The 66,942-nt window shown below is 38.9% G+C and overlaps 1 protein-coding gene across 1 annotated transcript; it reads right to left on the bottom strand.

The window, feature by feature from the left end:
- Positions 1 to 10,624: 10,624 nt before the first annotated feature.
- Positions 10,625 to 53,688, bottom strand: nup50 (nucleoporin 50). The gene is made up of 8 exons (XM_048607711.1): positions 53,482 to 53,688; positions 44,258 to 44,336; positions 38,193 to 38,276; positions 31,150 to 31,333; positions 24,995 to 25,624; positions 18,371 to 18,452; positions 13,295 to 13,413; positions 10,625 to 11,597 (listed from the first exon to the last, which is right to left on the bottom strand). Exons 2-8 carry the CDS (start codon positions 44,324 to 44,326, stop codon positions 11,386 to 11,388), a joined length of 1,380 nt encoding a protein of 459 aa, XP_048463668.1. The 5' UTR covers positions 44,327 to 44,336; positions 53,482 to 53,688; the 3' UTR covers positions 10,625 to 11,385.
- Between the last annotated feature and the right edge of the window lie 13,254 nt (positions 53,689 to 66,942).

Raw genomic sequence — 66,942 nt, 5'->3', positions numbered from 1 at the left:
TTTTTAGCAATCTGTTTTGTCAGCCATGTCACTTCAAGTTGCTTTGATTGTTTGTGCCCAAGGTTTCTAGTGCTTTCCCCTCTGCCAGGGTGTAATTGGTAAAGATGAGCACGTGTCTTGACATAAATTTAGGTAAAGTCTACTTTCATGATATTACATTTAACTGCATTTCCTCACTGATAATTTCCTGAACTTCACTGAGTGCATTCAATGGCCTAAACTTTATCATCATTCGCACAATTTCAGCGTTTGCATCCAGAAGAGAAAACATCATTGTAAATGGGATACCACATGATTAAAAGTTAAACTCCTAAAATATGAGTGTGTGTAAATTCAATGGAGGGCCTTTGTTTGTTTATTAAGGTCCAAGCGGGAAGTGTGCTAATACTGGTTAGTGAGTGTCTCCTTCCTCAATTTCTTGGTGGAGATGAGATGTTTACAGTAGTCTTCATAAGCAGTTTATTCTTTCATTTGGTATCCCAGAATAATGGGAGATAATAAAACATAATGTTACTATCACCTTCTCTAGGACAAAAAAAGTGTATCTAAAGTTGTAAGAAAAGGTACTGAACTGACTTCCAGTCCAAAAGGGTTTGTGCAAGCTGAGACTGGACCCGACGAGGCAAGATTCCTGAATGCAGTGATTTACAGTAGACATAGAACCAAGGATGGAGTAATAGGAGAGGGATTGAGGCAGGATGGAATAAAGTGACATAACCGAACTACGTCTTCTGCAGAAAACATGAGGTGAATTTTACCAAACTCAGCTAAGTGTCAATTTCAGTGAGTTCTTGTGGAGGGTTTCTCTCCATGAGCTTGTGAGATTTCTCTCAGAATTCTGTGTTTGTGTAATTATCGATTCTCTAGGTGCCCCAAGGACATTATTGTGCACTCGCCAATGATCAAGTACTCACCACTGCCAGTCTTCCAGGATTGCTGGTGTCATATTTAAAGTACCAGTCCAAGTGCCAGCTAGGAGCCGCCCTTCAGTATGTGGGGAACGAAAACCAAAGCTTCTGAGGGCACGTAAGTGGCACGGATAACACTCCATTGCAGATATAGCTCATGTTTGTGCACTTGTTGCTATTTCAACTTGATGCATTATCATGGTAGCTTGATTCTTGTAGCTGCAAGCTACACAGTTACTCGGCCTTGGTGCCTTTCACCATGTTAGAACCCTGTCCATAGGAATTGTACTATTTCCTTTAATGCTCTTTGATCCATGAGAAGACATAATGCTACAATGGGGGAGGAATACATGTTGGAAATCCTTCAGACATTCAAAAATGTTAACTTGTGATCTCTGATCATTTTGTCAAGTGATCAATTTATTTAAAACTCTGGATTGATTTCACAGTTCAAAGACATAGGTCTAATTGGCTTTTTACCAAAGTGGAGTTTTTCATTGCTCTGTGGCTGATTACATCAATAGGAAACCAAATGAATTAAGTTGCTATGACGAATCAACTCATTCTACACTTTTAGTTTAGATCCATTAGAGTATTTTTATTTCCCAGTTATTACAACATGGTCTCTCCAACCTACTCCACTCCCACAATTCTGTCCTCTTGAATATCTTTGATTTTGTTCTTGAATTGTGTAGCCACCAACAATTCCCTTGGCTCTGAGTTCTAGAATCCTCCTCTTGCACTTCCATTGTTTTCTTTAAAGGATGCTTTAAAATCTCACTGGTTAAAGTTTTGATCATCCAACGGAATAGAAATTGCCATAGTTCTACCAGATATTAGGATTGCTCGCTAATGTGAGAGAGAGAGAGAGAGAGAGAGACAGACACAGACAGACACATGGCTGGTAGTGGTTTAACCTGAGGGTCACCATGCCTCAGGTGAAGGGAGAGGTTGAGGAGTCTCCTTCATGGTAACCTCAGCCAGTGTGAGAAATGAATCCATTCTGTTGGCATCGCAGCCATCCAGCCAACTGATCTAATACCCGCTTATACCTTGTTGTTTAATGTTCCTGTGAAGCATGTTGGGATGTTCTGTACAAGTGTTGGATGAATAAATATTTCATTATATTTGAATAAAACTATGATAATAAAACAACCCACTCTTAAGAGTAATATGACTGAAAAAACATTTTATTCATGCAAATACTTAATGATGTACATCATTTAATTTTTGTCAAATTTTTAAGCTGGATTTTATTTGATATCCTGAAATAGAACAATGCACTGCAAATTATAATTATGTTGGTGGAAAGCACACAGAACCAACAAGTTTCACAGTGGTAGTTTTGATATTAATATGCTACATGCTCTGATAGGAAGATCCACATTTTCAGACAAGTTGAAAAAGTTCATTCAAACAGCTTAAATAAGGTTTTCTTTCTAGTCAAGCCTATTTTTCCCCAAATAATCTAGAAAGGGGTGGGATGTTTTAATGGAATAAGATGACATTGGTTAACCAAAGAATATTTTTAGTTAAAATGATCAGATTGTCAGTAGAATTATGATAAAGCACTTAACAAGTAGTCAAATTAATTCTAAATAATAAACTGACTCACCTCAAAATGTGCACTTCCACAAAATAAAGCTGACAGATTTTTTTAAAAAAATTTCAGCTCTTTTTAATGTAATAAAGGACAGAGGATTTCATTTAAAAAAACAGCTAGAATATCATAGCACTGTCTTTCAAATCTTAAGACAGAATCCCTTTTTATTAGGCAATACAGAACAGAAATATCAAATTTCACAATCTCTAAAAGGCAGAGTGCAATTGTATAACAATAAAACTTAACCCATTCTGTTCCAGCTAGTTATTTATTTTGTCCAGAAACAAAAAACAAAAACAAAATCAGTGAATTGGCTTAGATGGATGGAAAAATCTGTGCCTGAAAACAAACAAGACTGGTATCTTTTGAAATGATTGGACATTTACTGAGAAATTAAAGAAGTTCTTGTTAAAATAATTTGAGACAATTCTGAATATGGTATCACACTACTGTGTTGTCTACTACCAGAAGTATTGCATTTTGGTACTTCACGCAAGTCACATTCTTCAAGTAAACAATATTCAGAATTGTGAATTGTATAAACATTTTTTGTAACATTCCAGCCACACACACCTCACTCAAAACATGCTAATGACATTTTCCTAGCATTAAATAAAACACTTAAACTGCCACCATTCCAATCACTACAAAACCTATAATTTTCTCAGCAAAAAAAAAAAATCTACCATTCAACAAAGTGGAATGTTTACTTGAAGCAAAGATCCCAAATATGACCTACACTTTACAGAAAAATAAAGTAATCATGGAGAATGTGTATCTGGATGTTGCTGTATAACACTAAATACAATTTCTTCAATATTATTTCATTTTGCACTCAATTTGAATCATGGGGACTTTTGATGCTTTCCTAATCAATGACTGAATTATCCTCATGTATACTGGGCACAGCAAGGTAGAAGGGAATAGCCAATTTAGGACTATCTTAAAAAGGTGCAAGAAAAATATAAAATGGTCTATTTCCACACATCATGGATTTTAACAAATATGTTTAAAAAATCTGATACCCACTACAATAAATTTAAAGCCTATTAACCTAATCTGAAAGCAACCATAAAAATGTAAACTAAAATACATTATTTGTAGCTGCTTTAGTACACTTAGAGGGTTGTGTGAAATCACTAAGGGAAATAATAGCTAACAGCAAACATTTTTGATTTGAACAGTGGAATAGCATGTTTTATAACTTCTTCACATTTTAAATACATAATGCAGTGACACCCCAGACTCAACAAGGCATTGAAATTGAAGAGGTTTCTTCCATTAATTTGTCCACTTTCCTACATGGTATTAACTTGTGTGTGTTTTCTACTTATCTTATAGCATTCCTCCAAACATGGTAACACAAACTTTTGACTTGTACAAAAATCTTAGTTATTTAATAAGCTTACTTCAAATTAAACTTGCAATCAAAATAACGTAGAGAATCAATGCCTGTTAACAGGACCACTGCATATCAAATAATTTATAAAATACACAATTAAGTGTTTATTTCATCAGATTCTTGGCTTTCAATGCATTAAAGGTGCAAACATCCGCAAAAACGACAATTCTGACAATCAGCCTAACTGCATTCAGAACTGATCAGCTTGATTGTTGCACACATGAATACGAACAGTAGATTTTGACAGACAGAAATGTAATGCAGAAACCAAACACAAATTCAAAGAATACAAAAAAAACTCATTAGATTTCAAACAGTTGATTAGTTAACAAGTTACAACCTGCAATAGATGTTTGAAACGTAAATCAGCCACAAAGTAGTCTTGTAGCCTGAAATGAAATTCAGAAGGTACATTACAGGTTGGAACCAGTTTTATTTCATGTATATAAATGAAGATTTCAGAAGACAATGCTAAATATGACATGGTTCCTCATGTGGAAGAGCTGAAGGTCTTGCTTTTCCCTGTATTCCAGGAGTAATATTTTATCAATGGATCAAAAGGAAATCAATCAACTTGGAGAAAATTGGCTTAGGTATTAGTTTTGGAATTCCTGAGACATTGTCTGATGTGCTGAATAATCAGTCACCAAATAAAATTACAGAATTTTAAACTATTGCACAAAACAAGGATTGTTTTGAAAACTGAAAAGTAGGGTGGGATTCTGACAATAGGTGGAGTCAATAGTTTAAAAAAATTGAAGTATTTTTCAAAGCTATACAGGAGGATTGAATTGATAAAATGAGTTCCCCAGAGCACACTTTAAAATACAAACTATATGGCATCATCTGTTTGCATGAGCCATACTTAGCAAAACAGTTCCAACAATAACCATATTTCAGACCAATTTTAATCACGCCAATCAACTGGGTTACATTGAATTACGGTACATAAAGCTTATAACACAGAAAAAGGCCTCAAACCATGCTGATGTTTAGACTCCATACAAACTGCTCCCATCTTCCTCATCTGTCACCATATCCTTTTATTCTTTTCTCATGTACTTTCAACACTCATCCACACTATTTGCAACCACAACTTCTGGCAGCACATTCTAGTCTTACCGCTCTGGACAAAATTTTCCCTACATTGCTTAATTAGTAAGCAATGTCTTATATTTATCACAATTAGATTTGGACTCCCTCAGTGCAAATCCTTTCCCCACAACTTCCCCGCTAAAAACTTCCACAAACAGACACCTCAGACCAACATAAGCCTTCACTTATCTGGGGGGAGGAATAAAGAAAAAAAAAAAAAAGAGGCCTAACAGAAGTACCGTGTCCCTTCTATTAGCACTTTGGTGAAGTCTTTTTTTGCACACAGTCTCCAGTATCTCTACATCCTTTTATAAAGACCATAATGGTGCACCATACTAATTAGTTTACTCATGATTCGATACAAGTTGCAACACATCTCTGTTTTTCAAATCTATCCCTCTAGAAATGAACCCCAGTGCTCAAAGGTTCAATTAACCACCATTGCCTCTTTTAGAAGTATCCGTACATATAGACTCCTTTGACCCTATAAAACATTTTAAATTCACTATTCAAAACAGTACATTGTCTTGTCACATCAAATTTAGTTTTGGCAACTACAACATTGAGAAACAAACAAAAAAGCATTTAAAACAAGATTTAGTCATTTTTATGCATAACTTTAGCATTAAGCCTCTATTGCTACTCATTTGTTAATTGGGTTTTGAGCATAAAAGCTATACAAAATAGCAAATTAATGCTGAGAACTAGAGATTCACATCGCAATTTTTAACATGGCTCAGCATAACTAGGAAAGTTAAGGATAGTGTCAAATTGAAAAAAAATGTGGCAAAAGCTTGGTGGTGAGCCAGAATATTAGGTAAGTTTTAAAAACCAACAAAAGACAAATTGAGGGAGAAGATAAACTTTGAGGGTAAACTGGATATGGGCCCCTGAGAAAATGAGATTGGGGAAACTAGGAAATGGGAGAGGGGTTGAGTAAATGCTTTGCATCAGTCTTCACATTAGAAAACACTAACAACATTCCAAATATACTAAGTAAGCCAAGGGCAAAAGAAAAAAAGAAATAAATACAATAACTACCACTTGAGGAAAAAGTGCAAAGGAAACTTTGGGGGCTAAAGACTAAGGTCCCTGCGAGTTGATGGGATGTGTCCTAGGATATTAAAAGGAAGTAGCTACACAGAGACAGTGGCTGCATTGGTATAAGCAATCCTTAGATTCTGGAAAAGTCCCAGAGGATTGGAAAAACGTAAGTGTAACACCTTTGATTAAAAAGGGAAGGAGACAAAATGCAGGTAACTACAGGCCAGTTAGTTTAACGCCAGTTATTGAGAAAAGATCAAATTCCAATATTAAAGAACGTCATAACAAAACATTCAAAAATACATATGATCACGAAGCCATGCTGACTCTGCTTGAAGGATAATTCATGCCTGACAAATTTACTACAATTCTGAGAGGAGGTAACAAGCAGGTTTTACAAAAAGCAGTGGATGGAACATATTTGGATTTTCAGAAGGCATTTTCTACTATACATTAGGCTACTTAATAAGAATCAAACGCTCTTGGAGGTAGTATAATAGCTTGGAAAGAGGATTGGCTAACTAATAGATGAGAAAGTTGGGGAAAAAAAAACAACCATTTTTAGGATAGCAACCTGTAACTAGTGAAGTGCCTCAGGAATCAGTGCTGGAGCAAAATTATTTACAATATGACAATTAATGACTTGGATGAGCAAAGTGAAAGTACTATACCAAGTTTGCAGAGGACACAAAATAGGTGGAAAGGCAAGAAGCAAGGATGACAGTGTCTGCAAAGGGATATAGGTTAAGCAACTGGGCAAAAACTTGGCAGATGGAATACATTGTTGGAAAAAAATCTTTTTGTCAGGAAGAATAGAGGAACTCAATATTATTTAATAGAGGAAGGGTTTCTCACCCAAAAGTCTTAGTGAAAATTTGTAGTTCAGGTTGTGGATGTAGTTGTTCATTCGCTCGCTGTGCCAGTTGTACCATGGTGTGCAGATGTTTTGTTATCGTTCTAGGCAACATCATCAGTGCAACCTCTATTTGAAGCGTTGGGTGTTTTGCTCCATTCCAAATTTACATGATCCTTTGGTGTGATGGGTCTTGTCATTTCCAGTTCTGTGTTTTTTAAAGCAGCGGTCTATATACGGTGTCTATTTCTACGTGTTTATTAATGGAATCCTGTGTTGAGAACCAGCCTTCTAGAAATTCCCTTGCAGGCCTGTTGTTCACTTGTCCCAGTCGAACTGATGCCCCTCATTGTCTGTATCGTGCACCAAGACAAGTGAGTATTGGTCGTGACTTTTTATTGCCAGCTGGTGTTCGTGTATCCTGGTTGTCAGTTTCCTCCCCATTTGTCCAGTGTAATGTTTATTGCACTAACTGCGTAGGATTCTGTATATCGCGTTAGTCCTGTTTACTATCGGTATGGGGTCTTTAGTCTTTGATAGCATTTGACGCAGTGTTGATATAGGTTTGTGCACAATAATCTAATGCGGTCTTGGAAGTCTGGCTGTCATTTCTGATATATTTTTAATGTAGGGTAGCATTGCTAGTGTCATCCATTGTACAGTATCTTCTGACTGTCATTTGTTTTGTTGGCATCTGCGGACAAAACTTCTTGGGTATCCGTTGCACAGACGTTCCTCTTCTATTCTCTGGAGTTCTGGGGTGTTGCAGTGTGATACAGCTCATTAAATAGTGTCTTAATGCATATTGAAGTACAGCACTACCAACCACCCCACCACATACAAACAGAGCTGCATTAACACACTATTTAAATGAGCTGTATCACACTGCAACACCCCAGAACTCAGAAGAATGCCTGCACAAAATATTTACCGACAACGGATACCCAAGAAGTTCTGTCCGTAGATGCCTAAAAAACGACAGTCAGAAGACACAGTACAATGGATGACACTAGCAATGCTACTGTACATTAAAAATATCAGAAATGACAGCCAGATTTCTAAGACTGCATTAGATCATTGCGCACAAACCTGCATCAACACTGCGTCAAATGCTATCAAAGATTAAAGACGCAATTCCAACAGTAAACAGGACTAACGTGATATACAGAATCCTATGCAGTGAGTGCAATAAGCATTACACTGGACAAACTGGAGGAAACTACTGTCAGCTGGTGTTTGTGTATCCTGGTTGTCAAAACAACACTTGTCTCGATATACGATACAGACAACGAGGGCCATCAGATCGACTGGGACAAAATGACCATACTGGTACAAGCGAACAACAGACATCCAAGGAAATTTCTAGAAGCCTGGTTCTTAACACGGGACTCCATTAACAAACACAGAAATAGACTCCATATACAGACCGCTGCTAAAACAAAACAGAACCAGAAGTGACAAGACCCATCACACCAGAGGATCATATAAATTTGGAACAGAGCAGAACACCAACATTTCGATTAGAGATCGCACTGATGATGGTGCCTAAAACAGTAACAAAACATCTGCACACCATGGAACAACCCGCTCGGCAAGCTAACGAACAACTACATGGAGGAAGAGTGCAGAAAGCTAGGACAGAGGGATTTGGAAGTCCTTTTCCATGAGTCACAAAAAGCTAGCACCAAGTTCAATGGGTAATAGGTAGGGTAAATGCAATGTTGGCCTTTATTTCAAAGGGAATGGAATAAAGAAGTAGGCAGGTTTTGCTAAACCTAGACTTTTGCTGAAACACAGGTCAGACCACAGCCGTAATGCGGTGAACTGTTTTGGGCCTCTTATGAAGTAAAGATGTAATGGCATTGGAAACAGTCCAGAAAAGGTTTACTAGACTGATTTCAAGTATGGAGGGGCAGCCTTAAGAGGCTAGGTCAAGCACATACTTTTTTGAAATTAAGAAGAATTAGTGACGACCTTATTGAAACATGCAAGATTCTGAAGGGACTTGGCAGGGTAGATGGGGAAAAAGTGGGTTTCCCCTTGTGGGGTAGTCTAGAACCAGAGAGCATAACCCTCAGAATAAAGGTTTGTACATTTAAAGAGATGACAAATTTCTTTGAGGCTCGGTCATTAAGTATATTCAAGGTTCAGATAAATTTTTAATCATCAAGGGAATCATAGGTTAAGGGGATTATCAGATCAGTCATGATTTCATTGAACGGTAGAGCAGACTCAAAGGGATGGATGACCTATCTGTGCTCCGACATCGTCTGGTCAATAAATGAATCTGAATGGGTGCAGGTATTCTTTTTTTTAAAACCAATTAAAGAAGAAGGCATTTTCTAGCCATGTTTCCAAACACACTTGTGACCCAATTCATGACCATTTGATAAGGTAAACATGTCACAGGGTGGTCTAGTGCTTTCACAGAAAACAAAAGTTGTAAATTCCTCATGATTAGTCTTTGCTTTTTAAAACAAAGCTATACAAAACACTGGCCCAAAGTACTGTGTCTAATCTTGGACACCACACTTTAGGAAGGGCGTTTGAGATATTCAGGAGAAGTGGCAGAAAAAAAAACAACAAGACTGGTTCCAGAGATGAGGCACTTCAGTTACAAAGGATATTTTGGAAATAACATGGTTGCTCTCCTTAGAGAAGACAGAATCGAATTGAGACTTAATACAAGGTGTTTGATGTCGAGGGGGGTCTGGACAGAGTAGTTACAAAGAAACTGTTCCCATTGGTGGAATGGTCGGGCACCAAAAGTCAGAAGTGCAAAGTGACTGGCAGGAGAACTAGAAGTGCATTAGAGGGAACAGACTGAATGACCTATCCTGTGCTGTAACCATTCTACGATCGTATAAAAAAAACTAAGACTGACAAGTTTAAATAATCCAAGGAATACTTAAATATAAGGCAACTGCTTAAATCCACATTGCTGACAAAAGGTTTCCCATGATCAGCAACACAGATCAAAACAGCTTTATGAACAGGACAGTGGCTCCAAGGCCAGCTCAAAACTTTGACATTCTGGGATTTAAGATATACAGCTCTGTAACTAACTGTTATATCCTGTGCATTCACAGTCAAATACTGCTCAAGGTAAAAGCAAAAACTCAAATTACTCCAAGTTCAATTATTAGATTTGATCTATATTCACCTCCTTATTATTGGCTTTGAAGATAACACCAATCAAGATGAATACAGGCCATATGTACATTTTAAAATTCAGATCTGAAATATGTAATTTATAAGATCTTCAAACATAGCAATTTTGAGTAACCTTCAGAGCCACACTGAAAGACATATGTAAATGAGGACATCATGTAAAAACAAAATTACACTGTAAGATTTCATTAAAATAGATACATCTAATGATCTGAACAGAAATTTCAGAAAATGTGATTTTACTTAATGAAATATAGCACATACAGATAAAATACGCAAAGTTGACACAGCAAATTAAGTAATGCCATTGGTAGGTTGTTTGAGGGAGATTACATGGCATGATATTACCAACGCATTAGCAGAAACTGTCAATTTCAAGTTACGACAGATTTGCACACGGTGTGGCAACATTTTTTGAAGTGAAACTACATAGGAGATGCTAAGAACAGAAAAAAGCTCAACAAATCAGTAGATTCAATGTAATTTTTTTATTACAATTTTATGACATGAAATGAAAATCATGTGGCTTACATGAAGTTAAAATGGACAGCACAAGAGACCTTGGAAGGAATGACAAAAGATCTGATTTTTTTTTTTTTTTTTTAAACAATCCGGCTATGTTTTATTCTGTTCATTGGGCATTTCCTTTTTTGCCCTTGTACAGCCTTTTTGATCCAATCATCAATTTTTTGATTCTGATTTGCTTTGCTTTATTTCCCCCTTTATTGCTCATTTCAGTTTCGAAGTTCTCCCTAGTTCTATGTTATTCTACCACATCTGGTAGAACTCTCATATTTTCTTACTTTGTGAACAATACTCCTTAATTAGCTTTTCAGGGCTTAGGTGAGGGAGGGGGGAGGAAAAAAAGAAATTTTCGATCATACTCCAGTCATTAGAACAGTCTCAAACATTGCTGCTGCCTGCAGCCCATCTAGGGGAAAAACTGTTTAGCAAGACTGAATGTCAGCAGAAGTAAGAATTAAAATTTCGGATCTCTACGTTCGCACATAGATTCTTTCGGGTCAAGGATTGAAAGGTGAATGAATATGCTGGCCCCATTTAATCCAACTTTAGGCATAAAATGAATTATCTATGTTGTTAAGATAAGAACATCAGGTTAGGTCACAACTGTATGCAGAAAACAACTTCAGTACATATAAAAACGACAATGCCTAGGGAAGTCCAAATTAGGATGAATGCAATGAAATGCAATTTTTTCCCCTCAATCATTAATTTTATAAAAAGAAAACAAAAACCACCCTAGCAGCAACTTGGCAAAAATTCTTTATAACACTAAATTAAGCCAGAATTACACTTGATGTGCAAGTTTTTTCTCAGTTATAATTTTGTGTAGCTCATCTGCATCTTCAGTGGTTTTCACACGGATCAAAATTGGAACAGCAGTGTCAGGGTTCTTCTCATCAATGGGAGGGTTGGGAATGCAAACAATAAGGATGTTGTTCTTTCCTGTCCTTGTACAAGGCAATGATGGATGAAGCATAATGTTCAGTAAAATATTTCCTGATCAACAAAAGAAAAGTCATGGTATTAAATTATAGAACTTTACCACCCCTTTCCCATTATTTTATTCCCCATCACACTGAAATTTGTGTTTTTTAAAAAAAAAATATGTTTCCCTTTTCTCTTTAAAAAGCAGTTACAGATTCTACCACTGACTCTGATAGACCAGTTGTTGGCTCGATAGCCTCTTAAATAGTATCTGAATTCAAGTCTTCTGATTATGACCCATTGGTTATGGAAATTGTTCACCTCAATTTATCTTCCTTCTATTTATAAACAGTAATCTTTCAGAATTTAATCAAAAAAAATTGTCTAAATTTCCTTCACTCAGCAAAACTGAAGTCAAATTGTATCGCAGCCCAAACCAACAATAGTTCATCAGGTTTGTAAATGTACTTTTGGTTGAATGTCCATGATTTTCTTTGAAAGCTCAAACTCGAGTATCTAATTCTCCATTGGACAACGCACACTGGATTCTCAAACTTCAATTATTCAGTCTGATAGCTAGTAGAAAGTTGTACAAATAATAACGTTGGGAATTGCATCAAAAAATTAAACAAAGCATTTATTGATGGAACATTTCATAAGCAATGACCTCATTTTAGAGTACTATCTGCATTTTCGATCTTCCGAATACTGAAAGATTCAATCCTGAAGCAAAGATCATTGAAGGGTAGATGCAAGACTGACATATGAATCCAGATGTTGTAGTAGCCCTGCTTTGCTGACATACCTGAAAATAGCCTGGGAAGTTTAAACTTTTGATTAGTAACCCTGCCCCTCCTCTGCCACGCAGCAACTTCTGCAAACATTGCAGACTGAATTAGAACTGGAGATTTCAGACAGTTCTGATGCAATTACCCAAATAGTTCCCTAGAAAAATATTTGAACAGAAAACCTAGTCTAATCCTGGGTAACTCCAGAACCGAGATTCCCCTTGTCTGCCTGCCATACCCCCTCCCCCCACCACCATACCCCATTAACTGCTCGCTCATTCATCCAATAACCCATTCAACAACATTCAAACACTGCCTTTAAAAAAAACTTACTGTGCAACATCTGTCACTACAGTTAAAGGCACACTCTTCTTCCCAATCTTGTGGGCCTCCAATTTTCGCCTCAAACTTTTTTGCTCCACAGAGAACATCAGCTTTTCAGCTTGTACCTGAAATTGCCACTCCAGTAAATCTCTTCTGCCCGCTCACAGTTCCTCCTTGAAAATGTGGTTACTAGACTGGATGGAATATATCTTAGTTGCGGCCTAGCTAAGCACCTTCAGGACAACCATTCTATTCTAATCTGTATTTAAATAACTTTACTTATGAACTTCAAGATTTTGTATGCTGTTGCTTGCTCTGTCAATAGGACCTGCCAGCTTCAATAAGATTATGAACATGAAACCTAGATAACTCTGACCCTGCATATTCTTTAGGATTGTGGTGCTAAGTCTGTATAGACTCGTCCTATTGCTTCTGCCAAAATAAATATAATCCATATTAAAGTTCCCTCTGCTACTTTCTTACCCTAATCTGCTAGCGCAACTATCCTCCTGCAGTCAATTGGACTCAGTCCCACTGGTCATCTTACTCTAGAGAATACTCAACACTTAAAGTCAATTAGTCCTTTCCATGAAGTACGGCAGCAATATAATTTGTTAATTTAAAGATGATGTGAAATATAAAGGTTAATCTACTTACCAAGATTTGTATCTGCTCGCACCAACAATTGGATCTTTTGATCTGTCACAGGTTTCAAATGGATTGTACCAATTCCCTTCTCTTTGAAATCCCCATCTTTCTTGTAGAACAGTTTACACCTGCATACAAGTTAAAATTACAACTAGTAATTTTATACTGAAAAATCTCGCACAGAATATATATTTTACTTGTCATATTTCGTCATTGAACAAATTCTACATTTATTAACCTGCAATAGAATTGGCTTTTACAAGCAGTTGTATTTCTAATAATAGAGATGTATGCAAACTGCCTGAGGGGAAATCAGTCCAAGAGATCAACAGGTAAATTAAAAGAAAAACTGCTGAGTCAACAAGAACAATCCTGCAGGATAGCATATGAAAGACTAGTGTCTCAATCTTTCAGAAGCCAGTTTTGAAGAAAAACCTCAGAGGTCCTAGAGGTTAGGGACCCGAGAACGTCTGGCAGACAGTAGGGCATCAAGAGAACTATACATAGCCAGTCCGAGTATAGGTCTCAATTACAGGAACAGTAGATCATTCGGTCCCTCAAACCTGTTCCACCATTCAATGGGATCATGGCTGATCTGTGGCCTAACTCCATATACTTGTCTTTGGCCCTACCCTTTAATATCTTTGATAACAAAAATGTATCATAGATTTAAAATTAACAACTGATCTAGTATCCACTGTTTTTGTGGAAGACAGTTCCAAAGCACCTTCTGTGCGTAAAAGTGCTTCCTCGCATCTCTCCTCATTGGTCTGGTCTTAATTCAGACTATGTCCCAGTGTTAGAATCTCCAATCTGGGGAAATAATTTATCTCTATCATCCCCGTCTTTTCCTGTTAACATCCTCAAGACTTTGAACAGATCACCCATTAAACTTTAAATACTTGGAGAAAAAAAAAAAAGTCCTATTTTGTGTAATCTTTCCTCATACCTGGACTTCAGGGGTTTATATTATCATTGTTGTAATCCTACATTGTACTCCCTCCAAGGCCAATATATCCTTCCTAAGGTGTGGTGCCCAGATCTGTTCAAGGTACTTCAAGTGGGGTCTAACCAGGGTTTTATATAACTGCAACATAATTCAGCATCCTTGTACTCCAGTCCACTAGATATAAAGGCCAGAGTTCCATTAGCCTTTCTGATTATTTTCTGCACCTGTTTATGACATTTTAAAGGATGTACACATCTAAAGCCTAAGTCTTTTTGTACATCCCCCATCATTAACTTCACACCATCTAGAAAGTACCCTGATCTATCTATCTTCAGTCCAAAATGGATAACCTCACACTTGCTTATGGGGCCTAGGAAGCACATGGAGATATTTTTAAAAATCCAAAGACGGCTATTTGACTTGTCACATCAACATGGGTCTCTACAAGAGCAATTCGCCTCGTGTTACTTTGCCATAGCATAATGATCCAATTCCCTTTTGAGTGCCATGATCAGAACTGCCTCAACCACACGCAAAGCAGTGCATTCTGATTCTAACTACTTCCTATAAATAAAAAGGTATTTCTCATGACACCACTGCTTCTTTTACGGTTACCTTAAATCTGTGCTCTATTTCTTGATCCTTCCAGTTAGGCAAACATTTTCTCCTCCTTTCGTCTACTGCTTCGTAACTTATATTTAATTCTATCAAATTTCCTTTCAACTTTACCTTCTCGAAGGTAAAACGACCCAGTTTTTCCAGTTTCTCCACACAACTCGTATGGAACGATTCTCAAGTAACTTTTCTGCACTCTCAAAAATGCCTTTACATCTTTCATAAACCTGTGGTGCCCAGAATTGGTATCAGTGCTCCAACTGAGTGTAAACCAATGTTATCAAAAAGTCCTCTTTTGTAGTCCATGCCCAGATTGTATAAAGCTCAGGAACTCATGCTTTTGCAAGCACAGTCTCGATCTGTCCTGCCACTTTTAAAATTTGTGCACATATGTCCTCAGGCCCCTATGCTCTTTTACTTCTTTACTAGTGTACCTTTTTTAAAAAAAACTGTCTCTACACCTTCCTACCATCATTTCATACTTTCCTACATCAAACTCAAGTCTGCCAGTTGTTTGCCTATTCTACCAACCTGCTCGTATTTTATGAATTTTAATACCATTCTGAGCATAGCTCATAAAACTTCTAAATGCAACTTTGAAATTGTACCCTGTAAACCAAAACCCAGATTATTAACACACATTGCAGAACAATGCAGTCCTAGCACTGAACTCCAAAAGAATTCTATTATAAAACTTGCCCTAACCCCCAAACGACTAGCACTAATCTGTTTTTATGCCTTTAAAAAAAAATTCTGTCTTCGTGCTGCTACCACTCCCTTTATTCCGAGCTCTAATTGACAGGCTTTGTTGGTGGAATTTTATCAAATGCCTTTTGGAAGTTCGTGGACATCACACCAACTCTTTGTCAACTTAAACTCAAGCAAGTTAGTTAAATGCAATTTGCCCCTAAATTCATACTGCTTTGCCTCAGTGAAACCACATTTCCCCAAGGAGCTACTAATTTCGTCCTATATCATCATTGTAAAAATATCCCCTACCTAGGTTAAATTGATTAACCTATAGTTGCTGGGCTGAACTTAGCACCTTGTTTTGAACAAGCACCTAATGTGAAGACCGTATCTTTTTATTTTTCTGTATTTTTGATTGTGAAGATAGTCAATTTAATTCTCCTTGCCAGTTGCTGTAAGTGGTAATTTTTATTAGTACAGAGACCATTACAAGTGTGAACCAGTCACCTTATGCCACCGGCAGAGAAGTGAAAATATCTAGAGAAGGGAGACAGAGAAGCAACATTCCAATCAGCAAAAAGATCTTAGCAATTGATGCAGACAAGGATCAACGAATGCTTTCCTAGTCTTTCCCTCAGTCCATAATACTCCATGCACGAGTCTCAGTGTGTGATATATTAGGGAAAAAAAGGGGTTAATTCACAGAATTATTATAGTACAGAAGGAAGCTATTCAGGTCATCGTGCTTGCATCAGCTCTATTTTCTAGTGCCGCTCTCTTGACTTTTCCCCATATCCCTGCACATCAGTACAATCCAAAAAGAAAGCCATCCAATATCATCCTCAATGCCTTAATGACATTTCTAGTCAGTGCATTCAACATCCTTGCTGAGGAAAAGACTTTTCCACATTTCACCCTTGCTTTGTTTGCAAATCACATTAAAACTATGCCCTCTTGTTTGAGCTTCTTTTACAAGTGGAAACAGCTTCACCCCAGCTCACTCATGATTTTAAAAACACCAATCAGATCTCCTCTCAGCCATCTCCTCTTCTTGGAGGACAGTCCCAACTTCTTCAATCTAACCTCGTAGTTGACGTTTTGCATACCTGAACTATTCTAGTAACACTTTGCAATGCATTTGAATCTTTCTTATAATGAGAGGCCCACAACTGTACATAATACTTCAGCTGAAGTCTAAAGAGTGCCTTGAACAGATACAAAATCATCTTCTTGCTCTTGTAGCCTATGTCCCCTTAAAGTTTTAACTTGTAAAATTATATGCTGGCAATTCATAATTATTTACTTGTAGCTGGAGTCTATTTGAATAAATAGTTAAGTACAAAACAAGTCCATGCTTTCTGCCAACTGGTGTCTGAAAGTTAGGTAAATTATGGACTTTTTAAATTCTTTTAACTTTTCTGACGACCCCAGAAATAGCAGGGCTCGATTTCCAATGTGCTATCCAGCGACGCATAACAGTAACGTTTGTAATTCTCCTGTCCTCTGGCATGACTCCCGTATCCAGGGAAGATTTGAAAATAATGCAATTTTCACCTTCATTTCCCTCAGTATACTTGGACACATCTCACCTACTCCTGGTGCCTTTTCAAATTTAGGTACATAAAACGTAAGGAAGCAAATTTACTGTAGCCAAATTTGCTGACAACACAAAATTGGGAAAAGACAAGTTGCAAGGGGAATTAATTTAGAGAGATACTAATAGGTTAAGTGGGCGATAAGTTGGCAAAGAGTATTGTGAAAAAATGTGAAGTTGTTCATTTTAGAAGGGAGAACAGAAGACTTCGGTATTATTTAAATGGAGAAACACTGCAGGAAGCTGGAACACAAAAGGGACTTGGGGGTACGTGTGTAAAAAAACAAAAAACATGCCACAGGTGCAGCAAATAATCAGGAAGACTAATGGAATGTTGGCTCTTATTTCAAGGAGTTGGGAGTATAAGAATAGGGATGTCTTACTGCAATTGTACAAGGAATAGATGAGATCAATTCTGAAGTCCTGCGATCAGTTTTGGTCTGCTTATTTATAGAAACGTATTATTTCATTGGAGGCAGTTCAAGAAGGCTCATTAGGGTGATCCCTAGTATGGAGGGATTTTCTTATGAGCAAAGGTTAAACAGGTTGTGTCTCTCCTCACTGGAGTTTAGAAGACTGAGAGGTGATCTCACTGAAACTTACAAGACTCTTAAGGGGTTTGACACGGTAAATGCTAAGAGGATGTTTCCACCTTGAAATTGTTTAAAACCAGAGGGCAGTCTCAGACTTGAGGCGGAGATGAGGAAGAATTTTGTTTCTCAGAGGGTTGAGTGTCTTTGGAACACCATGCCAGAGAGCTGCGAGGGTAGAGCACTTGTGTATATTTAAGGTGGAGATAGATTCTTGATCAGTAGGCAAAAATCAAGGGTAATGGGGAAAGGGAAAGGAAGTGGAACTGAGGAATGTCATATCAGTCATAATCTAATTGAATGGGGAGAAGGTGCGATGATTTCACTCAGTTGGTTGGATGGCTAATTCGCAATAGAGTGACACTAAAAAGGAGTGGGTTCTCAACTTCTAGCCTCGCTTGAGGTGTGGTGACTCTCTCTCAAACCAACAGGCAGATCTCTCCAATAAGACAGCAGCTCTATGGTCTGGTAAGACTATGGTGACTTGATTTTTTATTTGGAGCAGGAAAATGTTAAGCTCAAGTATTATCAAATTCCAGAAAATTATTTCAGTACTAAGCATGAAAGACAAATAAAGTAGGCATCAGGAACAAAAACAGAGTGGCATTGTAAATAAATGAGATTTGTTTCAGAATAAAATGACATACTTCTTGGAAAAGATTGCATCATCTTCTTTGATTTCATTCACAATTGGTTTGGGAGGTTCTTCATTCTCTTCATCTTTTTCATCTACAATTGAAAAAAAAAAAGAGTTTAGAATAGGAAGATGAAGCAACACAATAGTTATAATAAAGAAAGAAGAGAGAGGCTAAATAGATTGCTATTGGGATGACAAACCAAATGGTCTGGCTTGATGTAACATCTCCAAGATAAATACATGATTACTGGGTTGTCATGTCACAATATTACTAGGTCATACAATTTAGTTTTGCTGTCTGACAATAGATTGGTTTGATTAAAAATCTAAATGCATTCTCTCCACTATTCAGCATTAAGATCAAAACCGAAAAGCAAAATGTATAAAAATCACCTACTGCAGGAGTAATGTGTGCCACATTAGGCTATGGGTAAGATGTGCCTCTCTCTGCTAGTTCAAATAATAACATGGTGATTTAAAAGAAAATCAGATCTCAGATATTGGATTACCAGAAAGGCCAGCATTTACTGCCAATTGCTAGAAAGATTGGTTTGGATTTTACTCTGTGAGCAAGTTGAGCGCATGGTGGCTGTGCATAAGCTCCATTGTAGCAGACTCCAAAAAGGAATTGCCCGAGAAAATTAGCTTTCTCTAAGCAATGTCTTTATGCCTAGAACACTCTACAAGTATCCATAAAACAAAACCCAGAATGAAATTAAGTAAAATAGTTACGCAGGGGAAGTTATACAATTAAAAACAGTTTTTAACTATTCAATTGAACCCATATGTACTTCAACCCTGCACCACCCCTCTCTGCAAAACTACACCACACCCAAACCCTGACACCACCCACCCACTCACCTTACCCCCGCCAACCCTTACTTCCCATAGTTTTCTCATCCTACGTCAGACCTGACCCCACCACACACTGCATCTCGTCATCAGAGCTGGCCCGATCTGCCACCAGACCCAACTAACCCATTCCCTTTGTCCTGCCAGAGCGAACAGCTAAACATAGGATGTTAAATGTGGATAGGTATCCACCACTTCAAGATACAGTGAAGACAAAGAAAAATAGGATTAGGGGCTGATCACCAAACTTGCATGAGTAACTTTAAGCTTGTGGTTTGTTTCATGGTTTAAGATAAAATGCAACACTCTTAGAGATGAGAAATTAAACTGGTGATAGTGAACAGATTGAAGCAATTAGGGCAAAGGATGGTTACACATGACCCATTGAGTATACTGATCCAATTAGCAATATTACAAGTTTAGAATAAACGCAGCACTCTCATTGAAAACATACAAGATTCTGAAACGGCTAGGGTAGACACTGAAGTTTACTTTCCTGACTAGAGAATCTAGGTCATGGTGCATAGCCTCAGGATTGGGGACAGATCATTTAGGAATGAGACAAAGAGAAACCTCTTCATTCAAAGGGCTATGACTCTTTGGATTTCAGGATCCACATGGTGTGGATGTTCCATCACTGAACATAATTAAGACTGAAATGGACAGATTCAACATCTCAGGGAATCAAGGGATAAGGGATGCGGACAGAAAGATGGATTCAACACCAATGATCATGATCATACTAAATGGGAGAGCAAAGTTGATGGGTCAACTGGTCTATTGTAGCTCCTATTTATGTGCTTATGTAACAGTTTGTAAATCCATTGCTGCAGAATGTAGTTTCATTCAACTAAACTTACACTCTTAAAATTTGACATTCACACGAGCATTTTGCTTTGTCAAATAAAAAATATAAATCAAACAATTCAGAAGGTATAATGCCTGAGTATTTGCAAGATTTTAGCAGCAAACTGCATTCCCAATTTATAGCCTGTCAAGAATATAATCGCCAAAGCTCAGTGCACTATCGAATACATTGGAAAACATTTTCCCAACTTATGCCCAGAGTAGTACTTTTGACGGTTTCAACGCAGGACTTCCCTGCAAAAAAAAAAAAATCACAAATGCTCCGCAAACAAATAAGCCACTTGGTGTAACAGGGTATGTTAACGCTGGACATGAGCTTCCTTATCAGAAACCATAACATTACCATTTTACCCTTACATATTCATCTGATTTGGCTTCAAATTTATGATATTCACTTCAGCTACTCTATAGTAGCATATTCTACACGCTCACAACTCTAACAAATTCATTCATGAAGTTAGTCACTTGCTTATATTTATGGACCCTAGTGCTGCCTCTTCACACAGTGGAAACCTTTCTCTTCATGCCTACATGATCTTAAAAGAACTTATTCATATCACCCTTAGACTACACTCAGTCCTAGTTCGCTGTGTGGGACAATGGCATGAACATCCCGTGAATAACAAAAATCTTACATCTCTATGTACTGCAATGTTTACCAAGATAGACTAGACATGAGAATGGGCCAAATGGGAAAAAGGAGATTTGGGGCTGACCGAGTACACGGATCTGTGGGTAGCAAATCTGCAGATCAACGAGGGCTGAGCACACTCGGAGGAAAGAATTCCAGCCTGTTCAATCTTTGTTTATTAGGTACAATTGGACCTGGCATGTCTTTCTCTTTACAGCATCTTCTCCAGCTCTATAGTATTTTATATGGAGACCAGAATGATACAGCATGCCAAGAGTGATCGAATCAGGATTCCATAGATACTTAACCCCCAATATCTCTGCTTTCAAATTTGATCGCTTTAGGTATGAACCGCAGTACTTAATTTGCTCTTTCCGGCCATATTAACCTGCATTGCTAATTCTAGTGATGTGTGTATCTATCGTTACCTCCAGATTCTCCTGTTATTCTATCTTAGTGAGTAAGTTGGTTCCTTATCCTTCCAAAATGTATCAACTCACACTTATCTATAATGAAATCTGTTTGCCAATTACATAACCACATTGCAAGTTTATTAGTGTCTTCCTGTACTTTGGCCAATCTTCTGCTGTATTAACTGTACCTAAATGGGGTGCTGAAAATGTATCTTCGATTGTAGAATCCAAATGTAAATGACCAGTAGTCTCAGCAAATATCACTGCAAAACATCACTTCCAACTGCTTGCCATTTTGAGCATTGGCACTCCACATTTAAACTTGCCCCGTTTAGCACTGTTTCACTTTAAGGCCAATAAGTTTGGTTTTAACCTCAAAGCCACAGCCGTGGAACCCTGGATCCCATGAGCTTTTACCATCTTTAATCAGTTTCCCTATGTGGGACCTTGTCAAAGGCCTTGCTGAAATCCATATAAAATACAATCAATTGCATTACCATCATCCAAATTCTTGGTCACCTTAAAAAAAAAATCTGGAGGAATGTTTCAAGGCATGATTTTCCTCTGTGAAAGCTATGCTGACCATCTCTGATCAAAATTAAGCTCTCTAAACGGAGATTAATTTTTCTCTTTCACTACTTTCTTCAACCTGTTCCCTACCACTGATGTTGGACTCAATGGTCTATAATTCGCTGGTCTATCCAATCAGTTTCTGGCGATAGGCAACTCCCTTGGATGTTGGGTAGTGGATGTTTCCACTACAGCAATGCAATGTCAAAGGGAGAGGTTAGATTCACTCCTGTCAGAGCTGATCATTGCGCGGCACTTAAGTGACAAGTAATATTTGCGCCATACATCAGCCCAAGCATGGACGTCCAGGTCTTGCTGTGTATGGACATAGGTGTTTCAATATCCGAGTTGAAATGATGCGGAGTATGCACTTCTGACTTCATGACAGAGGGAGGTCATTGATCAAACAGCTGAATATGTTTGGACTCAGAACACTGCCCTGAGGAACTCCTGCAGAGATGTCCTGTGATGGACATAATTTAATTCTGACAACCAAAACTTTTATGCTAAGTATGACTTGAACTGGGAGAAAGAGTTCTCCCACTACACACCAGTTCTTACCAATTCAGTTTTTCCTAGAGCTTCTTGATGCAACATTTGGTCAAATGCTGCCTTCACAGCAAGTGCAGTCTTTTTTCTAGTCTTCAGCTCTTTAGTCCACATTTGAACCAAAGTAAAGAAAGTGAATTCCAGAGCTGATACCACAGAGACTGATGCCAAATTCAGTCAAAATGCAAATGAAATCAAAATAGACATGGACCAGACCAAGTAAGGGTGTCAGACTTACTTCCCTTAAAAAAAAAAGGGACATTAGTGAACCAGGGGAGTTTTTGGGACGATCAAAAACGGTTTCATGGTCCCTGTTAGGCCAGCATTTAATGCTAGATTTTTACTGAATTTAGATTGCTCTCCCTGCAATGACAGCATTGTAAACCAAGTCCTCAGGTTTTGTCCAGGCTTCTGGTATATCACTCCAGTGACAACCAACTTCCACGTGCATTCCAACAACTCTGGAACTGTCCTGGTTGACCATTTGAAAAAAAAAAGGGTCGAACAGTGACAGAAGAGGAAAATTCTGCAAGGAGCTATTCCTCCAGCCACAGGTTGTTTGTCTCCCATTTTTGCCGAGACATACACCCCACATCAGGCCGAGAAAAGAAAACAATCCTGGCTGAAAGGCACCTTGCTTCTGCCCTCTATTTTCATATGAATTCCAGCCTGAAGTGTTCCACCAGAGGTGAATGCAAGATTTGTGTCAGCTAAACCCAACTCCTTAGCTCGACCTCTCTCTCCCCTTCCATCTCTCTCTCGCTATCACTGCTGGTGTGAAAAATGTAAAACTGGTTTTATTAGCTTTGCTGCTGGACACTTGGTCATTTTTATTAATTACACAATTTTTAAAGTCATCAAGAGATTCATGCTTACTGTTGCGCCGAGCCACATTTCTGGCATCTGCTGCTGGGTTTCTTCCCGAAGGGAACGAGGCTCAATAAGTCAAACTGCCTTATTTGGACAACTAGAAAAAAAAAGGGTTACTTTTGCTCCAACCAAAATGGGAAGTTTTGGAAATGCTCAGCTGGTCTAGCAGCACCTATGCAGGGCGATTCTGGCATTAACAATCTGGCAGAACTAAATGAAGATTGTGGACCTGAAGCTTTGATGGTTTTTCCTCTCTCCACAGAATATTTGAGATCTTCAGAATCTATACTACTTTGCTCTATAAGCTCTACGTGAGGCATTTGAGAGTATACCTAGTTCTAATTTTAAAATGATCAATATTTGTCACAATGCAAAATGTATCTTTCCTGTTAGCAAAGGTCACTTTTGTGGATATAAATAATATCCTTACATTCATACTGTCTTGGGCTCATTTTATAAGATGAGCCCTGTAAGTGATCTATTGCACAAAACATTTCAACGTGGTACGATTTTAGATAAAGCTTTCTGGATATGCGTTTTCTTTCAAAACCAAGGTGATAACTGGATATTGTAGGGGTTGGATTAAAAATACCTTCAAATAAGACCACTAAGAGTTAATTGGACATGACAGCAAGCGATTGAAATAAAGTGGAAAAGTTCGTGGAAAACAGAGCTGATGCAAAAACTGCGTCTTTTCCTCAGACGTAACCACAAGAGACAAAATTGTTTGAGAGAACTGTCCTGTTGGGTCATCACATGGTGCCACCTGGAGATGTTTTTCTGTACAATGGAATGTCTGGAAAAGTACTGAAAGTACCAAGAAACGATAACACAGCATGCAATCTTAAATTCAGATTAGTACTAATATTATGGACTTTGCCCTGTTCATGGGTTTTGCCTCAAAATGGGATTTGCAACTGTAAGAAGGCAGTGAGATTTGTCGTCGACTTAAAGCAGGTGTTGCTATTTACTGCTGAACTTCACCTCGGAGTAAATATTTCCTGCTTTATACATAAAAAAGCAGTATAGCGTTTTATTGTTACATCCCACCGGATCCACTACCAACTATTGACATACGCCTATCCTTTTCTTACACTCAGCTATATTTCCGCTGACTGACTTCAACGTGAAAGAAGAATGGAATTTTTGTTCATGTGACTAAAGCAGTGGGTGGTCTGGAATAATAGTTGCTATCATTATTAACAGAAAATCATTTTAATACATTTGTACAACAAAATTTAATCACCGTTTGGGTTCCTGTTACCATTTACCTATTTTTCCTGATTAACACAGATGTCCTGCCTGAAAAGGTGGCAGGATTTAGGGAGGAAAATTCAGAGTCTCAGTATATGTTCTGGGGAGAAGTTGATCTGATCTGTCCCCAGAAAGCTGCCATGCTGGGTTGTGGATGCATAGGCAAATGGGAGGTAACTCAATTGTGAGATGGGCAATTGTTTCAGCAATGCTGGTCACTTATGAATCACCTACCACCACGGTGTTACGACTACAAATGACAAATCTCTCACTAAATCAGTATTCAATATTGTGACAAGCGAGAAAGCCAAATCTTCTCTTTAGAAACTGTTCATAAAACAGTGTTTGGATACCAGCAAGATAAATTTATAATGCCTTACCTTTCTGAAATTTGCTCAATAGCGCCCTCCAAGAATAACAGTGAAATGTGTTCCTGCTGTAACTATGCAAGATTAAAATTTGGAAACTCTTAACTCTAGCCATTTCTTTACTTACAGGAGGATAAAGAAAAAGAACAGAGTACACTTCATGGCTATCGACAACATATTAGGACTACGTTAGGACTAGGACTACTGAATTTGTAAGTATAAACAGTTTATTGAACAAAGTAGTTAGACAGTATCCATACCTTTATGCTCACTGCTGTTTATTTCTTCTGGTTTTCCTACAGATGCTGTGAAGGAAAACGTTGGAGCTCCAGACTTTTCTTGGTTTAGATCTTTCCCAAATAACGAGCATGAGGTACCACTACTGAAAGAAAAGCCAGTCGAAGGTGGCTTTTCCACTGTCTTCCCAAAGAGGAAGCTGCTGTTCCCATTATTTCCTATTGTAGTCTCGGGTTTCATTTCTGAAGGGAGTGGAATAACATCGTTGGTTTTGACAGCTGAAAAGATAGGTGCTGGGGTTGTCTCTGGTAATGTTTTGGAAACACCAAATGTGTTACCAGATTGCATTTCTGACCTCTTGCTGCTTGTGTCACTCTCTGAACCACTATCAGAGCTGCTGCCATATTTCTGTTCAATGCTCGTCAAATGCTTCTCGTAGTCCCTGAAGATTGGAGTCAAATCACAGAGTGGATTCTCATTGACATGTTTAGTGATCCAATCCCGGACTGAACAATTTAGTGCTGCTAGTTGTTTGTTGTATTCGTTACAGCCCATTTTACTCCGAGTGTTAAGTTGATTAATACCATTTGTTTTTGTACCTATTTCACCTTTCGCCAAGGGGTTTGATGGAGGACCGTTAGACAGAGAAGACCCTACAAAATAAAATTAAATGTTTAATTAGATGGTGAAATAAAATATATTATTGAATTGTTGTAAGCTCTCCAAGTCTTCATAGATCAACAAGTTCTAACCACTATAGATTTTTTTTTAAATAAACAGCCAAGGTAGTGGAGTCCAAAACTAGAGGGCATAGGTTTAAGGTGAGAGGCAAAAGATTTAAAAGGGACCCGAGAAGTAACTTTTTCCATGCAGAGGATGGTGCATATAATGGAATGAACTGCCAGAGGAAGTGGTAGAAGTGAGTAGCGAGTAGAGAGTACAATTACAACATTTAAAAGACAGTTGGACAGGTTCATGGATAGGAAAGGTTTAGAGGGACATGGAACAAACACAGGAAGATAGGACTAATTCAGTTTAGGAAACCTGCTCGGCATGGACAATTTGGATTGGAGGGTCTATTTCCATGCTGTGTGACACCAAATGTAAGTGGTACATAGCATCTATTGTGCACAAAATATACAGGTACACAACACTTAAGTGTGAAGTTCCTCAAATACCTGATTTATTCAATGCTTTTGGATTCCCTGCCCTTCAAAATATATGACAGACAATAGTGAAAAGTTTTAACAACTTAAATAATTTCAGCATGTTAGCATTGATAGCCCAGTTACATGAAATATGTCTTAAGTAACTATGTACAACAGATCGCTTCATCTTTTTAAATGATTCAAAGTCCAACAGCGGTATTGTTTGGTGCTGAGATCAAGTTGGGGTTTGCTGCATATATCAATTATTCAGATACTAGCCTAAAAAATGTAGTATTAAGATTTGAATTATACTAAAACAGTGAGTGTAAGATGAAAATAAAATACAAAGAGTAGAGAAATAGCTCAAAAGTGAACGACTGAAATCAATACCAATATGAGGATGTGATGTTGTGATACATCAGCTGGTGTTACTGGACAAAGTCAGATCTCAGATTTATTTAAAAATTAAATATAATCTCTGAAACATATTCTTCAAGAAGCTGCAGTTTTTTTTTAATTATAAAACAGAACAGAAGTTTATTTCAGAAGAAAAATAAACAAGATGAAATATAGAAGAGTTAGATTAAAAATTATTCTAACAAACAATAAAACAGTTTCAACTCACTTTATGACACAGTTACAAAGGCTCAAGTTGAGACTAGTCACATTTTTTGAAAAATATATATTCACTTATGGGATGTGAGCATCCGTGGCTGGCCAGTATTTATTGCTAGTCTCCAAGTGCCCTTCAGAAGGTGGTCGTGAGCTGTCTTCTTAAACCATCGCAGTCCATATACTGTAGGTTGACCCACAATGCCTTTTTGATCCAGCGACAGCAAGAGGAAAGGTGACAGATTTCAAAGTCAGGATGGTAAGTGGCTTAGAGAACTTGCAGGTGGTGGTGTTCCTCTGCATTTGCTATCTTTGTCCTTCTAGACGGAAGTGGTCATGGGTTTGGTAGGTGCTGTCTAAGGATATTTGGTGAATTTCTGCAGTGCATCTAGCAGATAGTACAGACTGCTACTACTGGGTGCCAGTGGAGAAGAGATTTGGATGTTGTGGATGCAGTGCCAGTCAAGTGGGCTACTTTGACCTGGATGGTGTCAAGCTTCTGTGTGTTGTTGGAGCTGCACCTATCCAGGCAAGTGAGGAGTATTCCTTCACATTCCTGACTTGTGCCACATAGATGGTGGACAGGCTTTGGGGAGTTAGGAGGCGAGTTACTCATCGCAATATTCCTAGCCTCTGACCTGTTTTTTTTTTTTTTAAAAAAAAGCCATGGGGCTTATCTGGTGAGTCAAATTGAGTTTCTGGTTAATGCTAACTCCTGGATGCTGATAGTGAGGGGCAATGTCAAGGGCCTGCGATTAGATTTTCGCTTATTGGAGATGGTCAGTGCCTGGCATGTGTGTGGCATGAATGTTATTTGCCACTTGTCAGTCCAAGGCTGTATACTGTCCAGATCTTGCTGCATTTGGACTTGGACTGTTTTGGAATCCGAGGAGTCTCAAATGGTGCTGAACAATATGCAGTCATCTGTGAACATCCCCACTTCTGACATTATGAAGAGGTGGCCATTGATGAAGCAGCTGAAGATGGTTGGGCCTAGGACACTATCCTGAGGAACTCTTGCAGAGATGTCCTAGAATTGAAATGACTGATCTCCACCAAACATAACCATCTTCATATGCGCCAGATATAGCTCCAAATAGAGTATGCCCTGATACCCCTCGATTCCAGTTTTGCTAGGGCTGCTTGATGCCACATTCAGTCAAATGCAGCCTTGATTGTCAAGGGCTGTGACACTCACCTAACCTCTGGAATTCAGTTCTTTTGTCCATGATTGAACCAAGGCTTGGAAGGAAGTCAGGAACTGAGTGGCCCTGGCAGAACACAAACTGGGTGTCACGGATTGGGTTATTGCTGAGCAGGTGCTGTTTGATAGCGCTGTTGATGACACTCTCCATCAATTTACTGACGATGGAGAGTAGACTGATGGGGTGGTAATTGGCTGGGTAGGATGTGTCCTGCTGTATGTGCACAGGATAAGCCTGGGCAGTTTTCCATATTATCAGGTAGATATCAGTGTTGTAACTGTACTGGAAGAGCTTGCCTAGGGAAGCGGCAAGTTCTGGAGCCCAAGTCTTCAGTACTATTGCCAGAATGTTGTCAGGGCCCATATGCCTATGCAGTATCCAGAACATCCAACTATTTCTTGATATCACAAGAAGGAGGCCAAGATGGATCATCCATTTGGCACTTTTAGCTGAAAAGTGCAGTGAATGCTTCAGCCTTATTTTAAATCAGTGAGGCACCCACCTCAACTGACACCTATAGTTTCTTTGTCATGGACTGTGGAGGCAATTTGAGCCCTTTCTAAGTTTACTGGCACGAACCTTTTCCGCAAATCTGACAGCCTAAACCTTTTCAGTTCTAATAGATTTTGAACCAAACTCTGTTTGGAAAGCAGCCCAAATAAACCTCTTCTGCTGAGGCAAGTGGTTCCCTGAACTACTTCTAGGAGTTGAATTCAGAAACAAGCTGAGTTTAACTCTGGTGTTTTCTGAATTTAACTAAAAACTGTCCTCAATCCGACATTGTTTGGAGCTCTAAACAAAGCTAAGGGCCTTATTATTTTTTTAAAAATACGCTGCCTGCTGCAAGCCCTGCAGTATAAACTACAGGTCCGCAGTCACTGGCCTTCTGACAAATGGTGCATTTAGATCATTGTTGCAGGAGGACTTGCTGACTTTAAGAAAAGGAAACACTTCACATAAGTAACTAACACCCATATGTTAGATTTCAAGACGATACTCTCTCCCTTTCAATCACAATTGTGCTTCACAGTAAAAATAAACAATACTAATCAGAGACGTCGGGGTTCAGGTACATAGTTCCTTGAAAAGCTGCATCAATAGGTAGGGTGGTGAAGGTGTCATGTGGCACGCTTGCCTTCATTGCTTAGACCATTGAGTACAAGAGTTGAGATGTCATGTTGTGGCTGTACAGGACACTTTTGGGGTACCACATACAGTTCTGGTTGCCCTGTTATAGGAAGGATATTACCAAATTGAAAAGGATGCAAAAAAAAAAAAAAAAAAAGACTTACAAGGATGTTGCTGGAACGGGAGGGTTTGAGTTAAAGAGGAAGGATCGGTTCTGGGTTCTCTTTTGTTTGTCATTTATATAAATGATTTGAATGAGAATATAGGAGGCATGATTAGTAAGTTTGCGGACAACAACATATTTGGTGGCATAGGAGACAGTGAAGAACGTTTTCTAAGATTACAACGGGATCTTGATCAAATGGGTCAATGGGCTGAAAAACTGTAGATGGAATTCAATCTGGATAAATGAGAGGCATTGTATTTTGGTACAACAAACAAGGGTAGGGCTTATAAATTAATGGTAGGGGCCTTGGATAGTGTTGGTGAACAGAAAGGCACCTATGGGAGCAGGTACATAATTCTTTAAATTTTGCATCACATTTGGACAGGGCGGTTAAAAAAGGCATTTGGCACGCTCGCCTTCATTGTTCAGTCCTTTGAGTCTAGGAGTTCGGAAGTCATATTGAGGCTGTGCAGAACATTGGCGAGACCTCTTCTGGAATGCTGTGCCCAGTTCTGGTTGCCCAGTTATATAGGAAGGATATTATCAAGCTGGAGAGGGGTCAGGAGAGATTTGCCAGGATGTTGCTGGGTATGGAAGGTTTGAGTTAAAGAAAGGCTGGATAGGCTGGGATGGTTTTCACTGGAGCGTAGGAGGTTGAGAGGCATCCTGATAGAAGTTTATAAAATAATCAGAGGTACAGATAGATTTAATGGTAGCTGTATTTTCCCTAGAATGGGGGATTTCAAGACTAGGGGGCACATTTTTAAAGGTGAGAGGAGAGAGATTTTAAAAAGACTAAAGAGGCAAAGAGGATGGTGCTATATGGAATGAACTGCCATTGTAAGCGGTAGGTGCAGGTACAGTTACAACATTTAAGGGACATTTAGACAGATACATGAAGAGGAAAGGTTTTGAGGGATATGGGCCAAATGCAGGCTGACGGGACTGGTTCAGATTTGGAAACCTGGTCACCATGAACGAGTTGAACCGAAGGGTCTGTTTTCATGCTATATGACTAATTACACACTGAATTGGAATACACTGTCCTGCAGAAGAACAAACAGACAGAAAGACAAGGAAGTTTACATAACATTAAAATAAAGCAGCCTCTTAAATTGCCAAGTATGCTTTAAAAAAGGCCGATAGAATTCTACAGATCCACTGCAATGACTGGTGTAAGGATATACAAGTATGAAGAAAATCTTCAAAATGAAAAGTGCTACTTTCATTACTTGTTCATGGGATGTCAGCGTTAGTGGCAGGGCCAGCATTTATTGGTCACCCAGAGGTGCACTCAAGAAAAGGTGAGCTGCCGTCTTGAACTGCTGCAGTCTATTTGGTGTCAGTACACCCGCAATGTAGTTACGTAGGGAGTTGCAGATTACCGTGTGATTATAACGGTCTAAACGTTTCATAATTTAACTAGAGTAGATTAAAGCAGTAATAAAAATTCCTAGATGGAGAAGGAATTGATAAATTTAATATTGTAAGAGATTGAGAACACAGGGTTTGTAGCTCAGGTCAGAAACAATATCAACATTCAAGATTAGATCGGATAGTGGATGAAGGAACAGGCTTTCAAAAGAATGTGGCAAGGAAGTGTTTAAATACAATTTGAACAACTTGGTCACATGTGTACATGCTGGCAAAGCCTGACAGGATCAAAATGATTTGGTTTTCAAATTGTAATTAGTATATTATCCTGCAGAAACTATGGGCAGAAAGCAATTTATTAAAAATTCATCAGTTCAGACCAAATACAAAAACAACCAAAAAAAGCAAATGATGTCACCAATTGAGGACTTATTGCCCAACTTTTCAACATTGCCCAGTATTAAATGGGGTGGGAAGAGAAGAAACAGTGCCTTTGCTGAAAAAGAAAATGAATTCAGCAATTAAAAAGGCATTTGCATACTTACCCACTGCATCATTTACATCAGTAGCACAACTAAGGGCAGACGTTGAAGAGGACGATGATGCATTGCTTCCATTGGATAATCCTTGCAAAGGCTTGAAACCAGATCCATTTCCAAATCCTCCAAAACCAGTATTTCCAGTTGAAGTAAGACCAGAGAATCCTTTGAAAACTCCACCACCATCAGACTGGCACATTTTAAAAGAAGAAAGGTTAGCATGACATTTAATATACCAAAATTCACTAACTTATTAAAATCTACATTTTGAACTTTATGTGTAGAAATGCTTGACACCACACCTGGTGTTGAAGTCATCAACAAATTATTAAAATTAACCACTATCGCATTGTACAAGGATAAAATTTTATTTTTTTTGAATAGTTAGACACTTGTATCATGCAATTACAAAAACTCAGATTATTCATGCCATTAATGGAGCGAGGTTCCAAAATTGTTTGTTTTGACAAGCCTCTCGGCACATCCCTGTGCAAGTTATATTTAGGTATTTTAGGGGCCAGCAAAATTTCCATTAATATAGACTTTTAATGGAGAAATGTCTTAAGGGGCTCATGGGAGAACAGTTATCAAGAGATAACACAAAAAGTACAGATAAACATGCTGAAAGGTTCATTTCCAGGAAACTTAAGGCAGAAAGGAAAAAAAAAGTAACACTTCAATAACTACATTATAGATGTGAAGGAAGGAAGGAACTAGACAGCAGCCAGAAGGTCCACAGCATAGGCAAATGTGACAAATCAAAATGTGACATTGGCACAGGGGTAAGGTGTGACTAGCAAGTAGGAAGCGATCACTTTTACTTTCTAGTTTCCTGTTGATGATAAGTAGTCTGAGAGGTTAAGACATGTCAGGGCAGCTTGGCTACATGGAATGCATGTCCTAGATCACATGGGAAGGTTTGGAAGCCACCCACTGTCTAACCAAACACATGCACAGGAACAGTCATCAGCTTTCCATCTCTCAAAAAAAAAATCCATTTACCCTTACTCAGTGTTTCCTCTAAGCTGAGCAATATTTTACTAAATGCCAAGGTTATACAACCTACACCATAAGCACATATTGTGTAGCAACTGTTGGGTGTTCCATTTTACCCAAAGCCTTTTGGAAAACCAACAGCAGAACAAGTATGGGTCCCCCTTTATACACCTTGCTTACTCACTCAAAGAACACTCAAATTATTCATCTTTGAGCAAGGAAAGAAAAGGGTAATGATTGAAAGGGGTGGGAGGAAAGGAAATGGATACGGACGTGAAGAAGGAAAAATGTGACAAGAACAAGAGTGCATTTCACAAGGGAACTATAATGTGTAAAAATGCTGAGGCAATCTCCAATCCAAATGCTGATTGGAAAGTAGCACGTATGCCAGTCTACAGAAGAAAGGAAGTTAAAAGTGGGGATGGAAGCCAGGTCCACGGGCAGAAAAATAGACAAGCCAAAGAAAGTCAGAGACTTGAAACAGGTAAAAGCATGGTCGTATTATTAAACTTGAGGCATCCAGTGTCACAGGAGATCAACTAATAGTATTTATTAAAGGCTATTAATGGTCAGATTTCACAGAATTGGGAATACAATTCTGAAATTTAATCTCAAAGCACCAATGAAAATCAAAATGCATTAACTAAGCATTTGAACTATTCACCACCATAAAATTGGATTCAAATATCAACTGCAGAAATTAATTGGTAGTGAATCATTTAACAGAGTTTAAGTTTTAAATCTTAGTTGTACATCGTAACTGATAATTTCTTAATGCCCCCATTTAAAAAAAAACACAAATTACCACTTGCACTTTGAAGCAATCTTATACTTATTCATGTTTTGGAAATGCTGCGTTATTTCAATCATTCTAATGTTCCTAAGTAAAAAGGTACTTTGGTATTTAAGACCATGGGACTACATCAGCTCTGAACCACTGGAATGGCAGAAGACAGAATGTAGCAGACGGCAATAACATGGACAGCTTCTTTAAGCTTTTAAGGGCACAAAAGTGGCAATGGAGCTTCCAAATCACAGGCAATGTCAGAAGAGATCAATTAGCAATTCAGACAGTTTCATGCAGATGCATGAAATATCACTATCGTTTTTTTTGCTAAAAGTGGTTTGTGATCTTGATGAGTGGGATGAATATTGACCAGGACACCTCTCCTGCTCTGCTCCAAAATAGTGCCTTCACAATCCTCGTACCAATTTAACAGGACCTTAAAAGTTATTCAAAGTTAGCAGAAGATTACACCTAGGAAGCACCAGAGAAGTGTAATTAGAGGGGCAAAAAAAAAAAAGAGAATTATTAGATACCAGCATTGGTTCGCTACTCAAAAGAGAGATTGCCTGGTTTGAAAAACAGCCATAAAAGCAGGCAACCTAACAATCGTGCACTGAAAAAAATATATTTTGAGCATAACCTTGCTGCAGTTGTACTACAATCATAAATCAGCTAACACTGACGTAATGGGCAACCAAAAATATGAAGATTGGGTTGACTCCTTTGATTGTAAAGGTAAACCAATGCTTATTTTCAATCACTAAAACCAAATTTCACAATGGCATTGTTTGCATGAAGCAGCTACAGTTTTAAATGGCATGTGGAATTTCTACAGGCAATCCATTCTCTTTGGTGAACGGCCATGTCTCTGGTGTGAGAGGAAAGACTGTTTTTGCAGCGTTTTTAAAATTTATAAAGCACAACTGTACAATCATGACTTTGAAGAATCCAAGAAATCAAAATGAAATTGACCTTGATGCTGTAATTACAGTCAAGGCAAGGTTGTCATAGTCCCAAAGGCCTGTATGGCTCTCACTGTGGAAGAGACAACTGGTGGTGGTTTAACCAGAGGGTCACTATGCCTCAGGCAAGGTTGAGAAGGCTGTCCTTTACGGTAAGCTCAGCCAGTGTGGAAATTGAACTCATGCTGTTGGCATCACACTGCATCACAAACCAGCCATCCAACCAACTGAGCTGGCCACCCACAAGCTAAGCACTACTGATGTAGAAACTGAGAAAACAAAGTGATCTAACTATGTGGAAATTTAAGACTCCCTATGCTGAGCCAACAACATGAAAAACAGCACCTAGCAATGACTAGAATTTATCAAACTGCAAAATCTGCTTGCTGGTGAAGAAATGCTTATAAATGAATTTGGGGCTGTTCCTTCTGCTTAGAAATTAATTCATTCCTAGAGAATTATAAACTGCAATCTTTAAATACTGGCAGATCTGTATAGTGTCACGTTATTGCATAAGAACTAAAAAAAAAATTGGAATAAAATGGTGGAAAAGTGTTCAAAAGTGGTAAACAAAAAAAGGCGAACTGGTTTAACTGTTCTTATGTTGATAAAAGGAAAGAAATGTGAAAATTAGAAGCACCAATTTGGCAGAATTTACAATCAAGACCAGATAGCATCAGTTAGCACAACAGGGTCCGAGTTAATGCTCGATTGTGCTGTGCCAACAACGAGCATTAAATTTAAAAAATACTACATATATCTAAAATAATCTGGGTTAGATTGCGAATTATGTGACTGACAAAAAAAACAAAGTTGCACGCTGGAAATTACAGGCATTCTGGCTAGGTTTGCAGGCGATACAAAGATAGGCAGAGGGACAGTTAATATTGAGGAGGCAGGGAGCTGCAGAAGGATTTGGACAGGTTAGGACAGTGGGCAAAGAAGTGGCAGATGGAGTACAATGTGGTAAAGTGTGTCATTCACTTTGGTAAGAAGAATACAGGCATAGACTATGTTCCAAATGGGGAGAAAATTCAGAAATGTGAAGTGCAAAGAGACTTGGGAGTTCTATTCCAGGATTCTCTCAAGGTAAACTTTCAGTTTGAGTCAGTAGTTAGGAAGGCAAATGCATTTATTTATTTTGAGAGAACTTAAATATAAAAGCAGGGATGCACTTCCGAGGCTCTATAAGGCTCTGATCAGGCCACATTTGGAGTATTGTGTCCAGTCTTGGGCCCCATATCTCAGGGAGAATGTACTGGCCCTGGACCGGGTTCAGAGGAGGTTCACGAGAATGGTCCTAGGAATGAAAAGCTTAACATGAGGAATGTTTGAGGATTGCGGGTCTATACTCAATGGAGTTTAGAAGGATGAGGGAGTATCTAATTGAAACTTAGAATACTGAACTGCCTGGTCAGATTGGATGTTGGGAAGATGTTTCCATTGGTAGGAGAGACTAGGACCTGGGGGCATAGCCTTAGAGTAAAGGAAAGACCTTTTAGAACGGAGATAAGGAGAAAAGCCAGAGACAGTGATGAATCTATGGAACTCACTGCCTCAGAAGGCTGTGGAGTCCAGGTTTTTGAGTATATTTAAGACAGAGATAGATAGGTTCTTAATTGTCAAGGGGATCAAGGGTTACGGGGAGAAAGCAGGAGAATGGGGTTGAGAAACTTATCAGCCATGATTGAATAGTGGAGCAGACTCGATGGGCTGAATGGCCTAATTTCTGCTCCTATGCCTTATGGTCTAAGATATTCCTTGCACCAACAAATCTATCAAAACAATCAGATTATAATTTAATGTGTATACTTTGAAAAGATTATAGATGTGGGCACTGTGGATGGGTATTTTTCAGCACTCAAATTTCAATGAAGTAAACAAATTCCTACCAATGTTTCATAAGTATTTAAAGAAGCTTCAAAAATATTTGTTATTCCAATGTTAAATAATCAAATTGGATCTAAAAAATGTTGCCGAAGACAGTATGCAGTAGTTTTTCATAAGGAATAGGCTGTACTGTTTTAATCGTAAGACTGCTAATGTCAAGCTTCAGACCAACACACAAGATCATTATTTTTATAAGGGCAAGTGCAACATGAGATAGGTTCACAACAAATTGGAATTTAGTTTCTCTGAATATCATAAAACATTCCAAGCCTCACAGGAAAGCATGGTACATTCTGTTACTTACACAAACCCCCAGGATAATTAAGATGGATGGATGCGTAGTACTGTGACGTATTAACAACTTTCCCTTGAGGCACCTGCATTTTCTTGGTAGTGTTCATTGCTTAATGCAAATGTTTTAAAGTCCAAATAATTCTTAGAAGAAGTTTAAATAAGACTACATAACTTTCCCAAAGTTAAAATTCTTCTCAATCATAAACCTCAAATTATTCTGCATTGAACAGTTAAACTTTGAACAGCCAGCGGTTGATAAAAAAGAAATACTAAATAATATTTGATAGGCCATTGCCTTTCCAACACAACTATTCTCTTGTTATTTGACATTTGGATACCTTGTTTTGACATTCCTATTGCTTCTCTCTCTCTCTCTCTCCGTCTGTCTCTCCGAGAACATGCTTGCTAACTTAAAAATCTACATTTTTCCTGGAATTAACACCAGATAATGCATAGGGAGACAAATCTCAAAAAAAGGGAGGGGGTAGGGGTGGAGGTGGGTCAGAAATCCACATTTTCAAATTATTACAAGATTCCTGATTTTGCTCTCAACAACCACAATGTAGCCCACAGCTGCAGTACAAGACTGCAAGGAATTTTTATTGCATTGCTACAATTTCAATGTTATTTGTTCGATTAGACGCGCAAGTTAGCAGTAATCTAAAGATAGTCTAGGACAATCTACGTGGCAATCCCTTTAACTGCAATGCAGAACAGGTGAGAAAAGCAACAGATTATCTTTGCACGATTCTTTGAGATCTTCACAAAGAATCATGTGATTTTTGCCAACTTACAACAGTCGATTTTTTTGTCTTTTTCCATGTTACACAGGGTCTCTACAATGTTGGCTTGTCAACTAAATTAATTTTTTTTGGGAGTGGGGGAAAGAGGTCAAAATATACCAGTGGTTTTCAGCCAAATACCCCTTCAACCACTGACTGTCCTCATTTATCTGGGTTGGAAATCAGCAACTGTTTGATTTTTTTCATAGTGGACGAGTCCTGGTGCAGAACTTGAACTGAAGAGGCCTACCAGCACAGAAGCTGGAAAGCTATCCATTGGGTCCCTTCTATACCTAACTTGCTTCTAGCAATGTACAATGCCAAAATAAACTCAATGTTTTAATGGGCAACAGATTTCTGGGCCAAAAAAATGTTAATTAAGGGTTGAATTTGATTTTTCTTAAAAATCTTATACTATATCAAATCAGAGAAGCAAGCCAATTTAAAACAAGCATTTCCAAACTAGATAGAACTACAAGTCAAAGATTTTTATATTGGATGGGCAAAGGGTTAAGGTCAAGTAGAGGCCCATGGACCACAAGATACGTGCAACAAAAATGTAAGCCTTAAATCAACAGAAAATCTTCATTATAGGTTGATAAACTAACTTCAGCTTTAATACTTTAAAATATAACAACAATTCTTTCATTTTTAAAAATCATGTTGAATAGTCATCCAATGGAAACATACACACCTCAAAATAAACTTAAATTTCTGTTATGAAAACTATCCTTAACTAGGCTTCATTCTCTCCAAAACTCAAGCCACAGGAAGGCCCCATTTCCACACACTGAACTTACAAAAAACTAGATAGCAACATACCTTAACATATTTAACAGTTAGATAAACCAGGTTAAAATGATTCATGGCCAGGAAAATTAGCAGACAATAATGCAGATTTAAATGTCAAGTAAAGATAAAGAAGAATGGTACTTCCGTTTTTGAAAGCCATTATTAGATAATGAAAACAATTTTTATTGGCTTTTAGTAGGTATGGATAGAATCAGTACTTCACTGCAACTTTGAATAGTTCATTAATTTTCTATTGAGAAAATCAAAGTTACAAAAAGTGAAAATATCACATCACTGGAACCGTGATGTCATTAAATTGACAGAATTCAAGGCCTTTTTTTGGGAATATCCTGCTCACATTGATATATTTTGGAAATGAACTTTAACTTGATGCTAGTATGCCTGAGCCATGGAGATGGGGACTGGCTCAATTTCTCGAAATTCGGAAGAGGGAAGCCAAGCTGGGAGAGTGCTTCAATTACATTTTATGTATGGAAGTGAAAAACTTCACAATAATACATTTTAAAAAGTAATCATGCAACTTACCTCAGTGAGAACATTTCTACGTTTTGCTTTTTTGATAGCTCTGTTTTTCAACACATCTTCACTTGCAACTGAGAAAGTACCTGCCTAGAAAACAAAAATACACCTGTCACAAAAAGATGTTAACCAATAATTTCACATCCTGTTATCCACAGTAAGGTGAAGATTTTAAGATGCAATAAAATATCATAACGACCCAGCTGCATTCTCATTCAGAATCCTGGGTTCAGAAGGATTTTTGACCCCAGAATGCAAAGAAGAATAAGGAATTCTCTCTTTACCCAACATAATTTTCCACAGGCAACACTGAAGTTGGGGATTCTCATCTTGATTTTGTGGGACATTGCTATTCTTTACTTGGCCAATGCAATTCTACACAATAATGAAGACACTTTACAAGTGATTATTCAAGGTACTGGAGGATAATATAATACAAGAGAGAGTTCTTCAGCTGTTAGATACTAGCATCACACTGGAAGGATCAGCCAGTATTGGAAAATGGTAGCGTATAGCTCTCCAAGAACAAAATTCTGTGCAGATTAAACACCCAAATGTTTGTTTGTTCATGGCACTGCTAGCCAGCCACTTATTGACCATCCCCAATTGCCCTGGAGAAGGTGATGGCTTACTGCCTTCTTCAACCACTGCAGTCCTTGGGGTATAAGGACACTCACAATTACAAGAGTGGCACTATGTAGTTCCAGCAGACCTTTTCCCTATGATTTCTCGCTAGAAATGTGCCCATCAAGATGCAAGTCCCATTTTTGTCAGGATGATAGTTGTCAATGCTGTATTTGCCTTGCCTTCAACTAACATATCCCAAACAAAACTTTTTGAAATAATCCAGGCTGACATTCTAGTGCAGGAGTGAAGGAGGGGCTACTTTGCTGGAGTTGTTCTTTCAATCAAAACCATTTGAACTGGGAGGTGGGAGCAGAAGTTTGCAAGTTGCTATGTGAACAGCAGCAGCAAGACCACATCACAGAACAGTTACAGCAAGAATAAGGCCATTGCCCCATCAAGCCAGTAACATATCTCATTGGGGCCCCACTTTTTACTTTTCGCCAAAAAGGTTAGAAACATAGAAACAAAGAAGATAGGAGCAGGAGGCCGCCATTTGGCCCTTCAAGCTTGCTCTGCCATTCTTCACGATCATGGCTGATCATCCAACTCAATAGCCTAATCCTGCCTTCTCCCCATAACCATTGATCCCATTCACCCCAAGTGCTATACCTAGTTGCCTCTTGAATACATTCAAAATTTTGGTATCAACTGCTTCCTGCAGTAATGAATTCCACAGGCTCACCACTCTGTGGGTGAAGAAATGTCTCCTCATCTTCGTCCTAGGTTGTCTACCCCGAATCCTCGCACTTTGACCCCTGGTTCTGGACACACCCACCACAGGGAACATCCTCTCTGAATCTAACTTGTCCAGTCCTGTTAGAATTTTATAAGTCTCTATGAGACCCCCACTCATTTGTCTGAACTCCAGCGAAAACAATCCCAACTTAGTCATTCTCTCCTCATATGTCAGATCTGCTATCCCCCGAATCAGGCTGGTAAACCTTCACTGCACTCCCTCGAGATCAAGGGCATCTATTCTCAGAAAAGGAGACCAAAACTGCATACAATATTCCAGGTGTGGTCTCACCAAGCCCCTGTATAACTGCAATAACACATCCCTGCTCCTGTACTAGAAACCTCTCGCAATGAAGGCCAACATACCATGTGCCGCCTGCTGTACCTGCATGCTTACCTTCAGCAACTGGTACACAAGGATGCCCAGGTCCTGCTGCATACTCGACACCCCCACCGACCCCACCTCCCAATTTACAGCCATTCAGGTAGTAAACTGCCTTGTTTTTGCTTCCAAAGTGAATAAGCTCACATTTATCCAAATTATACTGCATCTGCCATTGATTTGCTCACTCACCCAACCTGTCAAGATCATACTGAAGGATCTCTGCATCCTCATCACAGTTCACCTCTCCCACCCAACTTGGTATCATCTGCAAACACAGATGTTACATTTTGTTCCCTCATCCAAATCATTAATATAAATTGCAAATACCCGGTTCCCAGCATCAATCCCTGTGGCACCCTACTAGTTACTGCCTGCCAATTTGAAAAGGACCCATTAATTCTTACTCTTTGTTTCCTCTCTGCCAACCAGTTTCCTATCCATCTCAACACACTTCCCTCAATTCCATGTGCTTTAATCTTGCATGTTAATCTCTAGTGTGGGACTTCGTCAAACGCTTTCTAAAAGTCCAAATATGCTACATCGACTGGCTACCCCTTGTCAACTCTACTAATAGTTACATTTTCATAGAATTCCAACAAATTTGTCAAGCATGATTTCCCCTTCATAAATCCATGCAGACTCTGTCTGATCCTGCCATTGCTTTCTAAATGCTCTGCCATAAAAATCTTGACAACGGATTCGAGAATTTTCCCCACTACCAATGAGGTTCTTCCTCTCAACTGTTTATGCAATTCCTTTTGAAAGTCACAACTGATCTGCCTCCACTACCCTTTCAGACTACATTCTTCAGAATGCTCTCATTTTCTTTTCCTATGATTCCTTTTACATTTTTAAAAAATAAAGCCTTCCACTACTGGGAACGGTTTAAATTTTAATCGACAGAAAAAGCTGGAGAAACTCAGCAGGTCTGGCAGTATCTGTGCTGGTAGAAACACAATAATGTTTTGAATCCAACATAACTCATTAGAATTTATCTGAAGTCAAACTTGAAACATACCGTTTCTCCTTCACAGATGCCACCAGACCTGCCGAGTTTCCCCAGCACTTTGTTTTTATTTTACATTTCCAGCATTCAGAGTATTTTCTTTTTTATTTAAGTTTTATTACTTTCTATCACTGTCATGATTTTGACCACCTCTATAAATAACTATTTTTGCATTTCAATCCATGGAGAACACCACAATAGTCACAGCACGAAGATGCTTCTCATGCTTGTACTGTGAAAGTACACTTCCACGTGGGTTTGGACATATACAGCTACAACAACATTGGAGAAAGTCAATGGCGTCCAGGAGAAATCACCTGCTTAACATTACCCCTTCAATCACCTTAAGCATTCATTATCCCACAACTAGCAAACAGTGGCAGCAGTGTTGACCATTTTTAAGATGCATTGCAGCAACTGGTCAAGCCTCCTTTGACAGCACTTTTTAAATTTTGATTTCTACCATCTAAAAAGGCTGAGGACAAGAGACACTTAGAAACTTCACCATCAGCAAATTTCCTTACAAGCCACACCATCTTGACTTTGAAGAGCAGCACAGTTCTGTCAAAGACCTGGGCCTCCCTTTCATAGCAGCACAGGTGTATCTACACAGGCTGTCTGCAGCAATTCTAGGCAGCAACTTGCTAACATCTTCCCAAGGTTTTGCAATACCCATATTATATGAACAAAAAAAAAAGAGTAAAAATGCTTCTGCTGAGGGTTTGATAAAATTCCATCATAGCTTTCTTGTTTCTATATTCTATACCTTGCCTTATAAAGCCCAAGCCTGTATGCCCAAATAAAAATCCACATGCTTCAAATGTACCCTGCAAACTTTAGTGACTTGTCCACTTAGATCCCTAAGTTAATTACACTTCCTGGTTGTCATCTGCAAACTTTGAGGCTGTGCCTTACACATTCAAAGTTCAACTTATCATGAAAAGCAGTGCTCTTAATACTGACGTCCAAAGAACCCCACTGAATACCTTCCTCTATCTCAAAAAACACAATTACTCATTGCTACTGTTTTCTGTCCTTCAGCCAATTTCTTATCCATTCTGCCAGCAACCCTGTTATCCTGACCAATATTTATTTCACAAGTTGGGTGTGGCATGGTGGGTCAGTGGTTAGCACTGCTGCCTCACAGCGCCAGGGACCTGGATTTGATTCCAACATTTGGTGACTATCTATGTGGAGTTTGCACATTCTCCCCATGTAGGTTTGTGGGTGGTCCAGTTTCCGCCCACAGTCCAAAGATGTTCAGGTTAGGTGGATTAGCCACAGGAAATGCAGGGTTATGGGGACAGGGTAGGATGCTCCGAGAGTCAGTGTGAGCTCAATAAACCAAATGGACTGCTTCTGCACTGTAGGGATTCTATGATTCTAAGTTATAATAGATCATGTCATGATTATATTGTTGCCTGTGAGATCTTGCAGCAAGGAAACTGGATGTGTTAATGCCTGCATTATAAAAACTGGCAACACCAAATTCTTCAAATCCACATTCCAGCCAATACCCTGCCTTAGCCTTGCAGTTAAACACAAATGAAAAGCAAAACACCACATAATACAACATCCACAGCCTTACTAGCCACTAACTCATGCCAGTACGCTCTGCACACCAACATGTAAAAAAAAAAAATCAGGATATTTATATGTTAATTCTGGATTCTTTTTCTTCTGGATGTTGTGCAACAGCTTTGCTACACATGACCTGAGACTAATGTGCTTTTGTTGCCCTGCAGAATTTCCTCTGGGAATTGAATATGGCTGGAAAAATGAAGTAAGGCTGCGTTGATAAGGGATAAATGGATTCAACTTGGATTTGAAATTAGTGTAGTATTTCAGATCATTAGCCTGAAGCCTTGGATCATCTTAGTTCACAGTGAACAGTCCAAGTCATCAAACTGAATGGCATGAATAGCAAATCAAGCAACAATGCAGAATAAAAATGGAGCACAGTCTACCACAGCTTTAAAAAAAAAAGTGAATAATGAGGAGTTTTCTAGAATGTTAACTTTACTGTAGTGACAGGAACCATTAAAATTGGGCTTACCACAGGTTGTCACAGCATTGTTAGAAGGTCATCAAGCACCTGTCTACTCTAGTCCCATTTTCCAGCACTTGGCCCATAGCCTGTATGCTGTGTCACTTCAAAACGATCATCTAAATACTTAAAAACGTTATGATGATTCCTACTTCTCTGACACTCAGGCAGCGATTCCAAACACCCACCACCTTCTGAACAATAAATATATCTTCCTCAAATCCCCTCTAAATATCCTGCCCTTTATTTTAAATCTATGCCACCAGGTTATTGATCCTTTTACCAAGAGGTTAGATTAGAATAATCTTTTCCATGCCCCTCAATTCTGTACACATCTTGACAAAAAAAACCCAAAAAAACACAAAAACAATGCTGAAATTATTCAGTAGCACAGATAGTGTCTATGGAAAGAGAAACTGAGCCAAGGTTGAGTCAATTACTTTTTAATTAGATATCGTCATGTCATTTCATCAGAACATTGACTTCAAACATTAACTGAGTTTCTTTCCCTGCAGATACTTCCTGACCTACTGCCTATTTTCAATATTTCACACAAGTATCAAACCTTATAACATTAAAGTACAGTTTGGTACTGTTTAACTTCAGACTTCTACTTCATGTAAGCTTAAAAAAGCCTCCACTGTCATGGTCTCATGAAACATGTTACTTGCAGGTGATATGCTCCAACAGACACACTGCATTAACATGAATAGGCCACCTGCTATTTCAAGATATAGTTTAAAAAAAGCTCTCTGCTCTATACTGTCTGAGGTATTTGGTGGAAGTTAATTTATGAAAATTTAAAAAAAAAAATTCTTGGGGGATGTGGGCTTCACATTTACTCAGCACCTAGTTACCCTTGAGAAATTGGTGGAGGAGCTGCCCTCGTGCACAACTGGGTATGGGTGGAATGTTCCTCGGAGAATCAGTGCAGACTTGTTGAGCCTCTTTCTACACTGTAGGGATTCTATTCTATTCCAACAGCAAAGTGGAAATAAAGCATTCATCTGACATTATGATAGATGGATTCATTCAACACTGGAGTATATCGTACAAATTGTTATTTGCAGGATTAAAACAACCCAACACACTTGCATTCTTCATGTCCAAGTAGTTTTCCGACAGTTGATGCTTGCCCTAAATCAAATCGAAAAGATTAATTCCTTAAAAATCAGATATAAAATTGTCTTCAACTTATCCCCCAATCCAGAAAACCATACACATTGATATGGCAATTTGCCAGCATTCACCACAATAGGAACTGTACAAACCTCTTCAGATTCTTCTTCCTGGTCCCAATTTCGGTCAGTTAGTTCCTTGTCTGCAGTTCTCTTTGCCATTATGTTGTTACTGAAATAAAATGTGCAAGTTATCAATTGGATTACAGGTTTAAATTCAACAAAAATATCAAACTATTCATGTGTCACTGGCAAAATCTGAGGAGAAAAAAAGTCAACAAATTGGACAACAAAAAACACAATTCATATTGTTACTATCTTGATAGAGACCAGCAACTTTTAAAACACAAGATTCCAGTTCTTTACTAAAAGAATGAAGGCACACAGTTCTGTGATTTAAATGGAAATATACAGGAGTCAACAATACAAACACTAAATATTAATTCTGGATGTTAATGCATAGTATAAAGAGGCAAATCATAGCTGAATATAAACTATTAATTGCAACTGAAATAGCAGATATATGAAGTCAGAGACTCTGTCTTCCTCACAAAGAATTTCAGCTCCAATTTTTACAGGAGCTAGTCCGAACCAGAGTTGTATGGAAACAATCTTTACCACAAATAGCACATCCGTAGAACATGCTTAACTCGGTCTTGAATGATGTAGATCTGTCAGTGTTGGAGAAACACAAAGGCTGCTCCAACTTATTCTTGGCTTCTGGATCTAGCCCCTGCCATCATCGTCTTATTCAGCTTGCTTGTACTGCACTGAATTCATCAAATGATAGGACAGTGAAGACAGCGTTTGGTACGTTTGCCTTTATTGGTCATTGAGTATAGGAGTTGGGAGATCATTTTGCAGCTGTACAAGACATTGGTGAAGCCACTACTGGAATACTGCATGCAATTCTGGTCTCCCTGCTATAGGAAGGAACTTGAAAGGATTCAGAAAAGATTTACAAGTATGTTGCCAGGATTGAAGGGTTTAAGCTATAGGGAGAGGCTGAATAGACTGGCGCTATTTTCCCTGGAGCGTCAGAGGCTGAGGGGTGACCTTATAGAGGTTTATAAAATAAAAATAGGGTAAATAGATAAGGTCTTTTCCTAAGATGGTGGTGCCCAAAACAAGAGGGCGTAGGTTTAAGGTGAGAGGGGAAGATTTAAAAAGGGGCCTAATGGGGTAACTTTTTCCACACAGGAGGGTGGTGCGTTTATGGAATGAGCTGCTAGAGGAAATGGTGGTGGCTGGTACAATTATAACATTTAAAAAGGCATCTGGATTGGTGTATGAATAGGAAGCAATTAGAGGGATATGGTCCAAATGCTGGCAAATGGGACTAGATTTATTTAGGATACCTGGTTGGCATGTACGAGTTGGACCGAAGGATGTTTCTGTGCTGTATGTCTCTATGACTCTAAAACTGCTATTGCTCCGCTTGAACAGATACATGTCCCTTTATATCTTTTAACAGGCTCAGTTTTCCAGAGTTTTGATTTTCAAATCTTTGTTTACGTTTTCTTAGAAGCTGCAAGGGTGAATTATCTTTTGGTTTTATCTGTTGCTGCTCTTCTACTCCTTTGAGTTTTAGCTAGGATCTACCTCAGAAACAATAAATTAAACTTAAATCGAAGTTGACTAGTAAGAGAATCAATGTCAGATGGTCACAAGTTCATTTCTCCTCCAGAGTTGTGTGTATAATATCTAATTTGTTGGCAAAATACCAAAGAAGTACAGTACCAATAGAAATGGGATAACTTTTGGTAGAGAAAGTATCAAAAAAAAAAGATTCCTTTCCGATTCTGGAACATTATGGTGTGCAAATTAGTTGATATGTTCACCTCCATAAACAGAATTATACTTCAAAAAAAAAAAAAAAAGAAAATTGCTCATTTGCTATCAATATCTTTGGGACAGGCTGGGGTCACAAGAAATGTGATTTGGTAGTTAATGGTGGAACGATAGAAGCTGAAATGATCAAGAAGAATGGAGGATTTCATAGAGCAGGACAAAGATTTAAGACGTAATGCACCTTGCGGTAGTTAGCCATTCCTCCTCTTATCTATGCGAGTATTAATGTGGACAAGAACAGTAAAAATTGGGAGTGATAGAAGCAAGAAAAGCAAAGAATTGGGAAAGGGTAGGATAGCAACATATCTATGTAATAAATATTATATAGCTAATGCCATACTTCTGGACTGTAATTGCTTATCTAAGCAAAAAGCAGCTAATTTAGTCCCATACAAGGCCAATAACGAATGGCCAAATGATCATTTTACAATAATGTTGGTTGTGAGAAGAATATTGATCAGTGCACTGGGAGAATGCACTGTTATTCCACTAGAGTCAAATGGATCTTTCAAACAGTCACGTGGCAAACAGGACAGATATTTTAAAGATAGCATCTCCAACAAGACATTATACTTTATGTTTTACACAAATGCTACCTGAGATTTTAAACTCAAGTCCACAGCTGGGCTTTAACCTAAAACATAGTAATCCTCAAGTAATATAGTGCTATCAATGGAAGAAGTGAGAGGGCAATAATTAACAAAATTAGTATTTACTCCAGCAGTGAATCTCATGTTAATAGCAGAGATTCCTTCATTAATAATTAATTTGAGTTCATTCTTGCATCATGCCTGGCACCCATCACACATTGCTGTCATACAAAAGACACTGCCCCCAAAATGGCAATGGTTGCACGGGGGTTATCTCTCAGTTTAAAAAATTTTCATCCTTTGTTCTCGCCAATTTTAGCTGCGCGCTCCACAACCACCACCCCCCCTCAAAAAACCCTCCAATCCTGCCGCCACCATCACTGGCAGCATGCTTTCAGCAGCTATGGCCTTCAGCCTAAAACTCTCTATCCATCCTCTGTGGTTCTCTTTTCAATCTATAGGTTTTGAGCATCTATCTCTGGGTCCCTGGGACATAATGTCAATTTTCTCCCCACCATCCCCAATAAAGCTTCTCTAAAAAGTATATCATTTCATTAAACAGATGATGTAAAAACAAGTAATTGTTTAGGTCATCACTTCTAGGTACTCAAGGAAACCTCACACTATTCCCCTATAGGAAGGCAATATTTGCAGGAAGGGAAGAACTTGACTAAATGTTTAAAAATATTCTATCAAATAAAAGTTTTGCAAGATGCTTACATCAAAAGGATATTTTTATACCCTCAAAATTGTCTGGATTTTACCTTTGATTACAAACAAAAATGTTTAAACATTGTGCCAACCAATTCATCCATAAGACTATTTAATGTGAATCATAAAATATCAGTAGTATTTCGCAAGCTGTGACCCTGTAATGAGAAATTACTTTATAAACTTATTAGAAATAGGGCTCACCACATTTCATTCAGTTTAAGTCCAACACAATTTGAAGAAAGTGAATTAATAAGTGTGGGGAACCCAATCCAGAGGATAAAATAATACTTACCTTTATAAATCCCCTTACACAAAAGATGGGCCTTCCAGGTATATGATTCACTTCTTCTGACTTACACATATGGAACAATGAGTTGAATTGTGAGAAATTAAATTCAATGAATAACCTTCGTTTCGTAGATGAGTGCCTCTCAAAGGGGTCCCCATTCCATCAGTTTGGTTCTCATCTTTCACCCAAACCTTATCCAAGAGTATACATTATGGAAATTGTTCAAATAATTCTCATTTACATGGCACTTAGTGCTCTGAACCAGCTTGGAGGAAGAAGGCAAGCTTGAGAAAAAGTTGTTATCAGTTAAATCTGAGTTCACATAACTTTATTAACCACGTGAATTTGCTCTTGCAGTTTATGACATCATTCTTAAAAATAGATTGTTGCCTCATAATCATTTGACCAGCATTATTCTTTGCATACCTGCTCTGCAATAATTCAACAGCGAGAAAACATCAATATTAATTCTGATAGACCTCTGTACATTTTTTGTTTCGAGACCACAAATTACTATCCTTTACAAAGAACAGCACTGTTTGAAGTATGTTCAAGCAAATAACTTAATCAGAGAATCAGACGTTGCTGGTGACCCACACTAGCTTTGTTTGCATACCCTGACATAAGTGGGTACTTTCAATTTATGACTGCTGTACAAAAAGACAACATTATTTGCCTTGACAACTGCACATGCTTTAGTTACAATGCATCATAATTGAGTGGCTTAATTTATTCCATCCTGACTAAATTGCCCGTAGTGTTCAGGGATGCCTAGATTAGGTGTGTTATAGGAGATGGGTCTGGTTGGGATGCTCCGAGGGTCGGTGTGGACTTGTTGGGCCGAAGGGCCTGTTTCCACACTGCAGGGATTCTATGATTTATGATTTATTCCAAAGTGCATCATAAACTTCCAAGAGAAAATTTTTTTTAAAAGCATTCAAGTTTTAAACTTACGAACAACACGGAGGACATTTTTCCAGGGAAATAGGTTCAAATTCCACCATGGTAGATAGTGAAATCTGAATTCAAAAAAATCTAAAATTAAAAAAGCTAGCCTAATAGTAACAATGTGACCACTGACAATTATTAAAATCCACCTGGTTCACAACTGTCCTGTAGGGAAGGGAATCTGGCACCCTTACTTGCCTCTATCGAGACCCACAGCAGTGTGGTTGACTCTGAATTGCCTCATGGGTAGTTAGGGATGAACAATAAATGCTGGACTGGCCAACAAAGGCCACATCCCATGAATAAATAATAGAAATCTCATCTCAAAAATGAAAAGAAAGAAAATGGAAATCTCAAGGTATAAGCAGCAACCTTAGAGCACATTTTGGCTGTCATAGCTAAACAGTTATTCAAGTTAGTCCCACTTTCTTGCTCCTCAGTTCTGTACATCATGCTACCTCAAGTACTTTTTATATTAGATTTAGATTTCTGCCAACCCCTTTCAGGCACCAGATTCCAGATCCTCAAATATTTCCTCTAATCCTAACAATTAAATCTATATGCCATGGTTACTGGCCTCTGTAAACCAAGGGATGCAGTTCTTTCTTATCCATGCCATGCTGTAAATTTAAATTCAATTTACAAATATTGCACATAAATTTATTTACAACACAGGGTAGTAATTCAAGCCACAAGGCTCTAACTGTTTCTATTTTGTTTGGTTTCTCCTGCATCATGTTACTGTCTAGCCATAAGCAAGGAAGACTGTTACTTCATTGAATCATAGAGCATTTACAGGATAGACAGTGGCTATTTAACTCATGGGTTGCGTTCTCTCACTGCAGCAATGTGACAGCTGGTCCCACTCACCCATCAATTCCTTGTAACCTTGCACATCTTTTCATCTTCAGGTGCTTCTCTCCATCACTTTTGAAAATCACAATGGAATCTGCTGTCACCAACCTCTTGGGCAATGCATTTCAGTTCCTACTCAATTGTTGTAGACAGGAAATAAACATTCTTTCAAGTTGTCTTTTACCAATCACCTCAAATTTATGGTCAAAATTCTCGGCTCTTTTTGCAAAGGGAACTATTTATCTTGACCTGCTTTGGGTGACACCTTGAGATCCTGAGCCCCTCTGAAATCTTACTCTCGAAAGAAAACAACTTCTGTTTCACCAATAACTGTGTCCTCCATCTCAAGAAATATTCATTTTAAATCTTTCTTGCATCTTCCTAAATCCTCCACTATCCTTTCTAAAAGGTCTGCCAAAGAATTACCCAATAATCCAGGTGAGGTAAAACTAGTGTTTTATACAAATTCACCATATCTTGTTTTCGCACTCTATGCTTCTACATTTAAAGTCCAGGATTCTGCATGCCTTACCAGACACTGTCTTCAACTAGACCTGTCAGCATCAACAATTTCTGCACATTTATCATCAAGCCCCACTGCTCTTTCACCCATTGCCTCCTTATTCTTCCTACCAAAATGTATCACTTCATATTTCTCTGCAGTAAAATTTCATTTGCTACCTGTCCGCCCTTTACATGAGTCTATGACCATGTTCCTACACAAAACTTGGAAGTACTGTGAAAAAGAAATTGTGGCCAGTTACTACATTATTTAAATACATGGAGAAAGGCATTGACACCTGGGGAATGCTGCCGTATATCACCCTTCGGTGTGAAAATTGACTATTTAAAATGTGAATCTTAAATAGAAGATAACTGATGACAGCAACATTGCTTAAAGTACTCAATTATTCCAAACAACACAGCCATCTGTGTTCATAACCAGTTGAAATACAAGTATGCCTTTTCACATTCATTCATTTGCCAGGGCACTAAATATTGCCTAAATTAAGATTGATTAAACAAATGTACATACTAAAATCATATTCAGAAGGAGGCCAACTGATCACCAATTTTTTCTTCTTAAAATCAAACACAGTTCTACCAGGAAATCCTTGTACGCTGACAGTGAAAAAAAGCCAATCTTAAACGAGTACATTAGGGAGTTCTAAATGGCTTCATGTAATATCCTACCAGCCAAAGCCAACCAGTTACAGGATAAGAAGTGAACATCTAGAGTGATTAGAAATTTGGTTAATGAAGAAAATTCAATGCGCTGATGGCAAAACATCACATTCAATACCAGTTACGCTGCATATTCCCCAGGGAACTGTTGTCCTGGAGTACACAAACAGCATTGGATATAAAATTGGTCCCAACTCCAAACATCAGGCTGTTTACAGATTACTGTCTCAAAGACCAACCCAGCTACAGAATGACTTAGATATGCCTGTAACAGTCCTACAGTTAAGTTGCATACTTAATATATCAAAATGCCACATAATACACGCAATAAAGGCGCAGGCAACAGTGGGAAATCAACCTCGCATCCATCAAACAAACTTGTATCTTGGTGTTCTCCCTCAGTGACATCAATACACCAAAAGAACGAAGTGCTGTAACACAAACAAAATCCTAGAATTTTTAAAAGGAAAAATCTAACTAAATACAATAAAACTCTAGACTGGTACTTAAGGCTTGGTATGTTCCAAACTGGCTAGCACAGGAACAGTCTGGGACCCCTACTGAGCCCACTTTGCAAACAAACTGGAAACCATTCAAAGACAAGCAGCATAGTTTGTCTTCAACAACTATGTCAGAACATCTACAGTTATGCAAAATGCTGAACTAAAACAACCTAGACCGCAAAGTTAGGTGAATAAGCTTACCACTGCTCTACAATTAAGTTCACTCTGACCTTGCTAATGTTCTACCACAATAAGTTAAATAAACAGCCTACCGCAGAAAGGAAATATCAAATGGCTTCTGCATTTCTAATGTAACACACAATAATATCTGAACAGCTGAATTATGAAATATCTAGCAGCTACAGATAACATCTACCTGAAAATATGAAAAAAATGCCTATATTTGTCCTGCACACAAAAAGCATGAGATCACCATTCTAGCCCTCATTAGTCTACACTTGAACACTGGCAAAGTGAGAGGAGATGTTGTCAACAGTGCCGTCACGCAGCACTTGCATAGCAATAACATCCTCATTGATGCTCAGTTTGGGTTCTTGTAAAGCCTCTCAGTTCCAGGCCTCAGTACAGCTGTGGTCCGACGATAGACAAAAGAATGGCCACAAGGGGAAGACAGTGGCTGTTCTTTACAATAAGTGTGACAGTGTGAGATCCTGATAAGTAGCAAATAACATTCAGGCCACACAAGTGCTGGGTAGTGATCCTCTTCGATATAGAAACTAACATCACTTGACATTCGACATGGGGTGGAGAAAGTCACCTCATCCACCACTGACTGACTCTCAATAGCAGCAATGTGTATTGTAGACAAGATAGACTACTACATCTTGTCATTGAGAAAAACAAGGGCAGCAGACAGTCAAAAACACTCCCGCCTGCAAATTCCCCAAGCCAGACACTATCCTGACTTGAAACTATAATCACCATCTTTTCACAATCAATTTTGCAACCGAGAATTCTCCCTAAAAACGGCACTACGAGTGTACGTACCACCAACAAGATAGGCCGGATTAAGTCAACTCAATATCTTCATGTGGGCAATGAGATTTGGGAATCAAATGCCTTGCCAGCAATGCTTAAATGTTAGGAAAGAACGTTCTCAGAAAGAAAAATCGAATATCCTGCCACAAAAATAACTAGCCAAATGACCTCGTAGCTAAATGATAGAAATGAGAAAAAAAGATAATTTAGGATATGTGTGCAGCACAAAAGTCACACCATGGATGATGTTGCTCCAAATTATGTGAAGCAACTATTCTGATACAAACAAATTACTGCAGATGCTGGAATCTGTACTGAAAACAAAAAAAAATGCTGGAGATCACAGCGGGTCAGGCAGCATCCACGGAGAGAGAGAGCAAGGTAACGTTTCGAGTCTAGATAACTCCTCATCAGAGCTAGAGTGAAGTCATCTGGACTCGAAACGTTAGTTTGCTTTCTCTCCATACTATTCTGATAACTCATCACAGATCGAATCTGCGAACTTCCGGGTTTCTGTTGGGTAACGTATAAGCTCACAGCATAACGCATTGTGAAATTCTCCGAAAACTTCAATGTTCGGATGTAAATTTACCAAAGTGCACACTGGGCCTCTCCCGACTGTTTCGACAAACAAGACTATGTCCTTCTGTTCCCACCACTGGGAACCTAGTGAGCTCCCTGGGGCAGACCTACGGGCGGGAGATCACTTCCTTTATCGGTTGGAGGATATTTAACTTAAAATATTTTGATTTAAAAAGTCTCTCTTCATTAAAAGGGTTGGAAGCATAATTTTAATGCCTTCCAGGGGGTTAGAGGCGCCCTCATTGTGGGTGACCAGGGGCATGTGGCCCGGAGAAGCCACGCAACCTAACATGACATCGGTGCAGCCGGCTTTGATTGACAAGGAACTGACCAATCAGCAGGCGGCAGGCACCAAAGGCGGGACTAAAACCAGCAAGTTTGTTCGACTCGTTGCTGCCCCGAGATGAATGTGCGTTTTAAAAACGAGCGGCCAGGACCACTCCAACACCATCCCAGCGAGATAATTCAAACCGTCCAGCACCATCCTCGGGTTCACGGCTGCGGAAAAGGGCTAGAAATGGTTTTGGTCAAATAAACATAGGGGAGACCAAACGATCAGCTCCTCACAGCGAGCCCAGGCCGCGATGAAATGTCGTTTTACCTTTTTATTCAAAATATGTCCCTCAACATCTGCACCCACAAAAAACGCCAAGCATCAAATATAAACCTACTCCCGCCCCCTACATGAGTTTATTTCATCTAATAGACCGTCACATTTTTTTTTGGAGCGGCGCAAACCAACGGTTTCCCCTTTGAATCTGTGAATTCTCAGTGCAAGCACATAAGGTTAGCTCGGCTCACCTGGCTGTGGTAGGTGAATCTGCCCTTATCGATAAACCGGTCGCTCTGTGCCGGTAAGGTCTTTCGGAGGTTACAATCTGATTTCCCCTATTGAATGCCGAATGATTGTATTATGTGATTCCACACTCCTTCCCTCAGCCCCTTCTCGCGCTTTCAGCTGTGCTCCCGTTCCGCCATTTTGTGCCGGAGGACGGGCCGTGCGCATGCTCCCTCCACGGGACCAGTGACACCAGGCCTAAGGGCATCTCTTGTTGGTGTCTCTCCAGCATCACCCTGGAAGCCTATTGGTGAACACTGGAAATGTTCAACTGTGCTTAGTTGATGGGTAGTATCTGAAAACCAAGCATCAGAGAAACTGGCACATGTAATTCTTTCTCCAATTTTATAGAGCCTGAGTGAGACCACGCTTGGAGTGTCGTATACAGTTTGATCTCCTAAGGAAGGATGGCTATTTTAATCAATCTGTCCATCTGTTCTGAAGAAGGGCCACTTGACCCAAAACATTAACTCTAATTTATCTCCACAGATGCTGCCAGACCTGCTGAGCTTTTTTTCTGTTTTTGTTTCTGATTCACAGCATCCGCAATTCTTTCGTTTTTGTTTTGTCCATATGTTGTGTCCTGTTATGACACGACTCTGGAGCACGTGGAACCTGAACCCAGGCCTTCTGACTCAGAAAAGTCGGGACACCACGGCTGCAATACAAGAACTCTCCCTAAAGAAGAATATATATACCATAGAGAGAGTGCAAAGGGGTTTTCACCAGACTAATCACTGGGATGATGGCGTTTTCTAATGAGGAGAGATTGAGGAAACTAGACATGTATTCTATCGAGTTTTGAAAAATCAGAGGTAATCTCGTTGAAACTTACAAAAATTCTTACAAGGTATAACAAGGTGGATATAGATTGAACGTTTCTCCTGGCTGGTGAGTCTAGAACCAGGGATATAGAGTCTCAGATTAGGGAATCGATCACTTAAGTCTGTGATGGGAGGAGTTTGCTCACTCAGAGGTTGGTAAATATTTGGAGTTCTCTATATTAGAAGGCTGTGGAATCTCAATCATTGAGCACGTTTTATATAGGAATAGATATATTTCTGGATATGGCAGACCAAGTTTCCGTGGTGAATTACATATTTAGTATCTATGATAAATAAAATCCACGTATGCGTCAATAGAGATAAAATACAACTTTAAAATAGACCTAACTCTGAATTATCACATTTCTTGACAACCATAATTTTGTCATTGAACTGATCTTTAAATAGGAGCAAAATGCACAGGGAACATCCTGCTGGCAGTCAATGCCACCTGCAGCCTTAAAACAGTGGTGCTTGGGATTATGTTCAGCCAGGTGACCTTGCAGAGGGAGCACACAGCATGGTTGCAGCTTTTAGGGTCCATGTGGGGCTGAGGTGTGTTATTTCCCCCAACCACTATATTTTGATTTGATCCTCCAGTTTTCACTTCAGTCCCAGTGCCCTAATGGGCTGTTTGATTTTTATTTATTTAGTATTGCTTTTGCAAATAAGTATTTGAATGGATATAGTGGCTCTTGTGGCAGAATGGTGGTGTCCTTGCCTCTGAGCTAGAAGTTATGAGTTCAAGATGGGTATATGGACAGAGGTTAAAAAGGTTTTTATAGAACATAGAACATTACAGCGCAGTACAGGCCCTTCGGCCCTCGATGTTGCACGGACCTGTGAAACCAATCTGAAGCCCATCTAACCTAAACTATTCCATTATCATCCATATGTTTATCCAATGACCATTTAAATGCCCTTAAAGTGGGCGAGTCTACTATTTTTGCAGGCAGGGCATTCCACGCCCTTACTACTCTCTGAGTAAAGAACCTACCTCTGACATCTGTCCTATATCTATCACCCCTCAATTTAAAGCTATGTCCCCTCGTGCTAGCCATCACCATCCGAGGAAAAAGGCTCCCACTGTCCACCCTATCTAATCCTCTGATCATCTTGTATGTCTCTATCAAGTCACCTCTTAACCTTCTTCTCTCTAACGAAAACAGCCTCAAGACCCTCAGCCTTTCCTCATAAGACCTTCCCTCCATACCAGGCAACATCCTGGTAAATCTCCTCTGCACCCTTTCCAATGCTTCCACATCCTTCCTATAATGCGGTGACCAGAACTGTACGCAATACTCCAAGTGCGGCCGCACCAGAGTTTTGTACAGCTGCAACATGACCCCATGACTCCGAAACTCAATCCCTCTACCAATAAAACCTAACATACTGTATGCCTTCTTAACAATGCTATCAACCTGGGTGGCAACTTTCAGTGATCTATGCACATGGACACCGAGATCTTTCTGCTCATCCACACTACCAAGAATCTTACCATTAGCCCAGTACTCTGTATTCCTGTTACTCCTTCCAAAGTGAATCACCTCACACTTTTCCTTCATTGCTCATTCCTTTGAGTCTAGGAGTTGGGAAGTCATGTTGAGGTTCTACCGGACATTCCCTGGAAATCAAGGAAGAAATACACAGATCAAGTTTAAAACAAGTTTGAACTTAAGTTGTGTGAGGTTTTCTCAGTCATTTATTCCTGTGATTGTATCATCTCAAGACATTAGAAACAATAACGATTACAACCAGAAAACCTGTTTGTCAACCTAAAGGTACAATCTATAACCATGGTACCCATATTACTATACCACTATCTACACCACTCAAACACATTTATTATATCACATTAATGTTTGTCATTTGATATATCCCATCCAAATGGCAGGGCAAATCCAGTGGAAATGGCAGCATTGTAGTATAGAGTTGGAAGGAAATTACCCTCAAAGTCTCCATCATTGACTCTCAATCACATAAAATCCCAGGATGTAGGTCAAAATGGGCAAGGAAACTTCTGCTGACTACCAGTAACACACCTTGCCTCGCTCAGATGATGAATCAGTGCTTCTTCATGTTCACCTGGAGGAAACACCTAGAGTAGCAAGGTTGCAGAATGTATTCTGGGTTTGAGAATTTCAATGTCAACACAAGGCATGCTTGGTAACACCGCCACTGACGGAATTGGTCAAGCCATAAAGGTCACATCTGTTAACGCGATCTGTAGCAGGTGAAGACCTAGTGTGCAAGAGGGAAAAGCATATTTGATGTAATCCTCTCCAATCTGCCTGCCTTAGATGTGCCTGTCTATGACAGTATTGGTAAAAGTGACCACCGCACAGTCCTTGTGGAGACAAAGTTCTGTCTTCACATTGAGAATACTCAACATTTTTTTATTCACTCATGGGATTTGGGCGTTGCTGGTTGGCCAGCATTTATTTCCCATCCCTAGTTGCCTTTTAGAAGGTGTTGGTGAGCTGCCTTCTTGAACCACTGCAGTCCATGTGTTATAGGTGGAACCATAATTACTGAGCATTGGTAGCGGAGGGAATGGATGCTTTTGAGTGTGGTGCCTATCAAGCAAGCTGCTTTGTGCTGGATGGTTTCAAGGTTTATGAATGTTGTAGGAGCTGCCGTTATCCAGGCAAGTAGGGAGTATTCCATTACACTCCTGACTTGTGCCTTTTAGACGGTGAGCAGGCTTTTGAGAGACTGGAGATGAGTTACTCATTGCAGTATTACTAGCCTCTGACTTGCTTTTGTAGGTCCATTGATATGGTGAGTCCAGTTGAGTTTCTGATTAATGGGAACTCCAAGGATGTTGATAGTGGGGGATTCAGTGATGGTAACACCATTGAATGTCAAGGGACGGTGCTTAGATTGTCTCTTATTGGAGTTGGCCATTGCCTGGCATTTGTGTGGCATGAATGTTAATTGCCACTTGTCAGCCCAAGCCTGGATATTGTCTAGATCTTGTTGCATTTGGACATGGACTGCTTCAGTATCTGAGGAGTCACTAACAGTGCTGAACACTGTGCAATCATCAGTCACTTCTGACCTTATGATGGAGGGAAGGTCATTGATGAAGCAACTGTAGATGGTTGGGCCTAGGATATTTCCCTTACGACCTCCTGCAGACATGTTCTTGAGCTGAGATGACTGATCTCCAACAAGCTCAACCAGGTGCCAGGTATGTGCCAGGTATAACTCCAAGCAGCAGTGAATATGCTCCCAGTTCTTGTTGATTCCAGTTCTGCTTAGGCTCCTTGATGCCACACTCGGTCAAATGCAGCCTTTATGTCAAGGGCTGTCACACTTACCTACCCTCTAGACTTCAGCTCTTTTGCCTACGTTTGAACTAAGGTTGTAATGTGGTCAGGAGCTGGGTAGCGCTAGCAGAACCTAAACTGGGTGTCGCTAAGCAGGTTATTGCTGAACAAGTGCTGCTTGATAGCACTGTTGATGACACCTTCCATCACTGTACTGATGATTGAGAGTAGATCTATAGGGATCTATTGTCAGGTAGATGCCAATGTTGTAACTGTACTGAGTGCTAGGTGGGGAGACAAGTTCAGAAACATAAGTCTTCAGTACTGTTGCCAGAATATTGTCAGGGCCCATAGCCTTTGCAGTATCCAGTACCTCAACTTTTCTTATATCATCTGCAGTGAATTGAATTGGCTGAAAACTGGTATCTGTGAAGATGAAGACTGCTGGAGGAGGCCAAGATGGATCATCCTAATGGCACTTCTGGCTGACAATTGCTGCGAATGCTTCAACCTTAACTTTTGCACTGATGTGTTGGGCTCTTCCATCATTGAGGATGGGGATATTTGTGCAGCCTCCTCCTCCAGTGAGTTGTTTAATTGACCACTATCATTCATGACTGTATGTGGCAGGATTTCAGAGCTTACATCTGATGGGTTGGTTGTGGTATTGCTTTGTTCTGTCTATCACTTGCTCTTTGGCATTCAATTAGTCCTGTTTGGTAGCTTCACCGGGTTGACACCTTATTTTTAGGTATGCCTGGTGCTGCTCCTGGCATGCCCACCTGCACTCTCCATTGAACGAGGAAAGATCCCCTGGCTTGATGATAATGGTTGAGTGGGAGATATGCCAGGCTCTGAGGTTGCAGATTGTGCTGGGGTACAATTTTGCTGCTGTTGATGGCCCACAGTGCCTCTTGGAAGCCCAGTCTCGAATTGGTAGATCTCTTTGAAGAATGCCCCATTTAGCACACTGATAGTGATAGTGACACGATGGAGGATATTCTAAATATGAAGGTGGGACTTGGTCTCCACAAGGACAATGAGGTGGTCACTCTTACTGATACTGTCATGGGCAGATGCATCTGTAGCAGGCAGATTGGTAAAGATGAGGTCAAGTATGTTTTTCACTCACCATCTGCCACAGACCTGGTCTAGCAACTATGTCTTTTAGGATCCAACCACCTGATCAGTAGTACTGTTGCTGAGCCACTCTTGGTGGTGGATTTTGAAATCCCCCACCCAGAGTACATATTGTGCCCTTGCCATGCTCAGAACTTTCTCCAAGTATTGCTCCACATAGAGGATTACTGATTCATAAGCCAAGGGAAGATGGTACATGGTAATCAGCAGGAGGTTTCTTTGCCCATGTTTAACCTGAAACCATGAGACTACATGGGATCTAGAGTCAATGTTGAGGATTCCCAGGCTAGGAATCCTGAAGAAAGTAACTGATCTCCTGAGTCCACAAAAGCTGTCCAATATCTACAAGGCAGAAGTTAGGAGTGTGATGAAATAGTCCCCAGATGCTTGAATGAGTGAACTTCTACTAGCTCTCAAGAGGCTTGCCACCAACCAGGACAAAACAGCCTGCTTGATTGGTACTATATCCACAAACATTCACTTCCTCCAGTACTGGCACTCAGTAGCAGCAGTATGTACAGGTACACTGCAAAATTTCGCCAAGGGTCCACAGTCAGCATCTTCCAACCCACAACTACCATCTAGAGAGACAAAGTTTGCAGATTCGTGGAAACACCACCAACCACAAGTACCACTCCAAGCCACTAAATATCATGATTTGGAAATATATTGCTGCTCCTTCAGTGTCACTGTGCCAAAATCCTGGAAACCACTCCTAAATCATTGTCGGTCTACCTATACCAAATGTGCAGTGATTCAAGAAGGAAGCTCATCACTACATTCTCAAGGCCAAGGGGGGCTGATCAATAAATGCTTACCCAACTAGCATCGCCCCTGTCCTATGAAGAAATAAAAAAAATTAAAACTGTAAGCTCTAACATTGTGATTAGCCTTTTATCCACACAATAAAAGCACAGTTATTAATCTTTTTGCTTAATTTTCTTAAGCCTTTTCACATTAATGCAATCCATCTAGAAATGGTTAGGATTGCAAACAAGATGATAATGCACCTCATATAGCTCTGGAGCAGCCGGTTGTGGATTCTTGTACCAGAACTTTGTATCTAACTGGCGAAAGCAATTTGAATTATGAACATATTCTAATCAACCTGTTCAGTTACATTATTATACAGCGATGGAGCATGTGGGACTTAAACACTGACCTTCTATCCCAGGATTAAGGTCACTACCAGTATATCACATGCACCCTACATTTTGAATTATATTACAGTGGATATGATAATCTATCATGCGCTTAGTATTAAGCCAGCAGAAACAGGTGGAAAAACCAACTCACCTACAGAAATTAAGCCTGAGTTCTTTTTAATTTTGCAAAGTTTAAGGAAAATATAAATGCTGACATTAATGTGCCATAGTAATGCCATAATCATGTTATCTAACTGATGAATTAGGTCTGGATTCCATTTGACATGTGAACTCCAATATAAATCCAAACTACCAATGTAGCTTCTAATACATTCCATGGGGTAGCAGTGCACTGATAACATTTATTGGGCATCCACATCTTGGAAAAGGTAAATGTGCTTATGCTCTGCACCCAAACAAACCAGCTCACTACCACCTTCTCAAGGGCAGCTTGGGACAGTCAGTAAATGCTGGCCGGCCATCAATACCCACATCCCATGAGTAATAAAAAAAAACTATTCATACAACCCTTGCCAGTAACACTCAACCGACACAAATTCATAAAAAAAGACTTCACATGTTGCTTCTATTTTTCCTGTGCTAATCTCAATCTAAAGATGTCTGATGGAATGTTCCTCATCCAACTCCCACAATCATGATGTGATTTATTGAATGCTTTCCAGGAATACTGTGGGGTTTAAGAATTCTGTATAGATTAATGTAGCTTGGCTTAATACAAAAAGGCGACCTAGTATATCAGGTTAGACAGGAAAATGGAACGCTGAAGTAGCAGAATCGTAGGATGTTTAGTAGAATGCTATGTCACAGAAAGGACAAGTAAGACGTGCTCAAAACAACAAGTCAGACAACTGTTAACGGTAGAAGTTAGAAACCAGACAAGTGACCATATACAGGATACGGAACAGACAAAATTTTACAATTATCATTATGCGATCTCGATGTAACGCGGATATAAACAGTTTGGTACAACCAGAGAGAGGAACAATAACTCGGCAGCAGCTGTGCAGCAGAGTGGCTGTGGTATGCTCGCTCAGATCAAACTTAACATCGAAAATGTATTAAGACTTCCCAATAAAGACAACTTTAAGACTCCCTCAGTCTCTTTTCTCGATCTTGTTCACCCGTCTTAAAGAACCCCACAAATACTTTCCAAAAGTTCTGCTTCCAAAAATGTTGAACGGTGTGCTCCCTATAGTACAACAGTGTACCGACACACGTGTAATCCTAATCTAGGGGTTCTATGTGAGCACTTTCAGTCTCTGAGTCATTATTTAATTTGGTAAGTGCATTTATTATTATATTCTTTACTGCCTAGAGTATACTCTTTGGTTAACTAGCCTCCCTATCATTGTATTGTTTCAGTGTACATATGGCACAGGTCTAAATTATCCTCCTCTCAGCAGATTCCACTCCTTCAAAATCTGTGTCTCTCAACTTAACTGACACACTTAGAGATGCTAATGCTCTAAAAACTGCCAAATCATTATCAGTATAAATTCTATCCCTTCAGTAGATAAGCTAAAAATACTCCCCACAGGAATGACTCAACTTACTTAGGTACTTTATCAATTAGCTTTATACAATTAAATAGGTTTATAGCTGTCATGAATCTCCCAGTATCACCCGTTCTTTCATCAAAACATTTAAGAGTCACATATTATTATTCACCATCAATAGTTGAACTGTTCCAGCATCTCTCAAAATATTAATTTGTTTAAGAACTGAAAGAACAGTGTTCTGAGGAAGGGTCACTCGACCCGAAATGTTAACTCTGATTTCACTTTACAGATGCTGCCAGACTTGCTGAGCTTTTCCAGTAATTTCTATTAGCTTGTTTACTTGTTTTGTTTCAGGAGTCAGAGAATACATTTCCATTAGAGAAACAATCTAAGTAACCTCTAGAATCCTAACTCATTTCAACAGTAGTCAGGAATGTCTTCTCTGCACTATCCTAAGCCATATTCACCACTCTAGTAGATTTTGACATTCCGTTGCTACTATTTCCTTTAATGGTACAGTCTTTTCTAAAGACTCCATTGGAGTCTATATTAGTGTCACTGATTTAACTTTACTGCCCAACAATTGATCTTTATTTGATTTTTTTTAGCATTGAAAACATACTGGTTTCCTTAACATCATTTTTATCCTCTATACTACCATGCTCCGGACCAGAAACAACTTTTGCCTTCTCCTCATGCCAGAATCTTGTCCATTCCCAAACCACCTATTCCGCCTGTTTCCCCACGTGTTTTCAATGGAGAGCTATAGTCCTAGTTGTCTATGTGATAAACTGTAACCATGTGCTAGAACTGCACCTTCCCTTGTTTTAGAATTCTTACAGTCTTCAAGGTGTGATCTAATAGCAATAGGGATGCTATTTCTAAAATCTCTCATTATTGTTAATTCCCTCACATTCTCAAAACGTCTCAGTCCATTGATCAAAACCAGTGGTCAAAGTTTTCCTTTCTCCATGGCTAATTCTACAAATGTTTAATTCTGTCTTTTCTTCAAAGTCTGAAGTTGTAATTAATATGCTTCAGGAACAAGTTCATAAGAATTAATAATTGTAGTTTTAACTGTGCTATGATTTAAGGATCGTTCTTGCCATAGACTTCAATGAACACTGATTGCCTTTCCTCTGAAGACAATTTATGAAATAAGAGTCAATGTGTCATTCAGTCACCCTAGTTTTGGAGCTACCTTCCTAACTGAAACAAAATATCTCTCAACTATGTGCTTAGTGAATTTAGACAGTAGGCAAAGATTCCTTGTTAATCAAAACTCATCAAGTAGGACTTGACTCATCATCTGAACTATGACTCCCCCTTCACCAAAAACCTAAGCTGTTCTTTAGCCAGTTCATACTGTATTACTTCTTTCTCTCTTTGAAGCTCTCTGTTTGTTTCTTTGTTTGATAACCTCTCTTTCTGGAGTTCAATTTCAAACCGTTGTATTTCTCAAGTTATTACATTCTTTTCTTTCGAGATCAAACTTTTCTTTTTTCTTTCCAATTCAAGTAACTTCATTTTTGTTTTCTATTTCAATTTGTTTCATTTGCAGGCCTTGTTCTATCTATATTCTACCTTTGTCAAACTTTTCTTCTAATCTGAAATGCTATTGACTTAATGTTAAGACAGCGTGGAGCTGGAAGAACACAGCAGGCCAAGCCGATGCTGGAGTCTGAGATAACACAGTGTGGAGTTGGAGCAACACAGCCGGCCAGGAAGCATCAGGGGAGCAGGAAAGTTGACAGTTCGGTTTGGGACCCTTCTTCAGAAATCCTGAAGAAATCCAGAATTTCTGGAGAAGGGTCCCGACCCGAACTGTCAACTTTCCTGCTCCTCTGATGCTGCCTGGCCTGCTGTGTTCCTCCAGCTCCACACTGTGTTATCTCAGACTCCAGCTTCAGCAGTTCTTACTATCTCTGATTGACTTAATGTTATTGCCTTAAACATTTCTGCCATTTTAGTTGTTGCTTCTAACCCTTAACTTTGACCTTTCTGCTAATAACCTAAACTTTGCAAACTATTGCAAATCACCCAAGGATAAATATTCCTTCTCTAGAAAAATTTTAGCTATTGACAAAACCAACCTACTTCTCAGGAAGTATTGTAAATCTACCATGAAAACTTGTTAGTCTTGATTTTAGCGAGTCCCAGTACCTGTATCTGTCTGTGAATCCAAAATTCCAATACAACCCCAAAATTTGTTAAGATCTCAGTAAAGACCAGTAATACTTTTTTAAAATCCAAAATCCCAGATATTTACTAAAATAACAAAGCCATAAGATTCTACAGGTTAAAATTGTAAGAGTTCTGACGATACAAACTAAAGACTAAATCCTACCTAAGCTTATCAACAATATCCTCCAATCCAGAATCACCGCAAGTCAAACCTGAATTAACAGGTAAATTGTATTCTATTATAAATCATAATTTATGTATTCCCCCCTGCAGATACAGCTAACACAGCTTTTTCAAATTGGCTCAGCAATGCATACAATATATAAGTCATAAAAATCAAAGTTCTTCAAAAATCTTTATCCTTTTTGAAAAGATTCAACTTCTTCCAGGATGCAATCTGATTATTAGACAACAGCAGTCCATAACCAAGTCTTCATCAAAAATGGTACACAGCAACAAAACCTCTTCAAATACCTGTGAATAGCATATATCCATCAATAACAGAAATTGTTGCAGCAAGTTACCTGTAGCTTCTGGATCTGGCCTGTCTTGTTCAGCATGTGTGTAGTGTACCTTTGGACTCATTAGCTGCTTTTAGTGAGCTCAAATGGCTTTGCAACACTTTATAAACCCTCCAAAAGTTTCAGTCGCCCCCCCCCCAGACTTTTGGGTTTCCAAATCTAAGTTTCAGTTTTTGTTTCCTTAGAAACAGGACGGGTCTGTTTCCTTCTGTGGTTTCCTTTTTCAGTTTCTGTTTACAGTTATGTTTTGCCTCAAAAGAAAATGTAAATCAAACTTTGAAACTACGAATTCCATGATCATCTAGAAATAATGAAGTCAAGGATTAGCATTACATGAACATGTGAATTGAGACAAAGAAGGAAAAACAAATCTTTCTGATCATTTTAACCATGGTTCAACTTAGGAGGAGTCCCAGTGACAATTCATTGATCATTTGTCCCATCAATTTTATGTCAATTTCTCTTCCCCCTCCAATGAACATGAATTTACAAATCTAGGTGAGTCCTTTCCCAAATTTTACCTGTCCCCTCCTTCCCCCAACACTCCATTTAAATACAACTGTTAATAGATTTTTATCATCACACTGAATTTCATAATTTCCGATCAAGTCAGACTTTTCCCATTGTCTACCCATCCACTTGTTAAACATATTTTCTGGCTACTTTCTTTTCTTACTCTCTACCTCTACCTCTCCCTTCCTAGCCCTCCCACTTCCTAATCCATATTGTATCATCCTCATACCCTATACCCTCCATGTTCACTTATTCCCATTGCCCTCTTATTCTCCTTATCTTTAACATTGTTCATTATTTAACTCTCTTCCCCCTTGCTTTCCTTTACCTATCCTCAGCCTCTTCTCCATTCCTTGCCTATCCGCTAACTATCCCACATCTCAAAACTGTACTTAGTCTTGAGCTCCTGAGTGTAAAAAGAGAAGGAGGTTAATGAGTAATATATTAAAAATGGTGAATGATCCCCAAGCAAAGTACTTCCATTCTAGACTGATCTTCCTTCTTAGTAGCCATATCTCCTTGTCTGTTTTGGAGGTATGTCTTGTAACCTATTTTGAAGCACTCCTCAGTGTCTCCACCCATCTTTGCCAATACCTCTTCCCTTGGTAGCTTTTGCTGAATGATGCATTCCACCTCCATTGACTTTCAGACTTTACATCTATTTACAAAAAAAAAGTTAAATGATCAGCTTTTCACATTCTTTGTTCAGATAACATTTGGGATATAACTGACTGTATATTTCTGTATGTATGGACAAAATATTCTTTATAATCATGTAATAATTAGATGGAATAATTGTATCTTGGTCTGAGACAGTTACACAGCTACTTGAGGGGTGATTCATATATTTTTGTTATAGATTCTGCCTTTGTGCTGGGTAATAATTTTACATTTTGTTTCAAATATGTTTATGTAATCATCAAGAATATTTGGCTGTGCATTTGTGTGGGATGATTTCTCAATGTTTTGTTATCTCTTTAATATTAATATGGATGTAATGTTTTTGTATTTCTATTATTGGCGTTTGCAGTGATCATAACTCCATAAGTTTTAAGATAGTTTTAGTTAAGGAAATGACTGTGCTCAAGTGAAAGTGCTAAACTGAGGAAAAGCTAATTACAACAATATTAGGTAGGAACTGGAGAAATTAGATTGTATACTCTTTAGCCACAGGTGAGATCCCAGAAGGTTGGAGAATAGCCAATATTGTTTCTTTGTTTAAGAAGAACAACAGGGATAATCCAGAAAATTGTAGGCCAGTAAGCCTTACATCAGTAATTATTGGAGGAGATTCTTAGGGACAGGATTTACTCATATTTGGAAAAGGACTGACTTATTAGAAATAGTCAGCTTTATGCAGGGGAGGTCTTGTCTCACAAATTTGATTGAGTTATTTGAGGAGGTGATGAAGATGATTGATGAGGGTAGGACAGTGGATGTTGTCTACATAGACTTTATTAAAGTATTTGACAAGGTCCACATGGTAGGCTGGTCTAGAAGGTTAAATAAAATAAGATCCACTGTGAGTTGGTAGGTTGAATACAAAATTGGCTTAGTCATAGAAGTAGTAGTTGTGGAGGGGAACTTTTCTGACTGGAGGTGAGTAATCAGTGGTGTTCCCAAGGATCAGTGCTGGGACCTCTGTTGTTTGTAATATATATATATATGTAAATGATTTGGATGAAAATGTATGTGGTCTGATTTTTTTTTATTCACTCGTGGGATGTGGGCATTGCTGGCTTTCCAGCATTTATTGTCCATCCCTAGCTGCCCCTAGCTTGCTAGGCCAATTAGTAAGTTTGCAGATGACACAAAAATTGCTGGAGTTGTAGAAAGTGAGAAAGGCTGTCAAAGAATGCAGCACAATATAGATCAGCTGGAAAGTTGGACAGAGAAATGGGACAAGAATGAGGTGATACATTATGGGAGGTCAATTGCAAAAAGAAAGTATACAGAAAATAGCAGGAACCTTAGGTGTAATAATATGCAGAGGAATTTAGGGTGCAAGTCCATAGCTCCCTGAAAGTGGCAACACAAGTGATTGAGTAGCAAAGAAGGCGCATGTTTGCTTTCATCATTCGGGGCATTGAGTATAAAAATCACAAGTCATGTTGCAGCTGAATAAAACTTTAGTTAGGCCACATTTGGAGTATTGCATGCAACTCTGGTTGCCATACTATAGGAAAGATGTGGGGGCTTTGTGCTGGGTAATCATTTTACATTTTGTTTCAAATATATTTATGTAATCATCAAGAATATTTGGTTGTGCATTTGTGTAGGATGATTTCTCAATGTTTTGTTATCT

Source organism: Rhincodon typus, chromosome 18 (assembly GCF_021869965.1).
Source record: "Rhincodon typus isolate 14 chromosome 18, sRhiTyp1.1, whole genome shotgun sequence".
NCBI classification, from domain to species: Eukaryota; Metazoa; Chordata; class Chondrichthyes; order Orectolobiformes; family Rhincodontidae; genus Rhincodon; species Rhincodon typus.
Note: the sequence above shows the minus strand (reverse complement) of the source record. Positions and strands in the feature narration are given on the sequence as shown.

What these genes read in the sequence shown, in the direction of transcription:
- nup50 (XM_048607711.1), bottom strand. Translation starts at nt 44,326, where the DNA reads ATGGCAAAGAGAACTGCAGACAAGGAACTAACTGACCGAAATTGGGAC. An exon ending in TGATGTAAATGATGCAGTGG is followed by an intron (nt 25,625 to 31,149) that starts GTAAGTATGCAA and finishes TTTATTTTGTAG; the next exon opens with GGTCTTCTCTGTCTAACGGT. An exon ending in AAACAGCAGTGAGCATAAAG is followed by an intron (nt 18,453 to 24,994) that starts GTATGGATACTG and finishes TTTCAATTGTAG; the next exon opens with ATGAAAAAGATGAAGAGAAT.